The 71,669-nt window shown below is 42.7% G+C and overlaps 2 protein-coding genes across 2 annotated transcripts; both read right to left on the reverse strand.

Moving 5' to 3' along the window:
* Window positions 1–39,656: 39,656 nt before the first annotated feature.
* LOC130888453 (glycosylation-dependent cell adhesion molecule 1-like) lies at window positions 39,657–41,385 on the reverse strand. Its single transcript, XM_057791337.1, has 3 exons — window positions 41,322–41,385; window positions 40,574–40,616; window positions 39,657–39,885 (listed from the first exon to the last, which is right to left on the reverse strand). Exons 1-3 carry the CDS (start codon window positions 41,383–41,385, stop codon window positions 39,657–39,659), a joined length of 336 nt encoding a protein of 111 aa, XP_057647320.1.
* A 24,625-nt stretch (window positions 41,386–66,010) lies between these two features.
* LOC130888455 (sperm motility kinase-like) lies at window positions 66,011–67,021 on the reverse strand. Its single transcript, XM_057791338.1, has one exon. It carries the CDS (start codon window positions 67,019–67,021, stop codon window positions 66,011–66,013), a length of 1,011 nt encoding a protein of 336 aa, XP_057647321.1.
* Between the last annotated feature and the right edge of the window lie 4,648 nt (window positions 67,022–71,669).

A 71,669-nucleotide genomic window follows, 5' to 3' on the forward strand; every position in this document is an offset into this window, starting at 1 on the left:
TTACATATGTGGGTATTCTTGTATTTGAGGCATTGATATTAAGAATTGATGTAGTTTTCCTGTGATGAGTATGAAGTGTCCTTCTCTATCTCTTTTGATTGATTTTAGTTTGAAGTCTATTTCATTAGATATTAGTGTAGTGATGAGGTGAGCAGGCCTGCTTTTTGTCACGCCCAGCTTCCACATGGCTAGCTTTACATCTGAAATAACAACACACAAATTGTATTCATTTAAACACTGCCTGGCCCATTATATCTAGCCTCTTCTTAGGCTTACTATGGCTTAAAGTCAGAATTCAACAACAACACCAATTGCAAAAAGCCTACAAACTCATAGAAAGTGAGCAGTGCTCATATCTTTTTTTTTTTTGAGGGGTGCAATGAACTTTATTGATGGTATTCAAGAGAGTAGGGCTCCCTAAGCCCCTCCTGCTATTCTGGGGGTCTGGGATGGAAACTGTGAGGGAGATGCTCAGTGTCAAGGGTTGAGTTAGGACAGGGACTGCTCAGCAGCCGAGGGCCTCTCTCTTGCTGTGTCCTTGCTGGGATGGGTGGTCCAGGGTGGGCTTCTTACTCCTTGGAGGCCATGTAGGCCATGAGGTCCACCACTCTGTTGCTGTAGCCAAATTCATTGTCGTACCAGGAAATGAGCTTTACAAAGTTGTCATTGAGAGCAATGCCAGCCCCAGCATCAAAGGTGGAAGAGTGGGAGTCACTGTTAAAGTCACAGGAGACAACCTGGTCCTCAGTGTAGCCCAGGATGCCCTTTAGTGGGCCCTCGGATGCCTGCTTCACCACCTTCTTGATGTCGTCATACTTGGCAGCTTTCTCCAGGTGGCATGTCAGATCGACGACGGACACATTGGGGGTAGGAACACGGAAGGCCATGCCCGTGAGCTTCCCGTTCAGCTCTGGGATGACTTTGCCCACAGCCTTGGCAGCGCCAGTGGACTCAGGGATGATGTTCTGGGCAGCGCCACGGCCGTCTCGCCACAGCTTCCCAGAGGGGCCATCCACAGTCTTCTGGGTGGCCGTGATGGCATGGACTGTGGTCATGAGTCCTTCCACGATGCCAAAGTTGTCATGGATGACCTTGGCCAAGGGGGCTAAGCAGTTGGTGGTGCAGGAAGCGTTGCTGACAATCTTGAGGGAATTGTCATACTTGTCATGGTTCACACCCATCACAAACATGGGGGCATCGGCAGAAGGGGCGGAGATGATAACCCTTTTGGCCCCACCCTTCAAGTGGGCCCCAGCCTTCTCCATGGTGGTGAAGACACCGGTCGACTCCACAACATACTCGGCGCCAGCATCCCCCCATTTGATGTTGGCGGGATCTCGTTCCTGGAAGATGGTGATGGCCTTCCCGTTGATGACAAGCTTCCCATTCTCAGCCTTAACTGTGCCTTTGAACTTGCCATGGGTGGAGTCATACTGGAACATGTAGACCATGTAGTTGAGGTCGATGAAAGGGTCATTGATGGCAACAACCTCCACTTTGCCAGAAGTGAAGGCAGCCCTGGTAACCAGGCGTCCAATACGGCCAAATCCGTTCACTCCGACCTTCACCATCGTGTCTCTGGAATGAGGCTGGCACTGCACGAAAAGAAGCGGCTGTCTCTAGAACAGGGAGGAGCAGAGAGCCCAGTGCTCATATCTTGATTAACCCATTTCTATTAATGTGTGTAGCACTACAAGGTGGTGGCTTACCGAGAAGATTCTAACCTGCGTCCATCTTGGAGAAGAGAGCTATGGCGTCTGCCTCACTGCTTTCTTTCCAGCATTCTGTTCTGTCTTCCTTGCCTACCTATGTTCTGACCTATCAGGCCAAGCAGTTTTCTTTATTAATTAACTAATGAAAGCAACAGATAGATAGAAAACACTCCTACATCATATTATGATAGTTATACCCACTTGTTTCTTAGGTACCTTTGGTTGGAAAACTTTTCCCAACCCTTTACTTGAGGTAATGTCTATCTTTAAGATTGAGGTGTGTTTCTTGTATGCAGCAGAAGAATGGATCCTCTTTTTATATCCATTCTGTTAACCTGTGACTTTTTATAGGTGAATTGATCACGTTGATATTAAAAGACATTAATAACCAGTGATTGTTAATTTGCGTTATTTATAGGTGGTAGTGTTTGTGTGTTTCTTGTCTTTGGGGTTTGCTCTTGTGAGGTTATCTGTTGGCTGTGTTTTCATGGCTGCAACTAACTTCCTTGAGTTGGACTTTTCATTCTAGTATTTTCTGTAAGGCTGGATTTGTAAACAGGTATTGTTTAAATCTGCCTTTGTCATGGAATATCTTGCTTTCTTCATCTGTGGTAATTGAAAGCTTTGCTGGTTACAGTAGTCTGTGCTTGCATCCATGGTCTTTTAGTGTCTGCAGCACATCTGTCCAGGACCTTGTTGCTTTCAGGGTTTTCACTTAGAAGTCGGGTGTAATTCAATAGGTCTGCCTTTATATGTTACTTGGTCCTTTTCCTTTGCAGCCTTTTTTTAAAAACTGTTTTTATTGAGCTATATATTTTCCTCCACTCCCCTCTTTTCTCTCCCCTCCCCCTCTACCCTCTTCCAAGTTCCCCATGATCCCAATTTACTCAGAAGATCTTGTTTTTCTACTTCTCATGTAGTTTAGATCCATGTATATCTCTCTTTGTGTCCTCATTGTTGTCTAAGTTCTCTGGAATTGTGACTTGTAGGTCAGTTTTTCTTTGTTTTATGTCTAAAAGCCACTTATGAGTGAGTAAATATGATATTTGTCTTTCTAGGCCTGGGTTACCTCACTCAATATGATGCTTTGTTGTAAGAGGAGTGGTGGGCTATGTCCATGCCACCCGGCTAGTTTATACCCGAAGTAACGACACCAAATTGTATTAATTAAATTACTGCCCGGCCCATTATTTCTAGCCTCTTATTGGCTAACTCTTACATATTTGTTTAACCCATCCCCATTAGTGTGTATTGCCATTTGACTGTGGCTTACCGGCATGAGTCTAACCAGTGTCCATCTCAGAGAGGAGAGCCACGGTGTCTGCCACACTGCCTTCTTCCTCCCAGAATTCTGTTCTGTCTTCACTGCCTACCTGAGTTCACCCTATCAACTAGGCCAAGGCAGTCTCTTTATTTAACCAATGAACGTAACACCTAGACAGAAGACCCTCCTACATGAATGCTTTCCTGCTCCATCCATTTGTCTGCAAATTTCAAGATGTTATTACCTTTTTCTGCTGTGTAATATTCCATTGTGTAAATGTACCATATTTTTCTTATCCATTCTTTGATTGAGGGATATTTAGCTTGTTTCCAGGTTCTGGGTATGACAAACAATGTTGCTATGAGCATAGTTGAGTAAATGCCCTTGTGGTATGATTAAGCATCTTTTGGATATATACCTAAAGGTGGTATTTGCTGAGTCTTGAGGAATTGTTTTCTAATTTTCTGAGAAATCACCATACTGATATCCAAAGGGGCCATACCAGTTTGCACTCCCACCAGCAATGGAAGAGTGTTCCCCTTACCCCACATCCTCTCCAGCATAAGTTGTCATCAGTGTTCTTGATCTTGGCCATTCTTAAAGTGTAAGATAGAATCTTAGAGTTGTTTTGATTTGTATTTCTCTGATGGCTAAAGATGTTGAGCATTTCCTTAAGTGTCTTTCAGTAATTTTAGATTCCTCTGTTGAGAGTTGTCTGTTTATGTCTGTACTTCATTTTTTCTATTTATTTTCTTCTTTATTATTACTTAAAAAATACCAATCCAAATTCCCAGTCCCTCCCCTCTTCCCAGTCCCCTCTCTCTCCCTCCACAGACCCTCCCACCACCCCTCCAACCATAAGGGAGTACCATGCACCCCACCCTGTGGAAAGTACAAGGCCCTCCCTACTACATCTAGGTTGAGCAAGGTTCACCTCCAAAGAGAATAGATCCCATGAAGCTGGTGTATGCAGTAGAGACACATCCCAGTGTCACTATCAGTGGCCCCTCAGTCTGCCCCAGCTGTCAACCCCCTTCAGAAGGATTTGCCTCTGTTCCCATCTGTTGTTGGATGAAAGTTCTATGGTGATATTTCAGATAATCATCAGTCTGACTACAGGGTAAGGTCAGTTCAGACATCCTCTCCTCTATTGCTTAGGGTCTTAGCTGGGGTCATCCCTGTGGGTTCTTGGGCATTTTTCTAGAGCCAGGTTTCTTGCTAACTCTCTAATGGCTAATGACTTCCTCAATTAACATATCTCTTTCCTTGCTCTCATATCTGTCCTTCCTTCATTCAACTATCCCATTCCCTCAAGTTCTCCTCAACCCCTCTTCTCCCCTTCCTTCTAACCCCTGCTCCCCTGCTCCCAAATTTTTGTCTGATTCTAATTTCCAGGTGGGTCTATATATGTTTTTCTTTGGGTGCACCTTATTACTTAGTTTCTCTAGGATCCTGAATTATATGTGGTATGTACTCACTAGTCATGCACTCCATTTTTAAATTGAATTATTTGTTCTTTTGATGACCAATTTCTTGAGTTCTTCTTATATTTTGGAATTCAGCTCTCTGTCCAATCTGGGGTTGGTGAAGCTCTTTTTGCATTCTTTAGATTGCCATTTTGTCTTGTTGACTGTGGTTCTTTGCTTTACAGAAGCACCTTTTCAGTTTCAGAAGGTCCCATTTATTGTTTCTCTCAGTGTCTGTGCTGCTGGGGTTATATTTAGGAAGTGATCTCCTGTGCCAATGCATTCAAGTGTCCTCCCCACTTTTCTTCTATAAGGTTCAGTGTGGTTGGCTTTATGTGGAGGTCTTTGATCCATTTGGACTCAAGTTTTGTGCATCGTGCTAGATATGGGTCTATTTTCATTCTTCTACATGTTGATATCCAGTTATGCCAGCACCATTTGTTGAATATGCTTTCTTTTTTCCATTTTATATTTTTTGCTTCTTTCTCAAAAATCAGGTGTTCATAGGCATGTGGATTAATATCTGGGTCTTTGATTCAGTTCCATTGGTCCTTCTTTTTGTTTTTATGCCAATATCAGGCTGTTTTTAGCACTGAGCTCTGTAGTGTTTGAAGTCAGAGATGATGAAGCCTCCAGAAGTTTCTTTATTATATAGGATTATTTTGGCTATTCTGGGTTTTTTGCTTTTCCTTATGAAATTGAGTATTGTTCTTTCAAGGTCTGTGAAGAATTATGCTGGTATTTTGATGGCCATTGCATTGAATCTGTAGATTGCTTTTGGTAAGATTGCCATTTTTACTATGTTAATTCTACCTACCCAAGAACATGGAAGATATTTCGATTTTTGGTGTCTTCTTCAATTTCTTTCTTCAAAGATTTATAGTTCTTGTCATATAATTCTTCCACTTGTTTGGTTAGATTTGCTCTGAGATATTTTATGCTATTTGTGGCTACTGTGAAGGGTGATGTTTCTCTGATTTCTTCCCCAGCCCTTTTATCATCTGTGTACAGGAGGGCTACTGATTTTTTGAGTCAATTTTGTATCCTGCTACATTACTGAAAGTGTTTATGAGTTGTAGAAGTTCCTTGGTAGAAGTTTTGGGTTGCTCATGTAAACTATCATGTCATCAGCAAATAGTGAGAGTTTGACTTCTTCATTTCTGATTTGAGTCCCCTTGATCTCCTTTTGTGTTCTTACTGCTCTAGCTAGAATCTCAAGAACTATATTGAATAGATATGGAGAGAGTGTACAACCTTGTCTTGTTTCTGAGTTTAATAGGATTGCTGTGATTTTCTATACATTTAGTTTGATGTTGACTGTTTGCTTGCTGTATATTGCCTTTATTATGTTTAGGTATGTTCCCCGTACCCCTGATCTCTCTAACCTTTATCATGAAGGGGTATTGTATTTTGTGGCTTTTTCAGCATCTAATGAGCTGATCATGTGTTTTTATTTTTCAGTTTGTTTATATGGTGAATTACATTGACAGATTTTTTTTTTTATGTTGAACCATTCCTGCATCTCTGGGATGAAGCTGACTTGATCATGGTGGATGATGGTTCTGATGTGTTTTGGATTCAGTTGCCAGTATTTTACTGAGTATTTTTACATCAATGTTTATGAGTGAGATTGGTCTGTAATTCTCTTTCTTGGTAATGTCTTTCTGTGGCGTGGTTATCAGGGTAATTGTAGCCTCATAAAAAGAGTTTGGCAATGTTTCTTCTGTTTCTATTGTATGGAACAATTTGAAGAGTATTGATATTAGTTCTTTTTTGAAAATATTGTGGAATTCTGAGCTGAAACCATCTGGCCCTGGGCTTTTTTTTGGTTGGGAGACTTTTGGTGACTGTTTCTATTTCTTTAGCAGTTATAGATTTGCTTATCTGGTTTTGATTTAATTTTGGAAAGTGATATTTATCTAGAAAGTTGTCCATTTCCTTTGTTTTCCAATTTTTGGGGTACAGGTTTTCAAAATATGACCGATGATCCTCTGTATTTCCTCCATGTCTGTTGTTATGTCCCCCTTTTCATTTCTGATTTTGTTAAATTTGGATATTCTCTCTCTGCCTTTTGGTTAGTTTCATTAAAGGTTTGCCTATTTTGTTGATTTTCTCAATTCTTTGTTGGAGGCCATGTGGGTCCAACACAGATTCCCTAACTGGACTGGAATGGAGTCACGAGGAATAAAACCGACACAGCTTACACAGTCATCATGGAAGGGCAAGATCTCTCTCCAAAGATCTCTTGTTTATTCTCCAAACACCTTATATATCATCACATAAATTGAGTGGGAAAACACATTAGGCTGTCTCCTAGGTAACCGGGTGGATGGGCTTCTAGTCACGTCCGCATCTACCTGTTTGCTAGCAGTCTCATAGGCCATGAATTAGCATCTCTATAAGACATCTTCCAAATTACAAAGGAAGGAAGCACCAAATATCCTGACCAGTTTCAGTCAGCACCTCTCCTCAGGAGATCTACATTTCTAATAAGTACATCCTTGCTATTGTTAGGCAGAGACAGCTTGTCTGCAGAGCTATGTGATCAGCTCAGACTGGGCCTATGGCTTTTGTGCCATACAGAAATAGGGGCCTACAATCCACTCTCTCTTATTAATTTTAATAACCCCTCTGCTTCTGCAACAGGACAGATGAGTCACGCCTGGTTTGGGCAAAGTCCTCTTCATTTACCCAAATTTTCCCGTCTTTGGAACAGGCATCATATATGCGAGCCCCTGTCTTAGGCATCTGGGGAAAAGAAGCTTCAAACCCATCATTGATTGCCGACCTCTGTAAAGAGAAGAGATTAGTGGAGAGAAGTATACTTTTCAGGCCCTGTGTATCAGCCATATCTTTTGTCAGGATGTATCATAATGCTTTATGAATAATTATGCTCCCAAAGACTATATTCTCCTATCTTAAAGGAGAGTAGAATCACCTGAGTTGAAAATGTTTCTTCTGCTGGTACAGAACATCATTCAGAGCTAACATTCTCAGCATATGTATCAACTCTCAACATTCATCATCACAACCTCTCTTTCAGCCAACTGTCAATCGTAGCAATTCACAATCATGATTTTTCCACATCATCGGTCAATACCGATCTTCAAATTTCTCATACCATAATTTCATATTTAGCCGGTCAAAACCAACTCTCCCAATTTTCATAATTTCATGTTTAGCTGGTCAAAACCAGCTGTCCAATTCTTCATAATTTCATATTTAGCCAGTCAATATCAGCTCTCCAAATTATTCATAATTTCATATTTTTTCTTTACCATAATTTCATATTCTTTTCGATCATTACCGATGTATTTAGCACCATTGGTCATTACCAGATTTTTCCCATCACCTTATATGCAGCTGTAAATATCAGGTTATTACCGTTAAGAGTATAATACCATTTGCTATTATTAAATCTCATTTTCAGTCTCTGTGTAGCTGTTAAATCCTTAGTCTGCCCCCTTGTTAAGTGAAGAGGGGTTTCAGTAATACTTTATTTTGCATCTTTCTTTCCCTGAGGGGAAAGCTTACATCTTAGTTCTTAGGTTTAATATTTTATTCAAAATGAGTTCTGTGTCCCATAAACTGAGAACACTCAGATGTTCAGTTTGTATCTTAGTTCTGAAGCAACAGGTTTCACACCACAGCCAGCAGCAGACACTGCAGTCAGCTCCTCTCAGCAGGATCTCTCTGTCCGAAGTCTCCCTGCAGTCAGCTCCTCTCAGCAGGATCTCTTTGTCTGAAGTCTCCTTGCGGTCAGCTCCTCTCAGCAGGATCTCTTTGTCCAAAGTCTCCCTGCAGCAATGCGAGTTGCAGGTCTGGATCAAGCTCCTCTCTGTGGGCTGGGTTACTGGATTCCTCCTGGAGCCCTTTTCTTTCTATTCCTTCTGAGGTGCGGTTGTCAGCTAAGCTGTCCTCAGGTCCTTTGTCCTTCTGCTGAGTGCATCGAATTAGTCGCTCTGGAAGCCACCTGGCTTGATTCTCGTCCTGTGAGAAAACACAGACATGCCCTCGACCCCATATTAGGATGGGATCAGGTCCTTTCCAAATCCCAGTGCAAGGATTCTTCCACCTTGCTTTAGCAAATGTGTTTTTTGTACCGTTATGCCACAATCTGTCCGCAGCTGATTGCTCATGGACATCTGTATTTAGAAAGTTTAGCATAAACAATGCATGGTTTAAGGCATCGTGTGGCATCTGAGGATACAACTCCCCTGTCTTTATTTTTTGGAGTTGTGTTTTCAAGGAGCTATGTGCACACTTCACAATTCCTTGTCATTGAAGATTATATAGAATACCAGTCTTATGAACAATATTCCATTGAGTACCAAATCTTTGAAAAGTTTTGTTAACATATCCGGATCTATTGTCCGTCTTTATTACCTTTGGGGTTCCCATGCATGAAAAGCAGAATCCTGAGTAGTTATCAATTGTCACATGTACATATCTCAATTTTCCAAACTCAGTAATGTGAGTTACATCCATTTGCCATATATGGTTAGGAAGCAGTCCTCAGGGATCTACCCCTAAATGAGGCACAGGTAGATATTGTGGGCATCTTTCACATTGCTTAACCATTTGTCGAGCAGCTTCTCTGGTCAGCTTAAATTGTTTTCTTAAGTTAAGCTGTTTTGATGGTGCAAAGCATGTGACTGCTGTGCAAGTTCAACCTGAGATATAGCAATTATTTTAAGTTCATCAGCTAGAGCATTACCTTCAGCTAACAGAGCAGGAAGACTTGAATATGCTCTGATATGTCCCACAAAACATGGTAACTTTCTACATTGTATGGCTTTCTGAATCTGCTGAAACAATATTTTAACTTGTTCATTGCTAGTTCCTATATATGACACTGTTTCTAAGATTTTTAACGCTTCATAAATATACCGACTATCAGTATATAGATTAAAAGCCTTATTATCAAAATTCTTAAATATCAGAGCTACAGCCACAGTTCAACTGTTTGAGCTGAAGCTGGTTCTGTCTGTACCACGTGTCCTTTTCCATTGATAACATAAGCAGCTTTTCCATTAAATAAGCCATCAGTGAAAATCAACAAAGCATCCTTTAAGGGATTCTTTGCTACTATTTTAGGAAAAATGAATGAATGCTGTTGAGTAAACTGCAGTAACTGGTCATCTGGGAAAAGATTATTAATATGGCCTTGAAACTGAGCAAATGCCATTGCCCATGAGTCACTATTTTGAAATAACAATTCAATTTGCTGCTTAGTGTAAGAAACATTGATTACAGCTGGTTCTTTGCCAAAATATTTTCTAGATTCCATTCTGCTCTTCTGTGCTAAGCATGCTACTGCTTCAAAATAAGGATTTAATACTTTTGCTGGTGATACAGGCAGATGCAGCCATAAAAGTGGTTCATTCTGCCATAAGACTGCTGTAGGAGCCAGTCTTGTAGGTAAAATACATGCCTGCCATGTCTGGCTGTAATCAATATAGCACGCCTGCTGCTCCTGTATAGCCTGCTCTATCTGTGAGAGAGTCTGTCTGGCAGCTTCTGAAAGCTGCCTGCTAGAATTTGGATCACTGTTTCCTTTAAGTATTTCATTTAAAGGCTCAAGATCTCCCGTAGGAAATCTTAAATAAGGTCTTAGCCATTGTATGTTTTCTAATAAACTTTGAAAGTCATTAAGAGTTTTTAAGTCATCCTTCCTGATTTCTATGCCAGCTACAAATTTCTGGCATAAAGTAGCACAAAACATTCCATTGATATCTTCTCATTGGCTCTCTGAAATTAACTTAAGGAATACTAAAAGCAAACCTTTGACAATCTTTTTTTTTTCTTGCTGATTTTTTTTATTAATTAATTAATTTAATTATTAAAGATTTCTGCCTCTTCCCCGCCACCACCTCCCGTTCCCTCCCCCTCCCCCAATCAAGTCTTCCTTCCTCCTCAGCCCAAAGAGTAAGCAGGTTTCTCTGCCCTGTGGGAGGTCCAAGGACCACCCACCTCCATCCAGGTCTATTAAGGTGAGCATCCAAACTACCTGGGCTCCCACAAAGCCATTACATGCAATAGGATCAAGAACCCATTGCCATTGTTCTTCAGTTCTCAGTAGTCCTCATTGTCCATTATGTTCAGCGAGACCGGTTTTGTCCCATGCTTTTTCAGTCCCCGGCCAGCTGGCCTTGGTGAGTTCCCGATAGATCATCCCCATTGCCTCAGTGTGTGGGTGCACCCCTCGCCGTCCTGAGTTCCTTGCTCGTGCTCACTCTCCTTCTGCTCCTCCTTTGGATCGTGAGACTTCAGTCCAGTGCTCCAATGTTGGTCTCTGTCTCTGTCTTCTTTCATCGCCTGATGAAGGTTAATATTCAGGGGGATGCTTATATGTTTTTCTTTGGGTTCACCTTCTTATTTAGCTTCTCTAGAGTCACGAATTATAGTCTCAATGTCCTTTATTTATGGCTAGAAACCAAATATGAGTGAGTACATCCCATGTTCCTCTTTTTGGGTCTGGCTTACCTCACTCAGGATAGTGTTTTCAATTTCCGTCCATTTGTATGCAAAATTCAAGAAGTCATTGTTTTTACTGCTGAGTAGTACTCTAATATGTATATATTCCATACTTTCTTCATCCATTCTTCCATTGAAGGACATCTAGGTTGTTTCCAGGTTCTGGCAATTACAAACAATGCTGCTATGAACATAGTTGAGCATATACTTTTGTTGTATGTATGGGCATCTCTTGGGTATATTCCCAATAGTGGTATTGCTTGGTCAAGAGGTAGGTTGAACCCGACTTTCCTGAGAAACCGCCACACTGCTTTCGAAAGTGGTTGCACAAGTTTGCATTCCCACCAGCAATGGATGAGAGTGCCCCTTTCTCCACAACCTCTCCAGCAGAGGCTATCATTGGTGTTTTTGATTTTAGCCATTCTGACCGGTGTAAGATGGTATCTTAATGTTATCTTGATTTGCATTTCCCTGATTGCTAAGGAAGTTGAGCATGATCTTAAGTGACTTTTGGCCATTTGAACTTCTTCTGTTGAAAAGTCTCTATTCAGCTCAGTTCCCCATTTTATAATTGGATTGATTAACCTTTTACGGTCTAATTTCTTGAGTTCTTTGTATATTTTGGATATCAGACCTTTGTCAGTTGCGGGGTTGGTGAAGATCTTCTCCCAGTCAGTGGGTTGCCTTTCTGTCTTAGTGACAGTGTCCTTTGCTTTACAGAAGCTTCTCAGTCTCAGGAGGTCCCATTTATTCAATGATGTCCTTAGTGTTTGTGCTGCTGGGGTTGTACGTAGGAAGTGTTCTCCTGTGCCCATGTGTTGTAGAGTACTTCCCACTTTCTCTTCTATCAGATTCAGTGTGTTTGGACTGATATTGAGGTCTTTAATCCATTTGGACTTGAGTTTTGTGCATGGTGATATATATAGATCTATTTTCATTCTTCTACAGATTGACTTCCAGTTTTGCCAGCACAATTTGTTGAAGATGCTCTCTTTTTTCCATTGTATACTTTTAGCTCCTTTATCGAAAATCAGGTGTTCATAGGTTTGTGGGCTAAAGTCAGGGTCTTCTATTCTATTCCATTGGTCGACTTCTCTGTTTTTATGCCAGTACCAAGCCGTTTTCAGTACTGTAGCTCTGTAATAGAGTTTGAAGTCAGGGATGGTAATGCCTCCAGACGATCCTTTATTGTATAAGATTGTTTTGGCTATCCTGGGTTTTTTGTTTTTCCATATAAAGTTGATTATTGTCTTCTCCAGATCTGTGAAGAATTTTGATGGGATTTTGATGGGGATTGCGTTGAATCTATAGATTGCTTTTGGTAGAATTGCCATTTTTACTATGTTGATCCTCCCAATCCAAGAGCAAGGGAGGTCCTTCCATTTTCTGGTGTCCTCTTCAATTTCTTTCTTCAAAGACTTAAAGTTCTTGTCAAATAGATCTTTCACTTCCTTGGTCAGAGTTACCCCAAGGTATTTTATGCTATTTGTGGCTATCGTGAAAGGTGATGCTTCTCTGATTTCCCTCTCTGCTTCCTTATCCTTAGTGTATAGGAAGGCAACTGATTTTTTGGAGTTGATTTTGTATCCTGCCACATTACCAAAGGTGTTTATCAGCTGTAGGAGTTCTTTGGTAGAGTTTTTGGGGTCGCTTATGTATACTATCATATCATCTGCAAATAATGAAAGCTTAACTTCTTCCTTTCCAATACGGATCCCCTTGATCCACTTATGTTGTCTTATTGCTATTGCTAGAACTTCAAGCACTATATTGAAGAGGTATGGAGAGAGTGGACATCCTTGTCGTGTTCCTGATTTTAGTGGGATGGCTTTGAGCTTTTCTCCGTTTAATTTAATGTTAGCTGTCGGCTTGCTCTAAATAGCTTTTATTATATTTAGGTATGCCCCTTGTATCCCTAATCTCTCCAAGACCTTTATCATAAAGGAGTGTTGAATTTTGTCGAATGCTTTTTCAGCATCTAATGAAATGATCATATGGTTTTTTTCTTTCAGTTTATTTATATGGTTGATTACATTGATAGATTTGCGTATGTTGAACCAGCCCTGCATCTCTGGAATGAAGCCTACTTGATCATAATGGATAACTTTTCTAATGTGTTCTTGGATTCGGTTTGCCAGTATTTTATTGAGAATTTTTGCGTTGATGTTCATGAGTGAGATAGGCCTGTAATTCTCTTTCTTGGTTGGGTCTTTGTGTGGTTTTGGTATCAGGGTAACTGTAGCTTCATAAAAGGAATTTGGCAATGACTCTTCTGTTTCTATATTGTGAAATACATTAAGAAGTATAGGTATTAGCTCTTCTTGGAAGTTCTGGTAGAATTCTGCATTGAAACCATCTGGCCCTGGGCTTTTTTTGGAAGGGAGATTTTTGATAACTGTTTCTAATTCTTCGCGACTAACAGGTCTATTTAGATCGTTCACCTGGTCTTGGTTTAGGTTTGGTATATGGTACTTATCTAAAAAAGTGTCCATTTCTTTTGCATTTTCCAGTTTTGTGGCATACAGGCTTTTGTAGTAAGATCTAATGATTCTCTGAATTTCCTCTGTGTCTGTGGTTATGTCCCCCTTTTCATTTCTGATCTTATTTATTTGCGTGTTCTCTCTCTGTCGTTTAATTAGTTTGGATAGGGGTTTGTCAATCTTGTTGATTTTCTCCAAGAACCAACTTTTTGTTTCATTGATTCTTTGGACTGTTTTCTGTGTTTCTATTTTGTTGATTTCTGCCCTCAGTTTGATTATTTCCAGTCTTCTACTCCTCCTGGGCGCGTCTGCTTCTTTTTTTTCTAGAGCTTTCAGGTGTGCTGTTAAGTCCCCAATGTATGCTTTCTCCGTTTTCTTTAAGTGGGCACTTAGTGCTATGAACTTTCCTCTTAGCACTGCTTTCATCGTGTCCCATAGGTTTGAGTATGTTGTCTCTTTGTTTTCATTAAATTCAAGGAAGACTTTAATTTCTTTCTTAATTTCTTCCTTGACCCAGGTGTGGTTCAGTAGTTGACTGTTCAGTTTCCATGAGTTTGTCAGCTTTCTGGGGGTAGCTTTGTTGGTGGCTTCTAACTTTAATCCGTGGTGATCTGATAAGACACAGGTGGACACTGATATTTTTTTGTATCTGTGGAGGTTTCCTTTGTTTCCAAGTATGTGGTCAATTTTCGAGAAGGTTCCATGAGCTGCAGAGAAGAAGGTGTATTCTTTCCTATTTGGGTGGAGTGTTCTATAGATGTCTGTTAAGTCCATTTGATTCATTACCTCCAACAATTCTCTTAATTCTCTATTAGTTTTCTGTCTGATTGACCTGTCCATTGGTGAGAGAGGTGTGTTGAAGTCTCCTACTACTAGTGTGTGTGATTTGATGTCTGCCTTGAGTTTTAGCAATATTTCTTTTACATAAGTGGGTGCTTTTATATTAGGGGCATAGATATTCAGGATTGAGACTTCATCCTGCTGAATCGTTCCTGTTATGAGTATAAAGTGTCCCTGTCGATCTCTTCTGATTGATTTTAGTTTGAAGTCAGTTTTGTTAGAAATTAGTATGGCCACACCTGCTTTTTTCTTAGGACCATTTGCTTGAAAAACCTTTTCCCAACCCTTTACTCTGAGTAGATGCCTGTCTTTGTGGTTGAGATGAGTTTCTTGCAAACAGCAGACTGTTGGATCCTGTTTTCGTATCCAATCTCTTAGCCTGTGCCTTTTTATTGGTGAATTGAGACCATTAATATTAAGTGATATTAATGACCAGTGGTTGTTAACTCCGGTTATTCTTACTGCTTTTGGTAGAAGAGTTTGTGTGTCTCCCTTCTTTGAGTTGTGCTGTTGAAGGGTCGCTAGATGCCTGGGTTATTGTAGGCAGTGTTGGCAATGTTGGATTCCTTGGGTTGTGATTTTCCTTCTATTACTTTCTGTAGGGCTGGATTTGTGGCAACGTATTGTTTAAATTTGTTCTTATCCTGGAATGTCTTGTTTTCTCCATTGATAGTGAACGATAGCTTGGCTGGGTATAGTAGTTTGGGTTTGCATCCATGGTCTCTTAGTTTCTGTAGTACCTCTATCCAGGACCTTCTGGCTTTCATGGTTTCCATAGAGAAGTCAGGTGTAAGTCTGATCGGTTTACCTTTATAAGTTACTTGGCCTTTTTCCTTTGCAGCTCTTAATATTCTTTCTTTAATCTGTATATTTTGTGTTTTGATTATTATATGGCGAGGGGACTTTTTTTTTGATCCAGTCTGTTTGGTGTTCTGTATGCTTCTTGAATATTCAAAGGAATATCTTTCTTTATGTTGGGGAAGTTTTCTTCCATAATTTTGTTAAAAATGTTTTCTGGACCTTTGAGCTGTGCCTCTTCTCCTTCTTCTATCCCTATTATTCTTAGGTTTGGTCTTTTTATTGTGTCCCATATTTCCTGAATGTTTTGTGATGAGAATTTGTTGGTTTTGGTGTTTTCTTTGATCAGTCCATTTATTTTCTCTATGTTGTCTTCAGAATCTGAGATTCTTTCTTCTATCTCTTGTATTCTATTGATTATGCTTGTTTCTGTAGTCTCTGCTCGTTGACCTATATTTGCCATATCCAGCTGGTCCTCAGTTTGTGTTTTCTTCCTTGCTTCCATTTCAGTTTTCAATTCTTGGACTGTTTCCATTACCTGTTTGATCGTTTTTTCTTGGCTTCCCAGGGTATCATTTACGTATTTACTCATTTCTTCAAACTTTTTGTTATACTTCTCATCCATTTCTATGAGGGCGTTTTTTACATGTTGTTTAAGGGACTCTATTGCTTTCAAAAAGTCAGTTTTTTCCTCTTCTCCTGTGATAGGGTGTTCAAGTCCTTGTGTTGTAAGATCATTGGGTTCTGGTGTTTTCATGTTGTTTTTCAGATTGTTGGGTGAATTCTTGCCTTGGCGTCTGCCCATCTCCTCTTACCGATGCTATCTATTGGGTTTGATTTAATTGTAGCGAGGCAATCTGTTCTCAGTGCAGGCTTCACTGTTTCTTGCCCGCACTATCCTGTATCCAGCGCCACCGCCGCCCGGGCCTGCCTGCCGGTGCCTCCGCCGCCCGGAACTGTCTGTGCGCCGGTGTTTCCGCCGCCTTGGCCTGCCTGCCGGTGCCTCCGCCACCTGGGCCTGCCTGCGCGCCGGTGCTTCCGCCGCCTAGGCCTGCCTGCCGGGCCTGACTGTCGGTGCCTCCGCCACCCGGGCCTGCCTGCACGCCGGTGCCTCTGCCGCCCGGACTTGCCTGCGTGCTGGTGCCTCCGCCGCCCGGGCCTGTCTGTGCGCCGGTGCTTCCGCTGCCTAGGCCTGCCTGCCGGTGCCTCCGCCGGCCGGAACTCACCTTTGACAATCTTGTGGTGCTAAAGGAATTGCATAAAAACAATCTTCCAAGTCTAAGATAATCTTTTGCGTGCCTTTTTGTATGGCTACTGGAGGCAGCAGCCCCGGTTGTAATGCTCCCATTGGCTGCATGGTTGCATTAACTTCTCTTAAATCCTGAATTAATCTCCACTTTTCTGATTCCCTTTTAATAACAAAAATTGGAGAGTTCCATGGAGAATTAGATGGTGAAATATGTCCACTATCCAGCTGTTCCTGCACTAACTGCTGGGCAGCTTGTAGTTTTTCTTGTGTAAGAGGCCACTGACTCACCCATACAGGTTCATCACTTTTCCATATTATTGGATCTGCATCGAGTGCAGGTCTTTCAGTGACCTCTCCTAAAAATACCCTAATCCTGCTCTAGAAGGTCTACTGTCTGATATGACAGGATCTACCTTTCTTTTATTATTCTTGCCTAGGCCTTGATTAGGTAATAATCCTTGTTGAAACATCTGATTAGTTACAGCCGTGCTGGGAGAGTATAAATATGCTCCCATTCTGGACATGATATCTCTGCCCCATAAGTTCACAGGTAAATGGGGAATAATATATGGCTTAAAAAGTTCCTTCATGTCCTTCCTCATCTTTCCAATGCAGTTCATTGCTACTCTGTGCAGGATTTCTAGTCTGACCAATTCCTTGTAACTATGTAATAGTCTCCGGTTTTGGGCCACTGGCTGGTGGTTATAAGTGAAATATCCACGCCAGTATCCAGGAGGCCAGAAAATCTTTTTCCATTTATAAACAAAGCGAGTTCTGGTCTCTGAGGACCTATGATCTGTACCCAAAATGCATCAGAAGAACCAAATCCATCTTCTCCTCTCTTTTTCTATTTAAGACCTTAACATAAAACCAACAATACTTAACCTCTTATAAGAAAAATTCAAAATTAACACTTGAATGCACTGGTACAACTCTAACACAGTTTCCATGGCATACACATTTAGAGAAACAATAACTGAGATTTCTTGCACTGAGAAGCTTCTGTATAGCAAAGGACATAGTCAACAAGACATAACAGCCTATACAATTGGAAAATATCTTTACTAATCACTAATACACTTCAAAAATATAAGAACTCTGAAAATTAGTCACCAAAAGAACAATTAATCCAATAAAATTTTATGTAACAGACCTAAGCTGAAAATTCTCAATAGATGAACTTAAAATGACTGAAAGACATTAAAAAAATTGCTCAAATACAACATCCTTAACCATTAGAGAAGTGCAAATCAAAACTTTGAGACTCCATCTTATCTCTGTAACATGACCAAGATTAAAAACACTGCTCACAACTTATACTTAAGAGAAACCTCCACTGCTGTCGAATTCTCAGAAAATTAAGGAACAAACCACTCCAAAACTTAGCCATACCTCTTCTGGGTCTGTATACAAAAGATGCTCAACCATACCACAATAACAGGTGCTCAACCATGTTCACAGCAGAATTACCTTATCATACACAGAATCTGAAAACAACTCAAATGTATCTCTTCTACACACATGATAAATGAGATAGCCACAAATACCATTAATATCTTTGAGTAACTCTAATCACACCAATTGAAAAACCTGTATAAGAACTTTAAATCCTTGAAGAAATTTAGCCATCAGAAAATAGAAAAATCTCCTTTTCTCTTGTAAAGATAGCGCCAATATAGCAAAATTGACAATCTTACTGAAAGCAATCTACATATTTAATGCAAATGCCCATTAAACTTAAAACAAATTCTTCACAGACTTTGAAAAAACAATCCTCAACCTTATGAGAAAAGACAAAAACTCAGGATAGCCTAAAACAATCTTAAAATCCTGTACAATCAAGGAACTTTTGAATGTATCACAATCTCTGACTTTAAACTTTACCATAGAGCCATAGTACTGAAATCAATCCACCTTGGATACGAATTCACTTGCCTACAAACAGCAGACTTTTGACAAAAAGGCAAAATTGTGAAATGGAAAAGAAGCATTTTAACCTGTTTAATCTCAGAGGCTACCTTAATTATTTTTTTCCCAGATTTTATTAATTATTTATTTATTTATTTATTTATTTATTTAAGATTTCTGCCTCTTCCCCGCCACCACCTCCCATTTCTCTCACCCTCCCCCAAACAACTCCCCCTCCCTCAGCAGCCTGAAGATCAGTCAGGGTTCCCTGCCCTGTTGGAAGTCCAAGGACCTCCCACCTCCTTCCATGTCTAGTAAGGTGAGCATCTACACAGCCTAGGCCCCCACAAAGCCAGTACGTGCAGTAGGATCAAAACCCAGTGCCATTGTTCTTGACTTCTCAGAAGCCCTCATTGTCTACTATGTTCAGTGAATCCGGTTTTATCCCATGCTTTTTTAGACCCAGTCCAGCTGGTCTTGGTGAGTTCCCGATAGAACATCCGCATTGACTCAGTGTGTGGGTGCACCCCTTGCAGTCCTGAGTTCCTTGCTCGTGCTCTTTCCTCCTGCTCCTCATTTGGACCTTGGGATTTCAGTCCGGTGCTCCAATGTGGGTCTCTGTCTCTGTCTCCTTTCATAGCCTGATGAAGGTTAATATCCATGAGGATAACTATATGTTTTTCTTTGGGTTCACCTTCTTATTTAGCTTCTCTAGGATCATGAATTATAGGCTCAATGTCCTTTATTTATGGCTAGAAACAAATTATGAGTGAGTACATCCCCTCTTCCTCTTTTTGGGTCTGGCTCACCTCACTCAGGATAGTGCTTTTTATTTCTGTCCATTTGCATGCAAAATTCAAGAAGCCATTGTTTTTTTACTGCTGAGTAGAACTCTAATATGTATATATTCCATACTTTCTTCATCCATTCTTCCATTGAAGGGCATCTAGGTTGTTTCCAGGTTCTGGCTATTACAAATAATGCTGCTATGAACAAAGTTGAGCATATACTTTTGCTGTATGATAGGGCATTTCTTGGGTATATTCCCAAGAGTGGTATTGCTGGGTCAAGGGGTAGGTTGATCCAGAATTTCATGAGAAACCACCACACTGCTTGCCAAAGTGGTTGCACAAGTTTGCATTCCCACCAGCAATGGATGAGTGTACCCCTTACTCCACAATCTCTCCACCAAAGGCTATCATTGGTGTTTTTGATTTTAGCCATTGTGACAGGTGTAAGATGGTATCTTAAAGTTGTCTTGATTTGCATTTCCCTGATCGCTAAGGAGGTTGAGCATGACCTTAAGTGTCTTTTGGCTATTTGAACTTCTTCTGTTGAGAATTCTCTGTTCAGCTCAGTGCCCCATTTTATAATTGGGTTGATTAGCATTTTACAGTCTAGTTTCTTGAGTTCTTTATATATTTTGGAGATCAGGCCTTTGTCCCATTTATTCAATGTTGCCTTTAATGTCTGTGCTGCTGGGGTTATACATAGGAAGTGGTCTCCTGTGCCCATGTGTTGTAGAGTACTTCCCACTTTCTCGTCTATCAGGTTTAGTGTGTTCAGACTGATATTGAGGTCTTTAATCCATTTGGACTTGAGTTTTGTGCATGGTGATAGATATGGATCTATTTTCATTCTTCTACAGATTGACATCCAGGTATGCCAGCACAATTTGTTGAAGATGCTCTCTTTCTTCCAATGTATACTTTTAGCTCCTTTATCAAAAATCAGGTGTTCATAAGTTTGTGGGTTAAAGTCCGGGTCTTCTCTTCGATTCCATTGGTCGACTTCTCTGTTTTTATGCCAATACCAAGCTGTTTTCAATATTGTAGCTCTGTAATAGAGTTTGAAGTCAGGGATGGTAATGCCTCCAGACGATCCTTTATTGTATAAGATTGTTTTGGCTATCCTGGGTTTTTTGTTTTTCCATATAAAGTTGATTATTGTCCTCTCAAGGTCTGTGAAGAATTTTGTTGGGATTTTGATGGGGATTGCATTGAATTTATAGATTGCTTTTGGTAAAATTGCCATTTTTACTATGTTGATCCTCCCAATCTAAGAACAAGGGAGATTCTTCCATTTCCTGGTGTCCTCTTCAATTTCTTTCTTCAAAGACTTAAAGTTCTTGTCAAATAGATCTTTCACTTCCTTGGTCAGAGTTACCCCAAGATATTTTATGCTATTTGTGGCTATCATGAAAGGTGATGCTTCTCTGATTTCCCTCTCTGCTTCCTTATCCTTAGTGTATAGGAAGGCAACTGATTTTTTGGAGTTGATCTTGTATCCTGCCACATTACGAAAGGTGTTTATCAGCTGTAGGAGTTCTTTGGTAGAGTTTTTAGGGTTGCTTATGTATACCATCATATCATCTGCAAATAACGAAAGTTAACTTCTTCCTTTACAATACGAATCCCCTTGATCCCCTTATGTTGTCTTATTGTTATTGCTGGAACTTCAAGCACTATATTGAAGAGGTATGGAGGGAGTGGACAGCCTTGTCATGTTCCTGATTTTAGTGGGATGGCTTTGAGTTTTTCTCCATGTAATTTAATGTTAGCTGTTGGCTTGCTGTAAATAGCTTTTATTATATTTAGGTATGACCCGTGTATCCCTAATCTCTCTAAGACCTTTATCATACAGGGGTATTGAATTTTGTCGAATGTTTTTTCAGCATTTAATGATATGATCATATGGTTTTTTTCTTTCAGTTTATTTATATGATGGATTACATTGATAGATTTGCATATGTTGAACCAGCCCTGCATCCCTGGGATGAAGCCTACTTGATCATAATGGATAATTTTTCTAATGTGTTCTTGGATTTGGTGTGCCAGTATTTTATTGAGAATTTTTGCATCGATGTTCATGAGTGAGATTGACCCGTAATTCTCTTTCTTGGTTGAGTCTTTGTGTTGTTTTAGTATCAGAGTAACTGTAGCTTCATAAAAGGAATTTGGCAGAGGGGTGCACCCACATACTGAGACAATGGAGATGATCTATCGGGAACTCATCAAGGCCAGCTGGACTGGGTCTGAAAAAGCATGGGATAAAACCGGACTTGCTGAACATAACGGACAATGAGGACTGCTGAGAAGTCAAGAACAATGGCACTGGGAACCTAGGCATCTTGGATGCTCGCCTTACTAGACCTGGAAGGAGGTGGGAGGTCCTTGGACTTCCAACAGGGCAGGGAACCCTGACTGCTCTCCAGGCTGATAAGGGAGGGGGAGGGAAATGGGAGGCGGTGTCGGGGAGGAGGAAGAAATCTTTAATAAATAAATAAATAAAAAATTAGGAACAAGTCTAAAAAAAGAAATTTGGCAATGACTCTTCTGTTTCTATATTGTGAAATACATTAAGGAGTATAGCTATTAGGTCTTCTTGGAAGTTCTGGTAGAATTCTGCATTGAAACCATCTGGTCCTGGGCTTTTTTTGGAAGGGAAGTTTTTGATAACAGCTTCTAATTCTTTGTGACTAAGAGGTCTATTTAGATTGTACACCTGGTCTTGGTTTAACTTTGGTATATTGTACTTATCTAAAAAAAATGTCCATTTCTTTTACATTTCCTAGTTTTGTGGCATACAGGCTTTTGTAGTAAGATCTAATGATTCTCTGAATTTCCTCTGTGTCTGTGGTTATGTCCCCCTTTTCATTTCTGATCTTATTAATTTGCATGTTCTCTCTCTGTCCTTTGATTAGTTTGGATAGGGGTTTGTCGATCTTGTTGATTTTTTCCAAGAACCAACTCTGTTTCATTGATTCTTGGATTGTTTTCTGTGTTTCTATTTTGTTGATTTCAGCCCTCAGTTTGATTATTTCCAGTCTTCTACTTCTCCTGGGTGAGTCTGCTTCTATTTTTTTCTAGAGCTTTCAGGTGTGCTGTTAAGTCTCCAATGTGTGCTTTCTCCGTTTTCTTTAAGTGAGCACTTAGAACTTTCCTCTCAGGACTGCTTTCATAGTGTCCCATAGGTTTGAGAATGTTGTGTCTTTATTTTCATTAAGTTGAAGGAAGACTTTAATTTCTTTATTTCTTCCTTGACCCAGGGGTGGTTCAGTAGTTGACTGTTCAGTTTCCATGAGTTTGTCGGCTTTCTTGGGGTAGCATTGTTGTTGAATTCTAACTTTAATTCATGGTGATCCGATAAGACACAGGTAGTCACTAGAATTTTTTTGTATCTGTGGATGTTTGCTTTGTTACCGAGTATGTGGTCAATTTTCGAGAAGGTTCCATGAGCTGCAAAGAAGAAGGTATATTCTTTCCTATTTGGGTGGAATGTTCTATAGATGTCTGTTAAGTCCATTTGCTTCATTACCTCCATTAATTCTCTTATTTCTCTATTAGGTTTCTGTCTGATTGACTTGTCCATTGGTGAGAGAGGTATGTTGAAGTCTCCTACTATTAGTGTGTATGGTTTGATGTCTGCCTTGAGTTCTAGTAATGTTTCTTTTATCTAAGTGGGTGCTTTTATATTAGGGGCTGAGACTTCATTCTGATGAATTGTTCCTGTTATGAGTTTAAATGACCATCTTGATCTCTTCTGATTGATTTTAGTTTGAAGTCAGTTTTGTTAGAAATTAGTATGGCCACACCCGCTTGTTTCTTAGGTCCATTTGCTTGAAAAACCTTTCCCCAACCCTTTACTCCGAGTAGATGTCTGTCTTTGTGGTTGAGGTGTGTTTCTTGTAAACAACAGAATGTTGGATCCTGTTTTCATATCGAATCTCTTAGCCTGTTCCTTTTTATAGGTGAATCGAGTCCATTGATATTAAGTGATAATAATGACCAGTGGTTGTTGACTCCGGTTATTATTATTTTTTTGGTAGTAGAGTTTATGTGTTTCCCTTCTTTGAGTTGTGCTGGTGACGGGTCGCTAGATGTCTGAGTTATTGTAGGCAGTGTTGGCAATGTTGGATTCCTTGGGTTGTGATTTTCCTTCTATTACTTTCTGTAAGGCTGGATTTGTGGCTACATATTGTTTAAATTTGTTCTTATCCTGGAATGTTTTGTTTTCTCCATTGATAGTGAATGATAGCTTGGCTGGGTATAGTATTTTGGGCTTGCATCCATGGTCTCTTAGTTTCTGCAGTACCTCTATCCAGGACCTTCTTGCTTTCATGGTTTCCATAGAGAAGTCTGGTGTAAGTCTGATCGGTTTACCTTTATAAGTTACTTGGCCTTTTTCCTTTGCAGCTGTTAATATTCTTTCTTTAATCTGTATGTTTCATGTTTTGATTATTATATGGCGAGGAGATGTTTTTTTTTTTTGATCCAGTCTATTTGGTGTTCTGTATGCTTCTTGAATATTCAAAGGAATATCTTTCTTTATGTTGGGAAAGTTTTCTTTCATAATTTTGTTAAAAATATTTTCTGGGCCTTTGAGCTGTAACTCTTCTCCTTCTTCTATCCCTATTATTATTAGGTTTGGTCTTCTTATTGTGTCCCATATTTCCTGAATATTTTGTGATGAGAATTTGTTGGCTTTGCTGTTTTCTTTGATCCGTGCGTTTATTTTCTCTATGGTGTCCTCAGAGTCTGAGATTTATTCTTCTGTCTCTTGAATTCTATTGATTATGCTTGTTTCTGTAGTCTCTGCTTGTTGACCTAGATTTTCCACATCCAGCCGGTCCTCAGTTTGTGTTTTCTTCCTTGCTTCCATTTCCGTTTTCAATTCTTGAACTGTTTCCATTACCTGTTTGATTTTTTTTTTTTGGTTTCCCCTGGTATCATTTATGTATTTACTCATTTTTTCAAACTTTTTGTTATACTTCTCATCCATTTCTATAAGCACATTTTTTTACATGTTGTTTAAGGGAGTCTATTGCTTTCATAAAGTCAATTTTTTCCACTTCTTCTATGTTAGGGTGTTCAAGTCCTTCTGTTGTAAGATCATTGGGTTCTGGTGTTTCATGTTGTTTTTCAGATTGTTGGGTGAGTTCTTGCCTTGATGCCTGCCCATCTCCTCCTACTGGTGCTATCTAATGGGTCTTCTCAAATAGGATCATGTTTCCTTGCTGGCCAGGGGCCCCACTTACAAAATGTCCCCGCTCTGTTTCCTGGCTCCTGCTGTGGGCCAAGATCCCTCTCACCACTCAGAAGGTTTTTCAAGAACAGGACCAGGCTCTCCATTTGCCAGGGACCTCGCCAACAAAAGGCCTACCACTCTGCAGACCAGCCACCAAAACAAAGAAACTCCCGCTGCCCTCTGCCCTGAGCACCCGACCCAGCTCCCAAACAGGCTGAACTGGGTGGTCCCACGGTCCCCGCGGAAGGGAGGGATGATGGAGGAAGGTCATTGGTTAAAAATAAAGAAACTGCTTGGCCCTCATAGGTTAAAACATAGGTGGGTGGAGTAAACAGAACAGAAAACTGGGAGGAAGAGGAAGTAAGCTCAGACTCGACAGCTCTGCTCTTTGGAGCAGACACCATTGCTCCCCTCTCCCCGGCAGATGCGATGAAGCTCCGACCCAGGATGGACGTAGGCTAGAATCTTCCCGGTAAGCGCTCCTTGGGGTGCTACACACATGAATAGAAATGGGCCAAGCAGTGTTTAAAATAATACAGTTTGTGTGTCATTATTTTGGGGCATAAGCTAGCCAGGCAGCCATGAGCCGGGTTGTGGGAAGAGGCCCGCAGCTCCCAACTACAGATGGCGCCCACGTGGATAACTGCATCCACAGAAAGCCTGAGAAAGCTTGGGAAAGAATAGAGTAAAGCGTGTTTTCTTGGTAGCAGCAATTTCTTGGGTCTGCTCTGCTTGCTAGAGGCAAGCAAGTGCTCTCATCTAAGAGAGGTTTCCTGACTCAGCTTTAGCGGCAAAACCCTGCAGCTCTTAAGAGGTCCTGCCACAAAACACTTAAATGGTATTGATAAAAGCTGACTGCATGCTTGTTTGTTTTCAGCCGTAGCAGGAAAAAAGTTGTGCTGTTTTAAAATGTTGGCATTCTGGTCCATCCTGCCAGGGCAAACTCTGACTGTTTGAGGCAAGAGGGCCGACTACAGAGAGAGGACTTGATTGTTGTCTGTGGACGTAATGTTGCAGTTTGCTTGTTGGCAAAGAGCTTGAAATGCCACAGAGTTGTGATAAACATGGCTACAGCTGGTATCTCCGCCATGAGGCTGGAAAGCTAAGGAATGGCTGGATCCAGCCGTCAAAGCCACGGCTTTCATCCTACTGATATTGCTTGGTAAATTAAAGACTCATGTGGTCAGAAAAAGAGAGATATACAGTAAAGAGAAATTCAAAGACAAAGAAAACTTTAAATGATTTACGGTGTGTTTAAAAATATATACAGGCTGAAAATTAAAGTTCTTAAAAGTAAAATAAGGAAGAAAGAGAGTAGTTGGGTGTGGTAGTGCACACCTTTAATCCCAACACTTGGGAGACAGAGGGAGATTGACCTCTGAGACTTCAAGGTGTGGTAGCACACGCCTTTAATCCCACTGCCTGGGAGGCAGAGGCGGAGGGATCTCTGTGAGTTCAAGGACAGCCTGGTCTAAAGAGTTATTCCAGGACGAAGATATACAGAAAATATAAAATAAAAGTAAAAGTAAACAAAATAGAGTTAAAATAAAGCTGCACAAGATGGAAAATACACAGAGAATCTTGATACTGTATGCTATTATGCTCTCTTTGAATTGTTTTAATGCTGAGGAAGGAGCAACAGATGCTAAAAGATATTTGTTTATAAATGCTGCTGAATTAATCCAAGATAGATATTTTCAAAATACCTTGACTTCAGAATTTGGATCTAAGGATATGATACTTTGGAAAAGAGTTTCTTCTTTTGTTTCCACAGAGGATGAGACTCTTTGGATTGCTTCTTCGATCCCAATATGGTATGATAGACCACGTCCTCCTGAAGGGTTGCTGTGAACAACTTCAAAAAATTACTTCACTCGACTGCTGACTGAGTTGAATCTAGCACACAGGTTATCCCATAAAAGACCTGAATAACAGCGCCCCCATTCAGCAGGAAGCAGTTTGGAGAGAAATAACTGCGCCCATATTCCCATATATTGTTTATAAATGTTCTTTTACATTTAAAGGGGGAGATAATATAGATGTGAATAATTTGCATTGATATGAATCTTGGTTTACTGATATTAATTTAAGGTCAATTTTATTATATGTATATGTATTTCTGATATTGATTAAGGTATTGTGATTGTGTAGTTCACTTAAAAATGTAATGTATATAGGTTGTTAATGGATAATTATCAATAATAGTTAAGTTTGTAGTCATGTTAGATTTTCTAGATGTGCATGCTTATATTTTAGATAGGCATTCTTCAGATCTTTCAAAGATTATAAAATATGGCATTTTAAGTGTTTTAATAACTTAGGGTTTTTCATGACAATGAGACACTCTGCTCCTGGCAGCACCAATCTACTTCAAGAAGAAAGAAGACGGGCATCGAAGAGGCACCTTATGGAGTTTGATAGCTATTTGGGCAAGAAACTGCTCTTGCCTGGACTATTGTATAAACTGGACACAAAGAACCCGCAGAGAGAGGACTGCTGAACTTGCCTAAAGGTGAGATGATCTTTTGGGGTTCCTGATTCATGAAAGAGACATGAATTCATGCGAGACATTCTGCAGGACACAGCAGATAGTGACTGAACTGCCTTTGAAATTTCCTGCTTCATGGAAATGTCTGCTGGAAACTATGGGCCTGTAGGCCGAAGATGGATGCCCCAACGGTACAGAGAAACTTTGGGTGACTGTCAAGGCAGTGAGATGTCTCTGTCATTTCTAGAGTTTGAAAGTTGCTTATTTTTTGTTTGCTTGGGTAATATTGTATCTTTCTGGAGTCTTTGATGGAGTTGAAGAATAGATAGATAGTTATAGTTTTCCTTAGTTATGATAAAGATAAAATAGATGGAAATATTGTAATTTTTACTTGATAACTGTTTTGTTATATGTAATTTTGCTATGTTAAAGTTAAAGCCTTCCTTTTTTTTTGTTTAAACAGAAAAAGGGGAAATGATGGAGGAAGGTCATTGGTTAAAAATAAAGAAACTGCTTGGCCCTCATAGGTTAAAACATAGGTGGGTGGAGTAAACAGAACAGAAAACTGGGAGGAAGAGGAAGTGAGCTCAGACTCGACAGCTCTGCTCTCTGGAGCAGACACCATGCTCCCCTCTCCCCGGCAGATGCGATGAAGCTCCGACCCAGGATGGACGTAGGCTAGAATCTTCCCTGTAAGCGCTCCTTGGGGTGCTACACACATGAATAGAAATGGGCCAAGCAGTGTTTAAAATAATACAGTTTGTGTGTCATTATTTTGGGGCATAAGCTAGCCAGGCAGCCATGAGCCAGGCTGTGGGAAGAGGCCCGCAGCTCCCAACTACAGAGGGAGAAGGAAGGAAGCCCCTGGGCGCAAGTTGGGATGGGCCAGGGAGAGAGAGGTCGCAGCAGAGGATAAGCAGCCCCAGCAGAGGGGAGCAGCCCCTGCAGAATGACCGGGGATTCAAGGGGGTTGGGGAATGCCCCCGCTCCATTTCCTGGGTCCCGCCATGGCCCAAGAACACTCTCACCACCTAGGAGGGTCTTCAGGGACAGGACCAGGCTCCCCGTTTGCCAGGGACCTCGCCAACAAAAGGACTACCACTCTGCAGGCCAGCCACCAAAACACCTACTTGATTTAATTGTAGTGGGATGATCTTCTCTCAGTGTGGGCTTCACTGTTTCATGCTTGGACTATTGAATAATATAAGTTCGCGTCTGCGCCGCCTCCGCCGGGTCTGCACCGTGTCCACCGGGTGCCAGGCTACCTTAATTTAAACCTGGCTTTTTTCCTTCAGTTGAAGCTGCACTGAACGGCAGGGGGTAGGACACAGGCTCACTTTGTCTGTTAGACTGCCTTCCCGAGCTCTGGCGGGTGGATTTTTAACTATCTTTTTTATTTTAACTTGGAAATTATAAAATTAGGAGAATTTCTGTATTCTCTCCTCTGTTCTATAGACTGTGTGAAGTTAAATTTGCTCTCTAGACTTACTCTTGCTCCTGCTTGCCTTTTACCCACAGGTGGGTTGCATTAACTGGCTACTGTGAGCACATGGCTACTCAATCTCAGTGGTAACTTGGTGATTCTTGGGCCAAAAGTCATTTTTCCTTTACCTTTCCTACTCATTTAGCAATTGATAGAAGTTGCAATTCTGCATCTATCACACTTACAGATTCTCAATAACTCTGCCATTGTTCTGCTCCATTCTAACTTAAGTTACCAACATATATACCCGAATACTTTTTCCTTATCCCATGTATCTAAGTTATTAACAAATTTTTACTCCCTATTTAAATTTTGTCGCGCTTTTCTATGTTTCTTTAAAATCTGATCTCTATTTTTGAGCACTTATTACTCACGTATCCACCGATTTTTTTTTTCTCGTGCGGGTTCCTCACATCTGGTCACCTCTTCCTTGCTTTTTGGGGAGTGCTGATCAGTCTCACGTTCTCCGTCCTTTCTCCCATTCCTCTTGGGGTTCAGCAGACAACATTCATGGTCTTCCATCATCTTGTCCTTTCTCTGGCTTCTCATGGAGTTTGGCGGTCAGCACCACATTCTTTTTCGTACTTCTTCCTCCGGCATTTGTCTCGGGGTTCAGTAGTTAGCACCACGTTGTCCTTAATCTCGGGGTTCAGTAGTCAGCACCACATTATCAGCGCCATTATGTTGGAGGCCGTGTGGGTCCAACACAGATTCCCTAACTGGACTGGAATGGAGTCGCGAGGAATAAAACCGACGCAGCTTACACGGTCATCATGGAAGGGCAAGATCTCTCTCCAAAGATCTCTCATTTATTCTCCAAACACCTTATATATCATCACATAAATTGAGTGGGAAAACACATTAGGCTGTCTCCTAGGTAACCAGGTGCATGGGCTTCTAATCACGTCCACATCTACCTGTATGCTAGCAGTCACATAGGCCATGAATTAGCATCTCTATAAGACATCTTCCAAATTACAAAGGAAGGAAGCACCAAACATCCTGATCAGTTTCAGTCAGCACCTCTCCTCAGGAGATCTACATTTCTAATAAGCACATCCTTGCTATTGTTAGGCAGAGACAGCTTGTCTGCAGAGCTATGTGATCAGCTCAGACTGGGCCTATGGCTTTTGTGCGATACAGAAATATGGGCCTACAATTCTTGGTCTCATTGATTCTTTGTATTGTTTTCTTTTTTTCTGTTTTGTTGGTTTTAGCTCTCAATTTTCTTATTTCCAGCCATCTAGTTCTCTTAGGTGAGTTTGCTTCTTTTTGTTCTAAAGTTTTCTAATGTTCTGTTAATTCACTAGTGTTGTGCTTTCCTTTCCCTTTAAGGGACAAGCCACGCCCACTCTGACCTGCCCACGCCATCTGACCTCTGACCTGCCCGCGCCATCTTGGCTCTCCTTCTTCTGTTTTCTTCAGCGTGGCCATGCTCTTTCTCTGGCTTTCTCTCTCTCTCTCTCTCTCTCTCTCTCTCTCTCTCCCTCCCTCCCTCCCTCCCTCCCCCCTTCTCCCCTTTTAATAAATGCTTTTATGGCTACTTTCTGTGTCCGTGGGTCTGCTCACAACCGCCGGGCATTGGGAACTCTGCGGGACCCACCGGAGCTTGCTGCTCTGTGAACCCCCCGGGGGACTCCCCCACATTATTTTAGGAATAAGATTGGTGCCGCGACTCGGATGATTCGTACACCCCGGACTTCCAACCGGGGCCAGAGTTCCGGCTTTAGGCGCCGTCTGGGACTCTGAGCTCCCTCCCAGGGCAGGATCAGGACCCGAGGACCTTCTCTACATGACCCACGTGTTCCATCTGCCTGGATGCAGCTCCTCCAAACAACACCGGCTTCTAATCGTGAGTGCCCCCATTTTGGCCAGCTTAACCATCTTTTTTAACCCAAGGGATTGACCGTTGAGCTCCCGGCAACCCTTTGCGGTTTCTAGGGATGGGGGGAACCTCCAACCGTGGGCCTTCAGGGCCTCGGTTTTTCCCTTCGCTGGCATTCAATTCGGCTTGTCTCCTGTGCTAAGCTTGTGCCTGGGACGGCGTGGCCTTAGCCTGCCCCTCAGCTCACCCGCGCCTGGAGGCCCGGGGTCTCCAGAAGTTCTCCCTCTTTTTTTCTCGTTTCATTCCTTTTCTTCCTTCTTTTCGTTGTAACTGCCGCTACGGTGCGGCCTGACCTTGGCTGAATTCGACTCAGCCAGGTAATAGCACCCCCCCTGTGAAATCGGACGCCTTTTCACAGGGCCTGGGTGTTCGTGCCATCTACATCTCGCCTTAACGGGGAGCCGTTCCCCTTGTAGGCTTGAGATGCCACGGTTTTTTGCGGGTGTTTTCACGGCCTTGACCATGGGAGCCAAGCCATCCAGACCTATCACTCCGGCCTCATGCTTTAATGCCTTACATTTATCAGTCTCTGTCCAAATAAGTGGCCCCATTAAAACCATAGACAGCAGTTTTTCGGTTCCAGCCTTTTGCCCCTTCCCGCTGCAGCTTTTGTTACAGCATGGCTGCTCTCCAAGAGCAGACTACACGCGGCAGTCGCCATCTTGGCTGAGGGCCAGATGGGTCAGGTGACTTTCCCTCTCTCTACCTTTTTACAAATGTAAACCCAGCTTTCCAAACAAATTCTATACTATAGTTATACCTGATAAACAGCTCTCAACTGCTCAGAGATCTGGAGAATGTGATATTTAAGTATTTTAAAAAAAAAAAACTTCTCACAACAACAAAAAGAGACAGGTTGGCTCCTAGCAGCAGCTCTCTGCTCCCTCCAAAGAAGACAGATGCGCACAGAACAACGTCCTTCTGCATTTCGCTTCAACTGCAGAGCATTGACCATTGGGCAAACCTGCCTTTCGTCTAAAGTAAAGACCTCCAGACATGGACGAAATCGCTGGAATCGACAGCCTAGCTGCTCAGGTCAAGGTAGGCCTGTCTTCCTACAGATTTCTTAGCCCACAGGGTCTTCTGGAGCCTGTGCTAAACAGAAAAGGTCAAATGCAACCTTCAGCGACCACGGAGGACCCAAAAAAGAGTAGCTCTGGGTGCCAATCAAGTAAGTTCTCTGTCATTTTTTAATCAGTAACTCAAGTAAAATCTTATCCTTCTCAAAGATCTCTGACAGTTTGACAGCTGAGAGGTTTCGCCAGGTTGAGGTTTTGCGAGGTGACCTCACCAAAAGGGAGCCGAATTAAGAAATCCATCTTAAACAGGTCAGATACCCCCTCAATTCCCTGGTCCTAAAATTTTTTTCTTAATTTAACTTTGTTTTTGTTCTGCCAATACCTTAGGGACACCAGACAATTTTCATGCCACAGACACCAGTCAAAGGCAAAGAGACCAGCCATGCCAGGATGCGACCAGCACCCAGCCTTCTCTCGCACCCCCCCCAAAGACGACGCCCACAGTCAGCAGGAAGCAGTCTTGAGAGTTCGCCGCCCCAGTTCCTTTGGGCTGTGGTGTCTCGTCTCCTGCTTTTTATTATAAGGAAGACCTGGGAATGTTGTGCTTTCCTTTCCCTTTAAGGGACAAGCCACGCCCACTCTGACCTGCCCATGCCATCTGACCTCTGACCTGCCCGCGCCATCTTGGCTCTCCTTCTTCTGTTTTCTTCAGCGTGGCCGCGCTCTCTCTCTGGCTTTTCCCCCCTCTCTCTCCCCCTCCCTCCCCCCTTCTCCCCTTTTAATAAATGCTTTCATGGCTACTTTCTGTGTCCGTGGGTCTGCTCACAACCGCCGGGCATTGGGAACTCTGCGGGACCCACCGGAGCTTGCTGCTCCGTGAGCCCCCCGGGGGACTCCCCCACATTATTTTAGGAATAAGAACTAGTGTGGGATTTTTCCAGCTTATTTATGTAGGCGTTTAGCACTATGAAATTTCCTCTTAACACTGCTTTCATTCATAAATTTGGGTATGTCGTGTGAAATTGAAATGAAATTGAAAATTCATTTTCATTGAATTTTAGGAAGTCTTTAATTTCTCCCTTTATTTTTTCCTTGACTCATTGATGATTCAGGTGAACATTGTTTAATTTCCATGTGTTTGTGGGCTTTGTAGAATTAATGTTGCTGTTGAATTCTAGTTATAAACCATGGCAATCCAACAAGATACATGGGGTTATTCCAATTTTTTTGTATCTGGGTTGAGGTTTTCTTTGTTACTGAGTATGGTCAATTTTTGAGAAGGTTCCATGAGGTGCTGAGAAGAAGGTATATTCTTTTATGTTTGAATGGCAGGTTCTGGAGATGTATGTTAAGTTCATTTGAGTAATAACAGCTGATAATTCCCTTATTTCTCTGTTATTTTTTTTGTCTGCCTGACCTGTCCAATGGTGAGATTGGAGTGTTGAAGTCTCCCACTATTAGTGTGTGGGGTTTAATGTATGATTTAAGCTTTAGAAGTGTTTCTTTTACATATAAGGGTGCCCTGTGGGGCATAAATGTTCAGTATTGAGATTTCCTCTTAATGGATTTTTTTTTGTAACTAATATGAAATGCTCTTCTTTGTCTCTTTTGGTTGATTTTAATTGAAGTCTGTTTTGTTAAATATTAGGATACTAACACCAGCTTATTTTTTAGGTCCATTTGATTGGAAAATTTTTTCTCAACCCTTCACTCTGAGGTGATGTCTGTCTTTGAGGTTGAGGTGTGTTTCTTGTATACAGCAAAAAGATGGATTCTGTTTTCATAACCAATATGTTAGCCAGTGTGTTTTTATAGATGTGTTGAGTCCATTTATATTAAGGATTTTTAATGATCAGTTATTGCTATCTCCTGTTAATTTAGTTTTTGTGATTGGTGATGTTAATTTGTGTGTTTTTTCCTTTTTGGGATTTGCTTCTGTGAGATCATCAATTGTTTGTGCTTTTGTTGATGTTGCCAACTTTCTTGGGTTGGAGTTTTCCTTGTAGTACTTTGTATAGGGCTGGATTTATGGCTAGGTATTGATTAAATCTGCTTCTGTCATGGAATATGTTGTTTTGTTAGTCTATGGTGATTGAAAGTTTTGCTGGGTATAATAGTCTGGGCTGCCATACATGGTGCCTCAATGTCTGCATAATGTTTGACCAGCACCTTCTGGCTTTCATTGTTTCCTTTGAGAATTCAGGTGTAATTATGATAGGTCTGCCTTTATATGTTACTTTCCCTTTTTCCTTTGCAGCTCTAAAATTCTTTATTCTGTATGTTTAGTGTTTTGATTATTGTGTGGCAAGGGGACTTTTTTCTTTTTGATCCAATCTATTTGTTGGTCTATAAGCTTTTTTGTATCTTCATAGGCAAATCTTTCTTTAGGTTGGTAAACTTTTCCTCTATGACTTTTAAAAATATTTTTTATGTGCTTTTGAGTTAAACTTCTTCTCCTTCTTCTATACCCATTTTTCTTAGGTTTGGTGTTTTTATAGTGTCCCATATAGCCTGAATATTTTGTGTTAAACTTTTGTTAGATTTAATGTTTTCTTTGACCAATGAGTCTATTTCCTCTACTGTAGTTTTAGCACTTGAAATTCTCTTTTCCATCTCTTGTATTATACTGTTTATTCTTGCATTTGTGGTTCCTGATCATTTTATCATGATTTCTGTCTCTATAATTCCCTTGGCTTGTGTTTTCTTTATTGTCTCTATTTCAGTTTTCATGTCTTGAATAGTTTCTTTCATATGTTTGATTGCTTTTTCTTGGTTTTCTTTAAGGTATTTCTTGATGTCCTCCAATTTTTTTTTGTCTTTTCCCCCATTTCTTTGAGGGAATTTCTCATTTTCTTTTTAAGGGCCTCAAACAGTCTCCTAAAGTTAGTTTTAGGTAATTTTCTTCTGCTTCATCTGTATTTGGTTGTTCAAGTCTTGCTATTGTAGGGCCACTAAGGTTTTACTGGTTTCATGTTGCTCTTTGTGGTGTTGGATATGTTCTTACCTTGTCTACACATCATCTTCTCTAATTGGTGTAGTTGGGGCTATCTGTGACTCTGATGATCAATCTTCCAAGTGCCAGTGTATCCAAGGCTCAGATGGTTGCTCCTCATGGTGCAGTTAGTACCACAGTTCCAGTTACCCTGTTGGTTACTTTGTGTTCCTGGAGGTCGCTCAGCACCCCTAGGCTTTGCTCTGCTTCCATGGAGTTCACTGTTTCAGGCCTTCTCTGGCCTAGGTTGCTGGCTCAGACCTGTTTCTGTAAATGTCTCTGGTCTGGAACTGCTCCTGCAGAGGTCTCTAGCTTGAAGTTGGTCCTGCAAAGGTCTTTGGCTCTGATCTATTCCCTTGGAGGTCCCAGACTCATGCCCCAACCCACAGAGGTCCTAGTTCAGGCCTAGTTCCTTTGAGGTCCCAGGCTCACAACTGGACTTGCAGGGGTCCTGGCTTAGAGGTCTCTGGATCCTGCCTACACCTTTGTAGGTCCTAGACTCACGCCTGCACCTGCAGAGGTCTCTGGCTCTGGTCCACTCCCTCAGCAGTTGCTCCCCTGTACCTGCTTCTGAGGAGTTCACTGTCTCAAGTCTGTTCCACCTGAGTCACTGACTCAGTCCTGTTTCCATAAATGCCCCTGATCTAGATCCGCTTTCACTCATGTGGAGTTCACTGTCTCAGGCCTGCGCTGGCCTAGGTCACTAACCCAGTCCTGCTTCTGTAAATGTCCCTGGTCTGGATCCACTCCCACTTCCATGGAGCTTGCCATCTCAGGCCTGTTCCAACCTAGGTCATTGGCTCAGTCCTGCTCCGGCCTAGGTCACCCTTCTTCTTTTTCTATTACCATTGATCTTAGGTTTAGTCTTTTCATAGTGTCTCTGATTTCCTGGATGTTTTGTGTTAAGAATTTGTTGGATTTGACATTTTCTTTGATGGGTGAACCTATTTCCTTTATTGTGTCTTCAATGCCTGATAGTCTTTCCTCTATCTCTTGTATTCTGTTGGTTATGCTTGCATTTGTAGTTCCTGTTCATTTACCCAGATTTTCCATTTCCAGAGTTTTCTTGGTTTATGTTTTCTATATTGTCTCTATTTCAGTTTTTAAGTTTTGAACTGTTTGGTTCACATTTTTGATGTTTTTTTCTTGGTTTTCTTTAAGAAATTTATTGATTTCTTCTAATTTTTTTGTTTCTTTTTTCCTCCATTTCTCTAAGGGAATTTTTCATTTCCTCTTTAAGGGTCTCTATCATCTTCATAAAGTTATATTTAAGGTTGTTTTTTTCTGCATCTTCTGGGGCAGGTTGATCAGGTCTTCCTGTTGTACGACCACTGGATTCACTGGATTCTGGTGTCACCATGTTGTTTTTTAGGTTGTTGAATGTATTCTTGCATTGACACCTACCCTCTCTTCCTCCAATTGGTGCACATAGTGTCTTTTTCCCTTGGTCTAATCCTTTCAGTTGGTGTCTGTGTCTGAGGGATCCTTTCTTGGACCAATTGTTGCAGTTGGTTTCTGTGTCTTAGGGAGCTACTCTTTGTCTACTCTATGCTGTTGAGGTCTCTGGTGATGGGTTGGTTTGGAAGTAGAGTGGGTCTTGTAGATTATGGGGTCTGATTGATGGCAGGGTAATAGAGCAGCCTGCTTGCAGGAGGCTCACCTGCTGGCCAGCTAGTACAGCTGAGGTTGGTGGGGGAGAATTCCTGGGTTTTGCCTCCAGGGCCTAGGGCCTAGAGACTGGGCTATCCAGCTGGGAATTGGTCACTCACCTCTTGGTTCACTTCGTGCAGTTGCAGTCTGTGCTTCAGAGAGCTGCTGAGGTTGTGGGTGATGGGTGGGTTTGTGGGCAGAGTGGGGCATGTAGATTACAGAGTCCCAGTGTTGGGGGGTTTGCAGCAGCCTTCCTGCAGGAGGCTTGCCAGCTATCCAGCTAGTGAAACTGAGGCAGGTGGGGAAGGGGTCTGGGGTTTTTCCTGGGTGTGTGTGGGGGGGTTAGGGCCTAGAGACTAGGCTGTCCAGCTGGGGACCTGATCGTTTACCTCTTGGTCCACTCTGTGTAGTCGCAGTCTGTGGGATCTCCTTTTTCAGGTTAGGAAAATTTTCTTCTATGATTTTGTTAAAATATTTTCTTGGCCTTTGATCTGGGATTTTCTCCTTCCTCTATTCATATTATTCCAAGGTTTGGTCTTTTCATACTGTCCCAGATTTCCTGAATGTTTTGTGTCAGGAATTTTTATATTTAACATTTTCTTTGACAGATGTTTCCATTTCTTCTATCATATCTTCACTGCTTAAGATACTCTCTTACACCTCTTGTATTCTGTTGGTAAAATTTGCTTCTGCAGTTCCTTTTCACTTACCTAGATTTTTCATTTCCAAAATTCCCTCAGTTTGTATTTTCTTTATTGCTTCCATTTTTCAGGTCTTGAACAGTTTCATTTGTTTCCTTCTACTATTTGTTTTTTTCCCCCCTTGGCTTTCTTTAGGAATTTGTTCACTTCCTCCAATTGTTTGTTTGTTTTGCCTTGATTTCTTTAAGAGTTTTATTAATTTCCTCTTTAAGGCCTCTATCATCTTTATATAGTTGGTTTTCAGGTCTTCTTCTTATGGTTCTGATGTATGGAATACTCACAGCTTGCTGCAGTAGGATAGCTGGGCTTTAGTGGTGACACATTGTCTTGATTGTTACTGAGTGTGTTTCCATGTTAGTGGATATACATCTTACTTAGGGTGATTAATAGGTCTAGGTGCTGATTTCTGAGTTTGTCTTTCTTGAATGGGTGCTTTGTTCCTTGGTTTCTGTTTCCTCTGGTATTTTGGCTGTTGTGGCCTGTGTTTGATCAGGGGGTTCTCAATCAGAGTTGGGGACTGGACTTCTGGTGCCTGGTGTGACCTCTGGTAGAGCAGCTGTGTTTTAGTTTAATAGAGGGTATATTTCAATGCTGCTCTTTGTTTCTTTGAATTTAGTAGGGGGCTTATGCTAAATTTTAGGCTATTTTTGGTTACTGGTTTTGAGCCATTTGCTATATTACTGCTATGCTTGACTCTTATGTGTCTTTTTTTTTAAAATTCATTTATTTATTACATATACTATATTCTGCACCAGATCTCATTACAGATGGTTGTGAGCCACCATGTGGTTGCTGGGAATTGAACTCAGGACCTTTGGAAGAACAGGCAGTGCTCCTAACCTCTGAGCCATCTCTCCAACCCCCCTCTTATGTATCTTTTAACCCTCAAGTGAGCTGTGTTAGCAGAGCAACTGAGTTAATGAGGCGGAGGAAGTAGAATCTAAGACACTGTACATTTCTGAAATTAATTCTTGTCCTATTTAGATCTACCTCAGGGCCTTGGGAGCCAATAGTCACCTGCCTCCCTTTCTGGATCTGGAGTGTACACAACATGGGCTGAGAACCTGTACTTACTTGCTTCAAGTGATAGTGGATACAATAGCATTTGATTTTTTAAAAACAGAATTATGTGAGCAAATCATTGTGACTCATTCAGAAATAGGGCCTGTCACATAGTGGCAACTACATATTACATATTGGGTCACAAATAGTCAAACATTTAAAACTAGGAGACTGTTCTTATGCTGGTCTTTCTCTCCACCCTGCAGGTTTACCCATGAATTGGAAGCAAGGAGACTACTTTATGTCAGGGTCTTTCCCTCCTATGCATCCTTTTCCTACAGGAGCAGCAGAGTAGAGGGAGGGTGGCTCAGGGTGTCTTTCTAGATGAGTTTTTAGGTATTTGCTTGCTAGTAGCTTTTCCCAGTTCTGTCTCTGTGATTCCGGGAGTCAGCAGGGGTGTATTAAGTGAATTTCAGAGACTGGAAAGTCCCTTATCCCAATGTGTCTTACTCAAGAAACCCCATATTTTAGGTTTGTTGGCACAGCTGACCAGCAAGTAGTTAGGCACTTGCTTTGGTTCTCACTGGGCAATGGGTTTCTATAGTGATCAGAACTGAAAGGTCAGTGGATGAGTTTGTTATGCCTTAATCTCCTAAACACTTCCATTTTTCTAATCTAACTTCATAGGAAATGTCTCCTCCAATTTCTTTCTGAAAAATCCTACATTATTTTTTCTGTTATCTTGGTGAGAATGTTGCCATATTGTAAACTATGGCATCAGGAAGACTCTGTGTTGATCTTTCTGCCTTGCTTGGGAGATAGTTACAGTTGATTAATACCAGAGAGCATCAGGAAGCTAGAAGAAAGGGTTTTCTATCCTAGAGGAAAACAAAAAGGTAAGGAAGTGATTTTCTGGGGTTTTGGTTTTGACACACTTCTTCCCTGCTTTTCAGTCAGAAGAGTGACAGCGCTGTGCTGTAGCGGGTTAGTTGCTCCTTTGGTCTTCTGAACTTTTTTCACATCCTGGGGGTAGGATGCTGGAGAGAAGAGATGTTTCCTTTTCCTGCCATACTACATACTCTTGAATAGGCAATCTTCTCTTCCTATGTTTTTAAGACAGAAAAAGACTTTCATTTCCCCATATTTCATTTGCTTTCACAGTGAAAACTCTTAAGGTTACAGGGAAGTCAGAGCAAATTAGGGAGACAGGCCTGACAGGCACTTGGTAGATGTTAGCTAAGTGGGCTAATGAAAGGGATTCCCTCTGAGAAGTCCTAGAAGGTGAGGCTATGGAAATTCTGAAGAGGTGAAGGCAAGAGAGTACAAGATGGGACCTAGAATCAGATACCAAACATTTCACAAAAGGAACATGGAGACTGAATAACCAAGGGTAGTAGTGTCCAAGAAAAGATCCTAGAGAAGATAGTTGTGTCCAGTCCTGCAGGGACAGAGTAGAAAAGTCAGAACTGAGAAACAGCCATGGGGCCTGTTGTGTGTGGCCATTGGGAGAAGAACTGTGGCGGGCTGGTGGGAGCAGGTAGACTACAGTGTGCGAGTAGACATGGAGGTGGTCCACGAGGGAGGTGCAGAAAGATGACAAGGGTAAAATCTTTGCAGGGGTTGTATGGGTGGAGTACTTATCAGGCCTGTTAGCTGAGGGGGATGAGAAGTTTGAACCTAAAGGGACAGGATAACTAAAAAAGGAACCCTAATAGAATGAAGGTGTCCCACCTCCATTCCTGGGCCTGAAAAAGTCACCAAAGACCCGGGTTCAGGTTGCAACACTTTAATGTCAGACATTGAAGGGCAGACTGAGAGGTGTTGGCTGGGATGAGCAGAGTGTGGGTGATGAAGGCACTTCTTGTGGCCCAGCATGGGACGTGGTTAGTCGTTCTTGTCTTCATGACCTCGCGATATCATTGGCACCACCCATATATTCTTCAGTTATTTTACCCAGATTTTTTCCCATTGCCATGTTTAACTTAGTTTCCCCTCTATGGTGGTTTCTGTAATTTGAAGATAGAAATGTCCAGTTAGGGCAGGTTCCCTATTCACACCTTCATGACCCCTCACACAGCTTCCTGTAGTGCTGGCAGTTAATGGATCTTAAATTCCACCCTTCTAGAACTTTTTAAAAATCTTTATGAAACCTCATTTTACACAAGTCACTGCCATGCCCTTCACTGCTCACCACCTCCCCAGACATGTCTCTTCTCTAGCACATACCAGTTGAGGTAATGGGTCCTATGGTCTCTTCCAGCTGAGATGCTCCACTTCTGAGCCTGGCCTGGGCCTTTTGACTCTTTGATTTGGTACATTCTATCAACACATTATCTCTGGAAACCGACTCCTCTCTGAAGATGGATGGCTCCTTGGAAGAGTCATTACTAGAAGTACTCTCCTTGCTGATGTGGCTGGTGGGAGTGGACTGGGAAGCTGGAACCAAGGTCATGCAAACAGGGAGTTAAGGACAGAGAATGCTCTTAGGAGAAACAGTGTCCCTCCACACGAACAGGGCATTAGTGTTGAGTTATCACTAACTGACCTATGGGACCATTGAGGTCCTATGCTAGTGTTCATATCATGAGCTCTTCAAAGGCATGGACTGGATTTCTAGTGTCGTGTTTAAGAATTGCCACCGCCCCCATCTACCTTCTCAGTTAGGAGCCATTTGCAAATACCTCTCCCTTTGCTTGGTTTATAGGAGGAGCTTAGCCTTGGTTCTTCCCTCTGAACTCTGAGTATTTTTCTCCTTTAGCTTCTTAGATTTCCCCCAGTTAATCTGGGAAGTTAGCTCAAGATTAAACCATGTTTAGTGTTAAACCACAAAACTGGCCTCTGCAATTTTTAAAGTTTTTGCACTGTGTGGTACAGTGCCTGTAACTGATGAAACACCCTTCTATCAGGGTGAGGAAACATTTTACTTGCTAACATTTGGGAGTGAGGTGCTGTTCCCATTCCAGTTTCCAATGATTACATAGCATAATTGCTGTTCAAAAGGTTCCCAGTCCCCAGATCTATGGCCAATTAGTGCAATAGGGAGGGACAGACTCACAGCAGGAGGCACTGTCTGCTCACATCTTCCTAGCATCCTTTACTTTCCAGTCTTTTGTCACCAACAGAGACTTACCAGCAGTTGTGTGCTGAGTCTTCACGTGGAGTTCATCTTCAGACCCTTAGGACAGCAATCTCAAGATGGTTAACATGTGAACTGGTCCTTTGTAGTTACCCCATTTCAGCTTCCTCAACCTCTCTTACTCTTTTTTGCTTGTTTGCTCTGATTGGCCCTGCTTCTGCTTCCTCAGTGTTGGAAGTGCAGGTGTGCACCACCTCTCCCCGCCAATCCCTTACTCAACTTTCTTTACCATTTCTAAAATACTATGTAATTTATTTAGTATGTTTATTTTTTCTTCCTCCTCAAATAAAATTTCAGTGATGGTAGAGATCTTTATGTAAACTATTAGTGTACCCTAAGTCCCTGGAACTATATATAGTTCAGAGTGAGTGCTACAGATAGTAATGGATGTGGTGTGTACCGTTTGCTTTCATTACACCAGGGAGATGAGGCAGTCTAAAGCAGTGATTTTGCTTGAGTTGTGCTGAATCAGCCTCTGGTGTTAGGATCTCACATAATCTCTGCTGAGCCACAGTCTGCCTTGTTGTGGGTCTAGTCTGGACTCTGAACTAGACTAGTCTGCCTTCTAGTCTGCCTTGGTTTGTTGGGTTGCCGGACTCAGGGGATATATGTTGTCATGCTTGCTTCCAGTGGTGCTGTTTTCATTCTACATCTTATCTCTCTCCATGAGTGTGGTGATGTTGCTCATCTGAAGCCCAGGGGCCTTTAGGGGACAAAAGGGAGTGGGAAAGAAGGCATACTGACCAGGCAGGACAGCAAGAGAGGTTGTGGCAAGGCTGGCAAACAGCAGGACAGTGAAGAAGTTCATGGTGGCTCTGTAGCAAGGTCAGCTTTCCCTAGGAAGCTGTGTAGAGTCCTGGAGTAGCAGCCTGGATGGGGCTTTATTTATTTTGGGGTAAGGACAAGCTGTAGGACAACAGGTTGGGGATTGGACCAGGAGGCAGGCCAAGCTTCCCCTTGTCTTGTCATTCTGATTACATTGGGTTTTGGGAATTGGTATTTCTGGGAAATGAGTTAACAGGAAAGCAAAGCCCCAGCCTTCCTTTTGGCCTAGCCACTGCCAGTGTGTGTTAGCCCCAGGAGCCATTCCTTATTGAATGGGCTCCCTTCCTTAATGTTACTCATTACTAGTCTTATTTTATGTTTCTGCATCTGATTATTTAATTACTATCTGTCTCCTTCAGAAGAGTGGCACTTTCGTGATCCTGGGATTATACTTGCTTTTCTTGCCATGGTTTCTCAAGCTATTCTTTAGCAGCTGGCTCACAGTTTGGGTTTAGAAAATAAGGCTTATGTAACTGAATCCAGAAAAGACCAGATGGTCCTCCAGGGGGCTGACAAATTTCCCCATCAGTTCAGGAATAGAGAAGTGAGGCAGGTATAAGGGTTCCAGGATTATATTCTGAGTTTGCTCGCATAGGATATCTCATTTGATTAATAACAATTGGGAGGCTATTTATTAATCAAGGAACTCATAGTCCAGCAGTGAGGAGGCTTCTGCCAAGCACATTTATAGATACAGGTGTTCTTTCAGTAGTGTATATTCACTGCACACAGTAAAGGGCTTCATTATGACACTATTACTTCCTTTGGTTTCTTCCTGAAGGTTTCCTATCTCTTTCCAAATAGAAGGTTCTCTTTCTCTTCTACTATCTATCTATCTATCTATCTATCTATCTATCTATCTATCTATCTATCTATCTATCTATCATCATCATCATTATCTATCTATCTATCTATCTATCTATCTATCTATCTATCATCTATCTACCATCTTCATTTTTCTTTTTTTGAGACAGGATTAAACTACATAGTCTTGCTGCCCCCAAACTCACTATGTAGATCAGGCTGGTTTCTAACTCACAAAAATCTGCCTGTTTCTCAAGTGCAGGAATTAGATTAAAGGCATATACTACCTAGTCTCTCTGGGTTTGTGAATTGTAGCATAGTTACTCTTTATTTTACAGCTAATTTCCACTTATGAGTGAATACATGTTTGTTTGTCTCAGTCTGGGTTACCTCACTCAGGATGATTTTTTTCCTAGTTCCATCCATTTGCCTTCTAATTTCCTTGGGTCCTTGTTTTTAACAGCTGAGCAATACTCCATTGTGTAAATGTACCACATTTTCTTTATCCATTTCTTGGTTGAGGAACATCTAGGTTGTTTTCAGGTTCTGGGTATTATCAGTAATCCTGCTATGAACATAGTTGAGCAAGTGTCCTTGTGGAATGATTGAGCATCCTTGGGGTATATGCCCAAGAGTGGTATAGCTGGATCTTGCGGTAGATTAATTCCTCATGTTCTGAGAAACTACCACACTGACTTCCAAAATGACTGTGCAAGTTTGCACTCCCATCAGGAAGGGAGGAGTGTTTCCCTTGCTCCACATCCTCTCTAGCATAAGTTGTCATTTGTGTTTTTGATTTTAGCCATTCTGACAAATGTAAGATGGAATCTCAGAGTCGATTTGATTTGCATTTCCCTGATGGCTAAAGATGTTGAAAATCTCCTTAAATGTTTCTTGGCCATTTGAAATTTTTATGTTGAGAATTATCTGTTTAGATCTATACCCCATTTAAAAATTGAATTACTTGGTTTGGTGATATCTAGTTTCTTGGATTCTTTATATATTTTGGAAATCAGCCCTCTGTCAGAACAAGAAGAGTTCATAGGGTGGGTACACCCAGATCTCCCTGGGAAAGGGAAATAGAAGAGACTTTGTGGGTGGACTGAGAGTGGGTGGGGCTGGGAACATAACATCAGTCTGGAGGTCAGAAAAGGCGAGCACTGAAAGAGACCACTGGAAAGGGGGTACATTTCAGGGTCAGGTAAAAATGTGGCGCAAAAGAATCTCCCAGGAATCTACAAGGATGATTCCAGCTAAGACTCCTGGCAATAATGGATGCATAGCCTGTGACCAATTGGTGCCTAGCCCAATTATCATCAGAGAGGCTTCATCCAACAACCGATGGAAATAGATGCAGACCCAGAGCCAAACATTAGGTGGAGTTTGGGGAATCCTGCAGAAGAGGAGGTAAAAGGATTGTAGGAGCCAGAGGGGTCAAGGACAACACAAGAAAACTCACAGAATCGACTCACCTGGGCTCATAGGGGCTTGCAGAGACTGAGCTGACAACCAGGGAGCCTGCAAGGGACTGAACTAGGCACTCTGCGTATATGTTACAGTTGTGTAGCTTGGTCCTCTGGTGGGACACCTAACAGTGGGAACAGAGGCTGTCTCTTACTGACTTTTAGGAGCCTTCTGCTCATACTGGGTTGCCTTGCCCAGGTTTAATACATGGGGAGGTGCTTAATTTTACTTCAACTTGATATGCCATGTTTTGTTGATACTCATGAGAGACCTATCCTTTCCTAAATAGAAACAGAGAAGGGCGTTGGAACAGAGAGGGTATTTGTGGGGAAAGGAATGGGAGGGGAAACTGGCCAGATGTAAAGTAAATAAATAAATTTATTAAAACAACAACAACAACAACAACCAAGCCAAACAACAACAAAAGGCATGCACCACCATGCTCTGCTATCCGTATATATACTTTTAATGTTAAGTTTTAAAAAATAAGTCTGCGTAAAGTGGACAATTCTAATTCTGCTTCCAGAGTCCAGTGACTCTAATAGAGGACTGGGTGCCTGAGGAGGCCTCTGGAAAGGAGGTGGAGGACAGACCCAGGAGTAGGGTCTCATTCTGGGCTTGGGGATTGAGCCAGTTCTTTTCTTCATTTGCATGATGTCTGTAAAACCTGCTTTTGGATCATCTCCAGACAAAAAAGGGCTGCTACATCCCAAGACATCTTCCAGTGTGTGCTTGCCGGGCACAGGATGAAGCCGAGCCTGCAGAGAGAGCAAGGAGAGCCTGAACTGTGCCAACCAGAGTGAGTCCATCCCCTCTGGAAAGAAGTTCCTAGGGCCTGGATGTTTTCCTCCACTTTCTAGATCTGGGGTTTCCTTAGGCAAGATGAGGAAGCGGAGGAAGTTTGTCTTGGGCTGCCTCCCACCTCCTTTTCCTGCCTGATTTCCTCTTCTCACCAGGGTTGACCCTTCACGGACCATGACAGTTAGGAGCAGAAGGGGACAGATGAAGGCAATCACAGGGAGTTCACAAGGGATCAATTCCACAAACATATCCCCTAATACTTCTAAAAATCCATTATCTTCAGGCTATGTCATATTAGTAGTGTTTAATTGTCTGTCCCTCATCATAGTCTACCTCCCATGCTAATACCAGAGAGATCCCCTGGAGGTCATGTCACTTTTCTGTATGAAAGTCTCTAATGGCAGTCATCCGTGGGATGAAGTTCAGACTTCTTGGCCCCTTACCTTTTTTTACTTTATCTCTGTCTTCAGCAGTGTGTTCTCTCCTCATTGAAATGCTAGGTTCTTGTTTCTGTCAAGAAGGCTCTCCTGACCATCTGCTTGGGGTATTTCTACATCATGCCCTCGACTAGACTTTTCTGCTAGAATGAAACCAACCTCCTCACCACCTTGTCTCCTTTGGTGAGTCATCTGCTTCCATGACTCCACAGTGCCTTGCTGGTGTTATCATGCCTCCCATGTTCACTATCATGGCCCCCTACTATTTATTGAGTGCTAGCCACCTGCATTCTTTGGGGGATAGAATGGTGAATTTAATCATCGGGTCCCTAGTACCATACATAACCTTTATTGTCTAGCACTTACTCAGCTTTATTGTAATTATATGATTTGAAACCTATTGGTCTTGTTGTTCAGTTCCTATTTTTAAGGACAGGAACCAGTGTTAGTTTATCTCTGAATTTCAATGGATTTAGCACAGATCTTAATACTTGCTGGATGCTCCAGTTTGCATTTTTTGAATGAGTTAGTTTGCTTATTCAAAGATGTCCTTTGGAGAATATTTACTCAAGGAAGAATCTCCTTAGTGTGTGGGTATACCTGGTTTAGGACCTTAGCAAAAACATATTGGGTACAGGTGCTGCAGCTCAAACTTAGACACAACAGAACTATTCTCTGTTGTGTTACACTGGATGCCAGATAAGATGTAAGATTCCCAGTTAGAACTGAATTTATTATCAGCAATAAATTTTTTAGGGTAAATATGTTTTAGTATTTTAAGACATAAGTTGGTCTCAAATATGTCTGAGATGACGTTTAACTGGTGCTCTATATTTATTTACTAAATTTTGCTCTCAAGACTCAAAGTGAGTCCTTCAAATGTTCATACTTCCTGTTATGTTCCTCCAAAAGCCCAGGATCAGCCCTGTGTGGTTGGTTGAGTCAGATACAAGGAAACTCAATTGTCTACCCCTGTAACTCCTGAGAAAAGAGGTCACAGAAGTTCTTTATATACAAGATTTCTGATTTTGGTCAGATAAACCCTGTTGCCATAACCATTTTTGTCTTGTAAGAAGTATGAGCTTTTTACAAAAGTGACCATCAACAGACTGGATATGAGGAAGACTAGCGGCTTCCATGGAGGCCGCATGACAGAGCTGCCTGTTTCTGTTGATGCATATTAGATAGTTCCTAACCATGTCAATGAGGCCCCCTCTCAATGAATTCTGAGCTTGAGAGTCAAAAAGAAGAAATTCAGAGATGTGAAAGCAGTAATGAGATGGAAAAAGGAAGCAGAAAGCTAGGCAAACATGATGTGCCAGCACTGCACTGTGTGGCCCTGGCCCACTACTTCTTGCTTTTGAACCTTGGTCTCCTTCTTCTCAAAGAGAAAGAGATATGGATGGAGCTGTAGGGTGCTTCTATTAAGTTACAACAGCTCCTGGGCCAAGAGCAAAACACTGCCCAGTAAACAATAAGTATTCGCACACTACAGTGCACATCAGATCAACTGTGCTGTGCTTTTGAACTCTTCATTAAGTAGGTCTGAGATGCAGCTCAGGAGTTATAAACCCAGCATCCTGATGTGCGCTGTAGTTTTCCTGTCCTGCTGTGTGTCTTTCAGATTATGGTTTTTCTTCTGTTAAGTCAGCACAGGGGACAGATTAATATGTCTGCTTCTGTGGAACTTGGAATGACACTTCAATTCTTCTTCCTGTCAGGCATCAACCCCCTTCTGCATGGCTGAGGGTAAAGAGAAAACATGACAACCCACGATACTGACAAACCATTTTACTTCTCTATGCTTTTTATTCAAGCTGAGGAGCAGGATGATTAGTGACAGGGCCAGTCCCAGCACTTGAGAATCACTCTTCAGGAATGCTTCAAGTGATTCTCTGCTAGCTGCTTTTACATGATAGAGTACTTACAGTTATAGTCCTGGCAATCAGACAATAGGAATTTTAATTCAGCATCTATAGTCTGCTATAGTGAATCTTTTCCTGTCCATCATTTAGAAACATTTCTTTACGCATATGTACTTAAAATTTTTTTGCACCGTGTAAAACACATAGTTTCCTTTTCTAAAACAGGATGCTCCCAAGTTTCTCACTCATTTGTTGTACCTAATTATGCATCCAGATCGCAAGTCTAATTGTAAATTCATGATGCTCAAGAGATGGCCCAACAAGTAAAAGTGATTGCTGTGCAAGCCTGGTGACCTAAATCAGTTCTTGAAACCCATGTGAAAGGCCAAATGTGGGAGGCTTACAGGCCAGTTAACCTGGAGCATCAGTTCAGTGGTGCAAACAACAGAGACCCTTCCTCAGCAAGGTGGAAGGAGAGAAATGAGTGCCAAAATCTTGTCCTTTGACCTCCACATGTGTGTTCTCTCTCTTCCTTCTTTTTCTCTTTCTTGTTTTTATACATGTATACACCAAATAATTAAAGACAGTACTCATAGTAAAACATTCCAATATATGTTAGTGAGGAAAGGAGAATGTAACTATAGCGGCAAGACCCACTAAAGAGGAGTGATAGAGTCAATGAAGGAGCACCACCCCTACTTTTGGAACAACCCATTGGTTAGCTAAGTGTGTGGCTCCTGGCTCAATGTGCTAAGAGCAGATGACTGCTGAGAGCTCATCCTAAACTGGACAGAAGTATCACCCCTTCAAGACCCAGGGCGCCTCATGGAAGAGAGAACAGAATAAATTTAGAGTGGAGGATGGGAAGGAACAATATAAGATTCTGTCTCTGGGTATGACATGGCTCTTAGCAAAACTGCCTATCTGCCTGCACAAGACCTGCAGAAGACTGGACCAGTTAGCACACTCCACCAAGGGTGAGATAGGGACTCTACCCGTCCCTGAGCGACTGTGGCAGCTAAAGGTTGCAAAGGGGGTGGGCAGTTATATTTTTCAGTGGTGTAACCACTGGTACACTGCTTTTGCTCAAGTGAATAATTCCTTATCCATGCTCTTACAGAGAATCCTAGCAAAGTGAAAGTGGGGCACCAACCAACCAAACAACAAACAAATTCCTTGAAAGCAGGAGAAGCCTTGATTAGAAGAAGCAATTTAAGTGGAATGATTTTGTGGGCAAGAGGAGGAGATAGATACTCTCTTATCCACACTCTTTCCACAAACTAGTCTCCACCCGTAAGTCTCTCCACCCTTCTGTCCTGTGTAGGCAGTCACAGCTGCTCTGTGTCATGACTGTAATAGCCATGTCATAGATAGAAGATAACACCCTGATCCACTCCTCTCCATCCTTCAGTCCCCGTAATTCTTGCATCCCCTATTCATCAAGGCTTCTTAGGTCTCAGAGGGGTAATATAGATAACCTGTTTGGGACTCAGTACTCAGCTATCACTTATTCTAGTGCTTTGGATAGTTAGGAGTTGCTGTTTTGTCTATGGTTCACTGTCAAAACAACTTCTCTGAGCAAGGCTGATAGCTGCACTAATATATGGGTATAAACAGAAGCATTTAGGAGTCAGTTTAACTACATGTCCATTTGGCAAAGCATCAGTAGTAGATTCCTGCATCATGCTTGTGACATCCCCAGCCGCAGACTTTTGAGCAGTGCCACAGTGAGAGGCATGTGTTCCCTCCCATGGAGCAGGACTCAAATCCAGTCAGGAAGTGGTTGATCACGCCCAGAACATTCATGCCACGATTGCACCATTGGGCATAATTTGCCAGGCAGTTCACTGTTATGGCATTTAGGGTCTAGAGCTGGTCAAACCCACTATTAACCAGACCTTTCCTAATTCACTATTATTCCTCAGAGCTCTTATTTATTAGGCGCTTTTGACACAATGATTACCTTATGCACCTGGAAAACATTTTTCTTTCCATTTTCCTCAGGGCATCAATCACATTTTTTTCTGTCTCTCTTTCTTTCTCACTGCTCTTGGTTTCTTTCACCAGTCTCTAAATACTGTGGGAGATTCTTTTTTCACCCCTCTCCCCATTGGGGATTGAATCTAGGGCTTCATACATGCTAGACAAGTGCTCTATCATTTATTTTCATTTGTTTGTACATTTTATTTCTAGTTCTTTGGTGATTTTAGTTTCCCTTTCAATCACAATCGATACCCACTACTGTGGTTTGAATTTGAAATGTCCCTCAGAGACTTGTCTCAAAGTTTTGGTCTCCAGCTTGTGGTGTTCTTTCTGGAGACTGCAGAACTTTTAGGAGAGGGGGCCTGCTGGCAGAAATAGGTCACACTGGATGACCTTTGAAGATGATTCTCAAGTGTCTGTTTTTCTTTGTGTTCTGCTCTACAGTGATGTGAAGATGAGTGAAGTATGCTCCTGTTGCCACAAAAGGTCCTCTACCATGCACTCTTTCTGTATTGGACTTATGAGCTCCATTGTTGCCTAAGTTGTTTCTGTCAGACATTTCATCACAGAAGTGAGTGTAGCTAACACATTCATGGCATTCCTTACTTTTCTCATTATTCCTACCAAATACTTGACAAGAAGCAACTCAAGGTTTTGGTTCAAGGTTTGAGGGAAATAGGTCTGTCATACTGGGGAAAGCATGGTGTGGTGGTACACTAGTGAGTGTGTACAGTTGTGTCTCCTTACTGCCTCAGATCTCAGTGCAACACAAAGGAGAGAGAGAAGGGGGTTAGGGAGAAAGGGAGGGTGTGAAGGAAGAAGAGGAGAGGAGAGGAGAGGAGAGAGAGAGAATGAGAATGTGTTTTGGTAACCTATTTATTCTCTTTCATAAAATCCTTTTAACTCCTCAAACCATAATTTTTCTTTCCTCCTGAACTTGTCTGATGGAGGAAGGTCATTGGTTAATTAATAAACTGCTTGGCCCTGGTAGGTTAGAACATAGGTGGGTGGAGTAAACAGAACAGAATGCTAGGAAGAAGGGAAGTGAGCTGAGACGCCATAGCTCTGCTCCCCAGGGCAGACGCAATGAAGCTCCGACCCAGGATGGATGTAGGCTAGAATCTTCCTGGTAAGCGCACCTCAAGGTGCTACACACATTAATAGAAACGGGCCAGGCAGTGTTTAAAAGAATACAGCTTGTGTGTCATTATTTTGGGGCATGAGCTAACCAGGTGGCCGGGAGCTGGGTGGCAGGAACGCCAGCCCGCAGTTCCCACTACACTTGTCCTACTCCCAAAGCCAGTTCTACCTTCTCAGAGCACAAGCAATTATCCTCTGTATTTTTATATACTTCATTTTTTTATTCTAATGGATGTGCTCAGTTTACTTTTAAACATGATAGTCTACTTTCCATCTAATGAAATGATCATTTTTTCTTTCAGTTTATTTATATGGTTGATTACATTGACTGTTTTTTGTATATTGGACCATCTCTGTATTTCTGAGATGAAGCCTACTTGATCATGGTGGATGATCTTTTTGACATGTTCTTGGATTTGGTTTGCAAGTATTTTATGGAGTATTTTTTCATCTATATTCATGAGGGAGTTTGGTTTGTAATTCTCATTCTTTGTTGAATATTTGTGTGGTTTTGGTATCAGAGTAACTGTGGCCTCATAAAGGGAATTAGGTAATGTTCCTCCTGTTGCTATTTTCTCAAATACTTGGATAAATATTGGAATTAGTTGTTCTTTGAGAGCCTGATAGAATTCTGCTCTAAAAACCATTTAGCCCTGGGTACTCTTTTTAGTTTGGTAGACTTTTAATAACTACTTCTATTTCAATAGGGGTTATATGTCTATTTAAATTGTTTATCTGATTTTGACTTAACTTTGGTAAGGGTTACCCATGGAGAAAATCATCCTTTTCTTTTAGATTTTCCAATTTGGTGGAATATAGATTTTTAAAGAATATCCTTATGATTTCTGGGTTTCCAGAAAGTTTACTTTTATGTCCCCTTTTTGTTTCTGATTTTGTTAATTTGGATATTCTCTCCCCACCTTTTAGTTAGTTTGGGTAAGGGTTTGTCTATTTTTTCAAAGAACCAACTCTTTTATTCATTGATTATTTGTCTTGTTCTTTTTGTTTCTATTTTATTGATTTCAGCACTCAGTTTGGTTATTTCTTGCTGTTTATATTTCTTGGATTGTCTATTTTTATGGTATTTTATTTATTTATTTTTTACTGTCCATTTTATATTGATTTTTATTGAGCTCTACATTTTTCTCTGCTCCCCTCCCTGTCTCTCCCCCTCCTCCTTCAACCTTCCGTGAAGGTCCCCATACTTCCAATTTACTCAGGAGATCTTGTCTTTTTATACTTTCTACTTCCCATGTGGATTAGATCATGTAAGTCTCTCTTAGTGTCCTCATTGTTGCCTAAATTCTCTGGGATTGTGATTTATAGGCTGGCTTTCTTTGCTTTATGTTTAAAAACCACCTGTGAGTGAGTACATGTGATAATTGTTTTTCTGTGTCTGGTTTACACCACTCAAAATGATGTTTTCTAGCTCCATCCATTTCCTGCAAAATTCAAGCTGTCGTTATTTTTTTCTGCTGTGTAGTACTCCATTGTGTAAATGTACCATGTTTTTCTTATCCATTCTTCGGTTGAGGGGCATTTGGTTGTTTCCAGGTTCTGGCTATGACAAATAAAGCTGCTATGAACATAGTTGAGCACATGTCCTTGTGGCACGATTGAGCATCCTTTGGATGTGATATTACTGGGTCATGAAAAAGGTTGTTTCCTAATTTTGTGAGAAATTGCCACACTGACATCCAAAGAGGTTGTACCAGCTTGCATTCCCACCAACAGTGCATAAGTGTTCTCTTTCCCCACAACCTCTCCAGCATAAGTTGTCATCAGTGTTTTTGATCTTGGCCATTGTTACAGGTATAAGATGGAATCTCAGAGTTGTTTTGATTTGCATCCCCTGATGACTAAGGGTGTTGAACATTTCCTTAAGTGTCTTTCAGCCATTTTAGATTCCTCTGTTGAGAGTTCTCTGTTTAGTCTGTACTCCATTTTTTAAGTTGGATTATGTGTTCTTTTGATGAACCAATTTTTTGAGTTCTTTTTATATTTTGGAGATCAGACCTCTGTCTGATGTGGGGTTAGTGAAGATCTTTTCCCATTCTGTCGGCTGTCGTTTTGTCTTGTTGACCATGTTCTTTGCTTTACAGAAGCTTTTCAGTTTCAGGAGGTCCCATTTATTAATTGTTTCTCTCATTGTCTGTGCTGCTGGGGTTATATTTAGGAAGTGGTTCCCTGTGCCAATACATTCAAGTGTACTTCCCACTTTCTCTTCTATAAGGTTCAGTGTGGCTGGCTTTATGCTGAGGTCTTTGATCCATTTGGACTTGAGTTTTGTGCATGGTGATAGATATGGGTCTATTTTCATTCTTCTACCTGTTGATATCCAGTTATACCAGCACCATTTGTTAAATATGCTTTTTTTCCATTTGATATTTTTTGCTTCTTTGTCAAAAATCAGGTGTTTGAAGATGTGTGGATTGATATCTGGGTCTTCTATTTGGTTCTATTGGTCCTCTTGTCTGTTCTTATGCCAGTACCAGGCTGTTTTCAGCACTGTAGCTCTGTAGTAGAGTTTAAAGTCATGCAGAAGTTCCTTTATTGTACAGGATTCTTTTGACTATACTGGGTTTTGCTTTTTCATATGAAGCTGAGTACCATTCTTTTGAGGTCTGTGAAGAATTTTCTGGGATTTTGATGGGCATTGAATTGAATCCATAGATTGCTTTTGTTAAGATTGCCATTTTTACCATGTTAATTCTGCCTACCCAAAAGCATAGGAGACCTTTCCACTTTCTGGTGTCTTCTTCAATTTCTTTCTTCAAAGATTTAAAGTTCTTGTCATACAATTCTTCCATTTGTTTTGTTAGAGTTACTCCGAGATATTTTATGCTATTCATGGCTATTGTGAAGGATGTTGATTCTCTGATTTCTTCCCCATCCCTTTTATCATCTGTGTACAGGAGGGCTACTGTTTTTTTTTTTTTGAGTTAATCTTGTATTCTGCTAAATTACTGAAAGTGTTTATGAGTTGTGGAAGTTCCTTGGTAGAATATTTGGGATTGCTTATGTAAACTATCATATCATCAGCAAACAGTGAGTGTTTGATTTCTTCTTTTCTAATTTGTGTCCCCTTGATCTCCCTTCGGTGTCTTCTTGCTCTAGCCAGGACCTCAAGAACTATATTGAATAGATATGGAGAAAGTGGACAACCTTGTCTTGTTCCTGATATCAGTGTAATCACTGGGAGTTTCTCTCCATTTAGTTTGATGTTGGCTGTTGGCTTGCTGTATATTGTCTTTATTATGTTTAGGTATGTTCCTTGTATCCCTGCTCTCTCTAAGACCTTTATCATGAGGGGATGTTGTATTTTGTCAAATGCTTTTTCAGCATCTAATGAGATGATCATGTGGTTTTTATTTTTCATCTTGTTTATATGGTGGATTACGTTGACAGATTTTCATTTGTTGAACCAGCCCTGCATCTCTGGGGTGAAGCCTACTTGGTCATGGTGGATGATTTTTCTGATGTGTTCTTGGATTCAGTTTGCCAGTGTTTTATTGAGTATTTTGAATCAATGTTCATGGGTGAGATTGGTCTGTAAGTCTCTTTCTTAGTAATGTCTTTGTGTTGCTTGGGTATCAGGCTAGTTACAGTCTCATAAAAAGAGTTTGGCAATGTTCTTTCTGTTTCTACTGTGTGAAACAATTTGAGGAGTATTGGTATTAGTTATCCTTTGAAAATCATGTAGCATTCTGCGCTGAAATCATCTAGCTTTGAGTTTTTTGTTTGGGAGATTTTTGATGACTGTTTCTACTTCCTTAGCAGTTCTAAGTATATTAATTTGCTTATCTGGTCTTGATTTAATTTTGGTAAGTGATATTTATCCAGAAAGTTTTTCATTTCCTTTAAGTTTTTCAATTTTGTAGAGTATAGGTTTTTGAAATATGACCTGATGATTCTCTGGATTTCCTCCATATCTGTTGTTACGTCCCCTTTTTCTTTCTGATTTTGTTAATTTGGATATTCTCTTTCTGCCTTTTGGTTAGTTTGGATAAAAGTTTGTCTATTTTGTTGATTTTCTTGAAGAACCAACTTTTGGTTTCATTGATTCTTTATATTGTTTTCTTTGTTTCTATTTTCTTGATTTCAGCTCTCAGTTTAATTATTTCCTTCCTAAGTCTTCCTGGATGAATTTACTTCTTTTTGTTGTAGAGTTTTCAGGTGTGTGGAATTTTTCTAGTGATGGAGGAGGGTCATCTGTCTATCTATTGCTTTCATTGGTTAATTAATAAAGAAACTGCTTGGCCTGATAGGTCAGAACATAAATGGGTGGAGTAGACAGAACAGAATGCTGGGAAGAAGGGAAGTGAGTCAGCCACCATGGAGCCAGCTGCCAGGTCAGACATGCTGAATCTTTCCCTGTAAGCCACCACCTTGTGGTGCTACACAGATTATTAGAAATGGGTTAATCAAGAAATGAGAGTTAGCCAAGAAGAGGCTAGATATAATGGGCCAAACAGTGTATAAAAGAATACAATTTGTGTGTTGTTATTTCGGGTGTAAAACTAGCTATGTGGGAGCCGGGCGGGACAAAAAGCAGGCCTGACCACAGCTCCTTCTACATTCCAGCCTCTTTATTTAGTGCTATGAACTTTCCTCTTAGCAGTGCTTTCATTGTGTTCCATAAATTTGGACATGTTATGTGGTCATTTTCATTGAATTTTAAGAAGTCTTTAATTTCTTTCTTATTTCTTCCCTGACCCATTGGTGATTCGGGTGAGCATTGTTTAATTTCCATGGGTTTGTGGGCTTTCTGGAATTAGTGTTGGTGTTGAATTCTAATTTTAAGCCATGGAGATGTGATAAGATACATGGGTTATTCCAAATTTTTTTGTATCTGTTGAGGTTTGCTTTGTTACCTAGTATGTGCTCAATTTTTGAGAAGGTTCCATGAGGTGCTGAGAAGAAGGTATTTTCTTTTCTGTTTGGATGGAATGTTCTATAGATGTCTGTTAAGTCCATTTGAGTTATCTCGTCTGTTAGAGCCACTCCCAGCTCTAAATCTGCTCGAGGAGGTGACCTTTGACTCTTGTCAGTGCTTTTACCCTGCCTTCTGTTAGGGCTGACATGGACAGCCTTCTGGGATGGATGGCTGGGAACAAGCCTGCTTTGGTCTCAAGGTCGAGTGGCCTCACAGCAAAACCTGCCTTCAGTCGGGACCAGAAGGGGTTAATCTTAACAAGCCCTGGCTGGAATCTTCTAGAGAATTACCACTGTAGAGAATCACCACTATAGAGAATTACCACTATAGAGAATTAGACCCTCAGGAAATACTGGTCTTTATTGTGATAGCTAATGGGAGGCTCCCTTAAGGGACTGAAAAACCTGAGGGATCTAGTCTCGTTTGGGGTCTTTCCTATTTAGGTTTCCACTGCTGTGATAAATGCCATGACTGATACTAACTTGGGGAGGCTGTTTTTTTTTTTTTTTTTTTTTTTGATTTTTGAGACAGAGTTTCTTTGTAGTTTTTGGTGCCTGTCCTGGAACTAGCTCTTGGAGACCAGGCTGGCCTCGAACTCGCAGAGATCTGCCTGCCTCTGCCTCCTGAGTGCTGGGATTAAAGGTGTGCACCACCACTGTCTGGCTTGGGGTTTGTTTTCAGTTACACTTCATCATCCATCAATGAGGGGAGCCCAGGTTCAAACCTGGAGGCAGGAACTAAAGCAGAGATCATGGATGAATGCTGCTTACTGGCTTTGTCTGTCTGGCTTTCTACCTTCCATGTACAAGAGAACCACCTGTCCCAGGATCACATTCTCCACCATAATGAGACTAGGCTCCCTTGCAGGAGTTAACAATTAAGAACACACCCTGTAGTCCTGTCTGCAGGCCAATCTGGTGGAGGCAACTCTTTGAGGTTCTGTGTTCCCAGGTGTGTCTACTTAATAACTGAGGCTATTACTGCAAGGTTTTATTCATTTTTGAGAGAAGGTTTCTAGTAGCCCAAACTGACTTCAAATTCAATATTTAACTGAGGATGACTGTGAACTTCTGATCTTCCTGTCTCTGCCTTTCAAGGGTTGGAATTACAGGCATGTGCCACCAAGCCTGGCTTAGAAATTTTGATTCATCTTTCCAGATACATATTATTCCATAATGTAGGGACCCATGGCACATTTAACTGTCCCTACTTTAAATTTTTACTTTATTTACTTATCTATTTATTTTTGCAGTGGTGGGATCATATGTGCAGGACCTTGGGAAGAACTCAAGGATAGGCATGTGCCACCAGCCCAGCTTGTGTGTGTATGTATGTATGTATGTATGTGTGTACATGTGTGGTCATGTGCATGAACATGTGTGGCCATGTGTGTGTACATGTGTGGTCATGTGCAATCATGTGTGCACATGTGTGATCATGTGTGTGAACATGTACTCAACTAGTGTGTGATGTCTTTACCTCCTTCTCCCTTTTATTTCCTCAATCAATCCTTGATTTTGTTTTTTGTCATTGTTTTGAGACAGGGTTTCTCTGTAGTCCTGAAATTCCATATATACACTGGCTTTGAACCCACAGAGATCCTCTGCCTCCTGAGTGCTGGGATTAAAGGCATGTGCTACCATATTCAACTAATCCTTGTTGTTTTGTTTTGTGGAGCCAAGATCTTACTATACAGTCTAGGCTGGCCTGGAACTTGGGCTGGCTTTGAATTTATGATCCTTCTGTCTGTCTTCCAGCTGTGAGATTACAGGCATAAGGGCATCACATGGGTTCTAGGTCCACTTGTTTATTACTTACGACCATGTCTCATATAACCCAGGCTAGCCTCCAACTGGGAAATGTTGAGCCAAGGTTGGCCTGAGAGTTCTGATCCTTCTCCTTCAACTTAGAAGAATCAGAAGTTCAAGGTCTAAGTAGTGTAAGGATCAGGTCTAAGTGCTGGCATTACAGCTAAGTGTCGCCATGCCCAGCTTGGTACTGTTTTCTTTTATCGTCATTTTATTATGTGTTTATTTATTTATGAGTGAATATTTGTGGCATGGAGCATATGTGGAAGCTAGAGGACAACCTTAGGGAGTCTGTTCTCACCCCCCACAATGGAGGTCTAGGGGACTGAACTCATCAGGCTTGGTAGCAAGCGCCTTCCCCCACTGAGCCCTCTTGCTGGCCTTCAGGTAGACCTTCAAAGTTTCTGTATAAAGCTGGGTGTGGTAGTGCATGCGTGCAATCCTACCACTCAAGAGATAGTGTGCTGCTATTTAGTGTGGGCTGAATTTGTAGCTTTTTTATTTTATCTATCTATCTATCTATCTATCTATCTATCTATCTATCTATCTATCATCTTTCTTTCTATTTATTTTTGCTTTTTCAAGACAGGGTTTCTCAGTAGCGATGGAGGCGTTTAGAACTCACTCTGTAGACCAGGCTCTGACCTTGAACTCCCAGAAATCCACCTGCCTCTGCCTGCCTACCAAGTCCTGGGGTTTAAGGCTGTGCCACCACTGCCCAGTCATACAGTTCAGTTTTTAAACACTTTCTTATTTAGAAGCAACTTCAGACTTTGCAAAGGTTGGAAAGAGGGGCGAGGGAGAAGCCTCGGTCAGTAAAATGCCTGCTGTGTAACCATGAAGACTGGAGTTCAGATTCCTTCCACCATATAAAAGCTGGGGACAGTGGGGGCAGGCGGATCCCTGAAGCTCCTCGCCGGCAGCCTAGCCAGTCTGTGAGCTCCAGGTTCAGTGAGAGTCATTGTCTCAAAATGTAAGCTGGGGAGAGAAGAGGAAGACACCCCAAAGATTCCCTCACTTTCACACACGCATGACCACCCGTGCACACACACACACACAAGCTAGGCTGCTGCCACATGTCTGAACTCAAAATACTGAGGAAATGGATGCAAGAAAATAAAGACCAGCCTCATTCCATAGTGAGTTCAAGGCCAGCCTTGACAACATGAAATTCTAAAAACCAAAAGAATGAACTGAAAGGCAGAACAGAGAAGCCCTGCATATGCAAAAGTCATTTACATTTCCTAAACATTTACATTTCTAATCACTTATTTTATATTCCTTGAAACATTCAAACATACGTTATAGACATGGTTCTTCGTGACAGGAATATTGTCTGCAGAGCAGTTTATCAGCCCAATGGGCACAAAGGCCGCTATTATCCGTAGTTTCTGCTCTGCTGGGGCTCAAACCCAGGGCTGTGGGCATGCAAGACAAGCATTCTGCTGTTGAATTCCACTTCCGGCTTTTGATTTGAGACGGGCTCTTAGGCTGCCATTGAGCTTGTGATCCTCCTGCTTGGGCTCCACGGAGCTGGGGTTATAGGCACGTACACCTGGCTAGTGCTTTCCTGTTGCTCTGAGAGTCCAAGGGATCATCAGGAAAGGCATGAAAAGGTCTTTCTTCCTAGACCTCCTCTCCAAATCACAGAGATCCACCTGCCTCTGCCTCTCCAGTGCTGGGATTAAAGACGTGCATCACCCCCACCCGGCTCTTTCTTTTATGTGGAGACAGAAAAATCTCACAAATCCTAGACTTGTTGAGCTTGCAAATTAGCCAAGGATAACGTCCAATAAATCTCCCTCCCTCTGTTTCCCAAGTACAAGGACTAGAGCGCACACCATCTCACTTGACAAAAATCTCTCTCTCTTTTCAATTTACACATGGTAACATTCAGCTTTATTTTATTTTTTTTTTTGGAGACCGAGTCTCACTATGTAGACCTGGCACTCACAGAGAGCTATCTGCCACTGCCTTCTGAATGCTGGGATTAAAGGGATGCACCACTATTCCCAGCCCTCTTTTTGGATTTTTTTTTTTGAGACTTAACCTAATTTTTTAGCGAAGGGTGCCTTAGAACTAAAGATTACCCTGGGGCCTGTGGATTGGCTCAGTGGGCATGGTAGTTTGAAAGAGAAATGTCTTCTATAAATTCATGAATGTAAGTGCTTGGTCCCCAATTGGTGGTACAGTTTGGGGAGATTCTGGAACTTGTAGCACAGGAGCCTGTTAGGGGAAGTCTGTCACTGTGGGTGGGCTTAGAGAACTTAAAGCCTTGCCCTCTCTACTTACAGATAACTCTCCCTCTCTACTTCCTGTGTGTGATGGAGATGTGATTTCTCAGACAACAGGCCCTGTATCAAAACAACCAAAAGCTAGCTCATTTAATGATGCCATTTTATTTCCAACAATAGAAAATATATATTGCCATGATTGGGGGAGAAGCAGGGGTTAGCAACAGTAGAATCGATCAAGGTGGCCTTCTTTTCTCCCTAGTGCAGGGCCTTGGCTTCTGAGAGGCATCTAGTCCTGTGCTGCAGAGAGGTGAGACATCCAGGTGACCCACAGTGCTAACAAAGCTGGGATCCCCTTGTCAGCCCACCAACTGAATTTTACTCAGCAGTAATAAGATTCCCCAGGGCTTGGCTTGCTGGGCTCTGCCAACCATCTAGCACCAGAGAGGACCACCCAGTGTTCTCAGCAGCAGCATCCTGTCTTGTTCTCCTAGGTCTGGCCGGCAGGATGCTCCTGCAGAGGAGGTCAGATCTTTTGCCTGCGTCTTCAACTAACTCTGTGCTGCTTCCTCTTTCCCCTTCACCTTGTTTGTTTCTTTATAGATAGGCTTCTGTGGGTATCCCAGGCTTCCTGGGACAGCAAGTTCTGCAATTGTAGATCAAGCTGACGTCACAGAGATCTGCCTGCCTCTGCCTCCCGAGTGCTGGGACTAAAGGTCCACAGCGCCCCAGGCTGACCTTGTGCTTCCTTATACTATTTTGACTTAAGTGTGTGCAGATGCACTCACACACTATATGCTTACACTGTGTATGTGTAGCGGTGTCCGTAGACACACACTTGCAGCTCAAGGTATGTGTGTGTAGCACAGATGTTCAGTGTCAAATGTCAATTCACGGGTGCTGGGCACCTTGTGTTTTAACACAGGCTTTCTCAAGGCCACTGAGGTGGAGATGCATCTGCCTCAAAAGGTGGCACACACCTACAATCTTGGCATTCAGGAGTCAGAAGCGGGCAGATCTCTGTGAGTTCAAGGCCAGCCTGGTCTACAGAGGAAGGGCCAAACAGAAAAACCCTGTCTCCAAAAGAAAAAAAATCATAACAACAAAACAAAAACGAATTTTCACCTGTCTCCATCTCCAGGTGCCGGGGTGGCCAGCTTCAGCAAGCCTGCCGGTCCTTTTCCTTGGATTCTGCACATGAACTCATAACAAACAAGGTAACTAGACACAGTACAGACAGACAGTCACTGTCAGGCTTCTTGTGCTTCTGAATCTCACCCAGGGCGTCGATTTTACACTCTTGCTTAGTGCCAATCGTTTCTCATTATGGACAGCGGGGCCAGGAAGAACCAGCAATGTGGTTTACGAAGTTTCTTCAGGGACATCCCCTGGGCAGAACATCTATGACAGCTATTTTGTTCTTTTATTAGGATACTGTAGAAATGGAATGAAGTAAAGAAGGATAAAATCATGTCAGATGGGTACAGAGCAGTGGAAGCCTCCCCCACCCCACCTCTGAGCACACCCAGTCACTGCAGTTTGTGGCAGGAATTGAAGCAGGGACCCCAGGAAACCAGGCTCACTAACACGGAACTGGTACAGAAGTGCCACAAGGGGGCAGCACAACATCAGAGTTTCTGAGGGGTGGCAGGGCCAGCAGCCTTCCTGCCTTTCTTATTGGCACAGGTGGGGGACTCCATGGTCCCCAAACCTTCCTGTCAGTGCCTCCCACAGGGCCAGCAGGGAGTTCTTACCCAACAGCTCCTCAGTGCTGTGCACAAGGATGAACTCAATTGGTTCAGGCCAATTCCAGATGTGAGTCACAGGAAATAGCCCTGCACATCTGGATGCCTGATTTTCTTCTCTCTGTCAGAAAGATCTTTTGATTCACGAGGAATATGTGGTTGGAATGGGCTGCTATGTCACTGTTTGCTCCCATTGGGGCATTAAGATTTGGGGGTAGGTGCTGTTTGTTTTTAAAATAGAGTGTCATTCCCCCTAGACTGGCCTCCAACTTTCTGTGTTGGTAGATGGCCTTGACTCTCTGATCCTCTTGTGTCTGCTCCCCAATACCGGGATTCGCGGCATGCTCCACCTGGTTTTATTTTATGCTAAAGAAGCCAGGGCCAGAGCCAGTGTGGATGCTAGGCACACTGAGCATTAGTCCTGTTTTTCACTTTCTGTGTTTTAGAGAGAGAGCCACCAGAGCCTAGACTACTGTTCCTCATGGAGGCCCGGCTGGCCTTGAATTTATGGCTAGTCTCTAGTCTAAGCCTCAGAGTGCTGGGATTATAGGCATACACCTAGTGTCTAGTTTTAAGACAAATCCACAAACTTCCTAGAACTGTCTAAATGCGAGGGATAGGAGATTGCCCCCAAGGGTGAGGTGACTAAACCTTCAAGCAGTGGGGGTGAGACTCCATCTTCCTAGTTCATCAGCCTGAGGTCAGGACATGGGCTGGTTAGGACTGGTGACTTCCATTTTGTCGCACAGAGGTGCATAGGGAGATAGATGAGGCTGACTCGAGGGCTTCGGTCAGAACACACCTTCAACGCTTCCTGGATACACAGGGGAGAGTCTGGGGACTCTGAGATGACATGGGACTTGGACAGCCTCCTGTCCCTCCCTCCCACCCAGAACACAGCTCACTAGCTTCAGAAGAAGAGTGGCGTCCAGCTACACCCCTTGTGTGTGCAACTTCTAAAGACTCTCAGTCAAAAAAACAGGTCATCTAGAAAGGCTAAAAGAAGAGAGAGAGAGAGGAGAGAGAGAGAGAGAGAGAGAGAGAGAGAGAGAGAGAGAGAGAGAAAGAGAAAGCAAGAGAAAAAATCAGGGTCAATGGGTAAGATCTGCAGTTCCATCAGGAGGTATTTCTCAGCTACAGAGAGAAATACCTAGTCTGAGGCTAGCCTGCCTGAGCTCCAGGTGTGACTCAGTTGGGGTAGCTCTTGCCCACCATGCAGAAACTTGGGTTTGGTTTCCAGAACCAAACAAACCAGGCTTGGTGTGGAATTCCTGTAATCCCTACATTTGTACGCGGAGACAGAAGGATTAAAAGATCAAGGATATCCACCCCTACATAGATGATTTTAAAAGTAAAACTTCCGAAACCCATGACAAGTTACATACTTATAACTGCCTACACTCAGTTGGCTGAGGGCAGGAGGATCGACAGTCCTTGGCAGCCAGGACTACATACAGTAAACCGGAGTCAAAACAAGAGGAGAGAAAAAGAAAGGATTCTTTATTAGAAGGAACTAATAGATATGCCACTGTGGGGTTTAAGAGTCATATGCTTTCGCAAAGAAAAAAGACGACCATGAGTACAAGGTACAGACAGTCAGCAGTGAAGGGGAAGAGACAAGGACAGGGTTGAAGAACTCTACAAAAAGCGGGTATGTGTTTGTGTATGATATATGCATCACCGTGTGTGTGTGTTTGTGTGTGTGTGTGACTGTCTGTCTATCTGTGTGTCCTCACCCTTTGAGCATACATGTAGACCGGGAATATTCATCAAATGCTTTTATTCCTTAAATCTTTTTGCTTGGTGTCTGAGACAGGGTGTTTCTCTGTGTTTACCTGGCTGTCCTGGAACTGGCTCTGAGATCTGCCTGCGTCTATCTCCCCATCCCAAGGCAAGGGGGTGCCCCATCACCACCGGACTTCCACCTTACTTTGTGAGACAGGGTGTCTCGCTGATGTCAGGCCAGCGAGCTCCCACACCTGCTCCCTTCCCCAGCAGATGAAGATGACAAGGATGCTGGCACGTCCTGTTGTCACACCGTCCCGTCCACCCATCTCACCAGCCCTGGTCTCCAGATCTGATAGTTCAGAATATTTAGAATCTCCATATTCTTTTGGAGACAAGTTCCACTCAGCCCGGAATTCACTCATGCCTACCCTGGCCTGGAGGGTTTCCTACTTAACGGGCAGAGTGGCTCAAAGCAGGAAGGAATTCCTGCAGTGGGCAGTTAGAGACGAGAAGATAAGGATCCTGCTCAAGGTCATCTTTGGCTACAGAGTGGCCTGCCTGGGCTCTATGAGGCCTTGACTAAACCACAATGCTGACAGTGCTTCAGTGCAGCTAAGGAGGAGCTGAGGCAGCAGCATCTTCAGGACTATAAAGCCAGCCTGGACTACACATGCGTTTCAGTCCTGCCCGAGATACAGGGCAAGACTCTGTGTGAACTCTAAAACTATCAAAGAATAACAGTTCGTAGCATACTGTTCCTACAAACCAAAATAGTCACAACCAAATGTAAGAAAATAAGATGGAAGTATGCACTAACACTGAACACACCTGACCGGGAATGAGAGCCAATTCTCACCTATGGTTGCAGGTAGAATGTGTTCCCTTAGCATTCTTCTGTGAGTCTGTAATTTTTAGGGTGGGTCACCCAAGGTGTTATGTCTGCTTGTTTGTGTGTTTGTTTTAATTTCCATGTCTATTACAGTCAATTGTAATTTTTATATTATATTTGCATTATTGTGGCTGCTTATGGCCATCCTCAGTGCTTGGTGATTCCCTGGGGGTTAACATATGACAGAGCAGCTGGCCTGCCTGAGAGTTGTTCATGTGCAAGAAAAACCCACAAACACAGAGACAGAGACAGAGAGAAACACAGAAAAGAGAGAGAGACTCACCAGTGGCTGCGTGTTTGAGTGGGTAGAAGGCAGGGGAACAACACAGCAGTCAGAGGGGATCACAGTGTCAGGCCAGATCAGCCTCCCAGGCTGTCCAGAGTCTCCTGAGAAGTTCTCCTCAGTTTCAGTAGTTCAGCCTGGTTCAGTGGCTGAGGCCAGGAAAGGATCTCGTGGCATGTACTTTTTCAGAAGCATGGGGTTCTGGGGTGCTCTTCTCACCCCAGAGTGGAGTAAGACACTCCTTTCTTCTCAGATTGACTTGCTGAGAGGAAAGAGCATATAAGAGGCAGAAATGTGTTCTCCTAGTGGGGAACACTTAGGGACACATTCTTGAACACAGAAGATATCCCAGGATGGTTGTCATTATATGTTCTAATTAGGAAGGCAGCTGGAGAGATGGACCACCACACCAGTCGCACAGTCTTCTCTGGGTCTCCTGCTGTCACAGGTTGACACTGTCTAGGTGGAAAGAACACCAGATGAGATTTTACCAGTGTGACTGTGGCATGGATGAGGCAGCTTCCTGGAAGCCTCCCACCCCCAAAAGAAGTGGAAAAGCCTGCTTACCTTTGCAAGATGCCTTCTGCAAGGCTCAGCAAAACAGAAGCCATTTTAAGGAACTTCACTGCTGAGTGCAGACTCAGGCAGACTCAGGCAGGCTGGAGGCAGGAGGCACAGCAGGTTGCTGACCCCTCATTAAGTTTTCGGGGTTCACTCTAAGCTGACACCTACCAGTCCCTCAGGGTGTGGCACATGGTGGTAAGTGCAGGAGCCAGTGGTCATTGGTGAGAATGGTGGCCTTGAAGGAGCAAGCAGGCAGAGGCAGGAGGTGAGTAGCTGGAAGGCAGAATTGGTGGAGGGAGGGAACTCCGCTGCCCTGGAGTCACTTACTTCCCAGCACAGATTTTCCCAAGCTTTGGGTCTGAGGACTCAAGCAATGGAACTTGCTGGGATGACTTGTGGGGATTCCCTCTAAAGGTTCTTGCAGGAGTCTGCCCTCTAGAGGAGTCGGTCCTACTGGGCTGCTTGCAGGACACATTCTCAACCTGGCAACCCAACTTAGGGCAGGCTGACTGGGAATACTCTCCTTGGGGGAGAGAAGTCTCACCCCATGGAGAAGACTGTGTTCTCTGCCAAGAAACAGGGGGCAAAGGACAGTCACTACCCAGAGCGCCACTTCTGATGTTTCCGCAGGCAGGGGGAGAGGGCAAGGCGCTATTGTTCCTCAAGACAGCCTAGGACACCTTTGCACCTCAGCCCTCCACACTGAGCTAGACCCTGTGGGAAGCCTACCCTTCCTGCCTGGGATTGTACCTGGAGAGATCGATGTTCTCTGGGGTGGACAGCTCTTCCTCTGCAGGAGGGGCCTGTGGCATCTGGCATGGGTCCTCAGAGGGGCTGTTCGAATCTCATCCAGACCGATCCCCAACCCATGGCTCAGAAGCCATGGAGCTGGGGCTTGACCTCTTCAGGGCTTCAAAGAGAAAGGCACAGGAAGGAGACTTAGTGATTTCAAAACACACAAGACTTAGGGCATTGCCCTGCAGCGTTCAAGTACCCGACTGGTTCTCCAAGGAATCTTTGCCTCCTTTGGCCTTGCCCCCACCTCTCCCTGCTTGGCTGCTGTCCCCCTGTTGCTCAACAAGCCTGAAGTCACACTTCCGGGGACATGTTACGCTCACAGTGTGCCACGAGTGGACACAGGCATCATTTATCACAAAGGACAGGAGGAAAAGTACAAATCAGATGAAGTGAGAAAGGCACTCACCTGGTACTGTTGGTGCCTCTAGGATCCCCTGACTGTGGAGCCTGGTTCTCATGGGAGGCATGGTTTCTCTCTGCAGGAGGCAGGCAGCAACACAGGTGTCTGAGGCAATTTACAATGGTTTTCTTGACCCTCTTCCTGTGGTGGCGCCTCTGGTTTCGGGAGGAAGCTGGCCCGGCATGGGGCTGACCATGGGTGATGGCTTCTTCTTGTCTGGTGGTCACTTCTTGTGTGATGGTCTCTTCCTGCAGTGTGTTCCCCAAGGGAGGAGCCTCTGGGGGTTACACACAGAGCCTTCCCCAGTGAGCTCCAGAGTTTCTCTGCGTTATTTGCGTGGTCTGCCCCAACAGGGTGGTACAGAGAGCAGGATGGCTGGGCACTCGCCGTCAGGCTGCCACAGAACCCGATCTTCGACTGTGAGAAATTCTTGCTGGTGTGCAGGCTGCTGATCATGAGGGAATCAGCTGATCATGAGGGAATCAGCCACAGGACAGCGCAGGTGGGATAGATGGGCAAGGTGGATCCTCCTAGGCTGGCAGCACAGGGCGGCAGGCACGCTATGCCTTTTGCCACCCTGCCTGGAATTCTCATCTTATTTCTCCTGGGGCTCAGATGGCACGATGTAGGTTGGGGGAGTAGGCTCAGCAGCTCTCCTGAGGGTCCCAGAAAAGGTGTGAAGATCGGCCAGGTTGAGGACAAGGCCTGGCTGTATAGATTTTGCGGGTTTCACCTGGTGATGGCAGCAGTCTCTCCCGGTGCCCGGTGTTGCAGACTCAGGTATTTGGCCATCGCCTGGTTGTATTTTTGGTCTCTCAGACACTCAATTATTCCTTCACGTTGGTAACCCATGCCTGCCATGGTGCCGACAATGCTAGGGCTCGGGGTGCCTGGGAGACTCTGGATGGAATTCCAGGATGCCTGTGCCTTGCTGTCCCTGATCATGGGGCGCCTCAGGATTTGGCTGATGGTGGGCCTCCTGTCGGGGTTGATCATCAGGAGTTCCACAATGATGCTAAAAATGTCACTTGGGACATGATGAGGAACGCTGAAGTTTGCAGCCAGAATTTGCTGCCTCAAGCCCGCAGAAGAGCTCACTTGGAACGGAAGGTGCCTGGCCACCATGTAGTAGAGGAGCACGCCTAAGTTCCACACATCGCTGGCATAGCCATCGTATGGCTCCACTCCGAAGAGTTCCCGGTCACAGTAGGCCAGAGTGCCGCAGAAAGTCTTTAGTTTTGTCCCAGGGACAACTTTAACTGCCAGGCCAAAATCACAGAGCTTGGCATTCCCAGAGGCGTCGATCAAGATGTTATTAGCTTTAATGTCCCTGTGGACGATACAGTTGTCGTGGCAGTACTTCACTGCCTGTACTACCTGTGCAAACAGCCTTCGAGCCTCGCACTCCTGTAAGCCTCCCGGTTTGCGAATCTGACGCAACAGGTCCCCTTTTGAGGCGTAATCCATTATGAGATACGTCATCTCCCGTGTCTGCACCTCCTGAAAGAACTTGATTATGTGCTGATGAACGAGGGATCTCATTATATCAACCTCATTGTTGTTCCGGGCACAGTTCCCCTTCCCATTTGCCAGAATCTTCACAGCCACGTAGCTGACAGTGGGCACGTGAAAGGCCAGTTTGACTGTGGCAAAGGCTCCTCGTCCCAGAGTTGTCATCATTTGATAGACATTGCCAAATGTGTCCTCGTCACAGCAGAAGGTCTCTCTGCCCTGCTCCATCGCCAGGTTCTCGTTGAAACAAACGGGAACTTTAAACAGTTTAAATCACACCAGTGAGAATGTTTATCACTATGAACTCCTACATTCCAAAGAGAAAAAGAGTCACAGATACTTCAGGCCACCTAACCAGCTACCTCAGTGCTCAGGAAGGGAAGGAAGTACCCAGAAACTGAGAGAATAAAACAAAGGGTCGCAGAAGCTACGAGCCACTGATTGGGAAGGAGAATCATCCTCTTACTTGAGCTGAATGCTCATTGAGAGAGAAGATACTAATAAAATCATATGCATGAGAAGTTGATGAGACAACAGAAACCCCCAAAACCCAGAGTGTCTTGGTGGGGAGATGACTCAGGAGATCAGAAGGTTTGCTATTCCGGCAGAGGACCTGTGTTTGGTTCTCAGGACCCAGGTCAGGTGGATCACTGACTCCAGTTCTAGGAGATCCTACACCTCTGACCTCCGAGGGCATCCAAACACATGCGTGGATGATTGCAAGGGCAAACACATGCGCGCGCGCACACACACACACACACACCCACACACCCACACACACACACACTTGAGGTCGCCTACATGTACACGCACATGTACCATATATAATTTTAAATAGTGATATAAGTCTTTTTATTAATTTTATTTCTATGACCTGGAAGGACAAAAGAGGGCAACAGATCCCCTAGGTGCGGCACTTGAGGAAGTTAAGATGTAATGGGATTGCTGCGAGACAGACCTAGGTCTTCTGCGAGAAGAGTACATGCTCCTAACTGCTGGGCCGTCTCTCCAGGCTAACCCACCCATCCCCATGAAATCTGTTTTTGAAAACCCTGAGAGTCCTTCTCGTGGACTGGAAAATGTGGATGGAATTGAGAAACTTCTTGATATAAATTCAACAAAGAAGATAGATAAAGAACAAGATTGAAATATTTATGAGGAAAGAATCTGCACAGGAAAGCCCAGGACCAGGCAAACCTACTGATGAATCCTTCCAATCTCTTGAAAACAAATGTCAGTGTTCCTTAATACTCCACAAAATAGAAAGGTATTTAGCAGTTCCAAACTCATTCATGCCAAAACCAGGAAAACATAATGAAGAAAAATAGAGGCTATTTCCATGATGAATATAGATGTAAAAGTCCTTAATAATACTGCTTAATACTTTTCACCAAATTCACATAAGCCAGGCCATACTTCATGGTTAAAATATGCTCACACGGATCCTTGCAATGATAGCTCTACATATTCAGCCTGACAACACAACATTTAAACAGAATTAAGGGCAAGAGTGCCACAGTCATACAGAAGGACGGCCATAGAGAAGGATGAAACTGTGGGGCTCTCAAGAACATGGTTGTCACTGGAGAAGATCGCTCTACATGGGAAAAGCCAGTCCTTCAAATGTGTCACTTTTCTTCTCTCATATGTGGAACGTGGGAGCAGGAGGAGGTCCTCAACATAAGAGGGGGGTCCTAGGAATGTGGGGGAGGTCTTGTGAGAAGAAGGCACAGCAGCGTGGGTTAATCACGTGATCCAGTGCTCAGAATGCATTAGAGATGTTCCTGTGATTGCCAGGACTAAATTGTTCCTATGATATGGTACGCCATAACAAGGAAAGGCTTGAAATGAGAAAAGAGAGATGGACCAAGGAACACATAACAAAAGTAATGAAGAAGGAAAACTAAAGACAGAGGTTCTGGAGAGAGGAGTTAGTGTTTCACAGCACTTCCTGCTCTTTCAGAGAACCCTGGTTCGAGGCCCAACACACATGGTGCTCGCAATGAATTGTTACTCGAGTTCTAGCTAATCTGTCTTCTTCTTGTGACCTCCACAGGTGTGAGGCTCATGGTACACACAGAGACATGAAAACAAAATACTCATACACATAAAATAATAATATTAAAAATTATATCCCAAGAAGCACAACTTAAAAATAAAAACTACCGGGCTGTGGTGGCATTTGCCCTTAATCCCAACACTCAGAAGGCAAAGCAGGTAATCTTTTAGTTTGAGGCCAGCCATATCTACAGAGTGAGTTCCAGGAAGGCCAGAGCTACACAGAGAATCTCTGTATTGAATTCTCCTCTTCATACACCCGCAAAATGACCAGAGAGTGAAAAAAAGAACATGAAAAAGTAAGCTCATAAATCAAGCCAGAAAATGAATAAATACACAGAAAACAACAACAACAATCAAAGGCATCAAAGCTGGAGGGACACTCACTATGTTGGAGTCCAGCAGCTCTTGAAAGTCCAAGCAGTCTCGTTCACCAGCACAGAGCTCCAACCATTTCCACCTCACGAACCCGCTTGTACTGTAAGGACAGGAGGCAGCCTCAGCCAGAGCTGTGAGGGCACAGGGGTCTGTCATTGTGAGGTCAGAGCAAGAAAAGGACAAATGGTGGCTTTTCACAGCTCACTGGTTTTCTTCCCATTCTGTCACCAATACAGGAAGGCTGAGGGAAGAAATGAGAACACGAAGGGACTTGGAAGGGGTGGGCAGGAGGCAGTGAGATCAGGGGAACGTGGTCAAAGCTTTTCTTGTGTGTGTAGGTAAATGTCACTGTGAGAATACTCATGTTGTAGAGTCAATGTAAACAGATGTTTTAAAATGGTGAACGAGGAATAAACCCAGATATTAAAACTAAACACTAAAGTAGAGTAAACATCTAATTAATGCAGAAAATAAAAATTGCTCCAATTTATACCCTAGACTGAGGAAGAAAGAAAGGAAGAAAGGGTTACTTTAAATCCTGGAAACCCAAACCTCTAAACCCCAAATCTGTGACCTTAGAAGGAAACTCACTGTGTTCATATTCAACAGTTCATGAATATCCACCAAGTGCGACCAGCTCACTTCTATCTAAATCACTGTTTCAACTGAAGATCAGCCTCTGAACTGTAAGGAGAGGAGGCAGCCTCAGTCAGAGCAGTTAGGCAACAGGGTTATGTCATTGTGAGGTCAGAGCAAGAAATGGACCAATGAGGGCTTGGCTTAGATCACTGGTTTTCTTCACACTCTGTCCCTAAGTACAGGAAGGCTGCCCTGGTGAGTTGGAACATAGGGGCTTGAGGAGGCTGGTTACACCCAGTTAGCATTCACTGTATCTACCTTTTTTGTTTATCGTGTCTGTTCTTTTCATTCTTTTGTTCTTTCGGGGACCTGACACCCAGCTCCCAATTAAATTACACACAGTAGCTTCTTCTTACTTACAATGTCTAGCCTTAGCTTGGCTTGTTCCTTGCCAGCTTTTCTTATCTTTGAATTATCCTGTCCACCTTTGCCTCTGGCTCTGGGCATTTTCCTCCCCCCCCTCTGTTTATCTTACTTTTATTCTTATTCAGTGGCTGGGTAACTGGATAGCTTCCCCTAGCATCCTCCTCTCCTTGTTCTCTTGCTCTTTCTCTGTTCCTTCCTCTACGATTTCTCCTTCCATTTATACTCTCTGTGTGACTGACCAACCTATCCTTTCTCCTGCCTTATGTTTGGCCATTAAAATCTTCATTAGCTCACCAGGTGTTTTAGACAGGCAAAGCATCACAGCTTCACAGAGTTCAACAAGTGCAACCTAAACAGAAGTCACACACCTTAAAATAATATTCTACAACACCCCCATGACCTACCTTTTCCTTCTGGGTTTATTTACCAGGTTTTCCACAACTTTGAAACATGGCCACATGCTGTAGTAATAGGAGCGGTGGCAGGTTGCGTCCCGCCACCCAGCTAGCTTTACCAGAAATAATTACACGGAAACTGTATTCATTTAAACGCTGCTTGGCCCATTAATTCTAGCCTCTTATTGGCTAGCTCTTACATATTGATCTAACCCATTTCTAATATCTGTATTGCCACTTGAATGTGGCTTACCAGGACGAATCTAATGGGCATCCATCTCGGAGAGCAGAGTCATGGCGACTGACTGACTCGGCTTCTTTCTCCCAGCATTCTGTTGTGTCTACTCTGCCTACCTAATTTTCTGTCCTATCAAAGGCCAAGCAGTTTCTTTATTTAACCAATAAAATCAACGCAAAACAGAAGACTCCCACATCAACATGCTAGGGATCAGTGTTCAAACACAGGATCTTTCCTTGGGTATTACACATCTAAACCCTAACAGAAACCCTTTCCACTTTAATAATCACAGTAGGTAGAATCATTTGAATTATAACAGGCTCTTGATGTTATCCTTCACCGGGTATGGACACTGTATACTTGCTTTCTCTTACTGTGAAGAAACATCATGACCAAAAACAACTTGAGGAAGGAAGGTTTACTTCCCTTTCACTTTCCTATCAGAAGCTACCATGAGTAGAAGTCAGGGCAGGAAGTCAAGACCAGAACCTCGAGGCAGGAACCAAAGCAGATACCATGGAGTAAAGCCACTTACTGACCTGCTCTCCTTGACTCTCTAAGCCAGCTTATTTTATATATACAGCCATGACCTCCAGCCCAGGGACATCAGTCACTGATTGAAATTCCCCATAGACTTACCTATTACATAGTTAAGTTCCTTCTTCCTCAGATTACTCCAGCGTGTGTCAAGTTGACAAAATCCAACTGGCACACACTGACACCCATCTATTAGTGGGTGGGGAGCATGGTCCCCTTCTCACAGACCCTAACATGCTGTCATGACTTTTGGCTCATGGAACCC

The sequence above is a fragment of the Chionomys nivalis genome, chromosome 17, assembly GCF_950005125.1.
Source record: "Chionomys nivalis chromosome 17, mChiNiv1.1, whole genome shotgun sequence".
NCBI lineage: Eukaryota > Metazoa > Chordata > Mammalia > Rodentia > Cricetidae > Chionomys > Chionomys nivalis.

What these genes read in the sequence shown, in the direction of transcription:
- LOC130888455 (XM_057791338.1), bottom strand. Translation starts at nt 67,021, where the DNA reads ATGGAGCAGGGCAGAGAGACCTTCTGCTGTGACGAGGACACATTTGGC.
- LOC130888453 (XM_057791337.1), bottom strand. Translation starts at nt 41,385, where the DNA reads ATGAACTTCTTCACTGTCCTGCTGTTTGCCAGCCTTGCCACAACCTCT. An exon ending in CTCTCTTGCTGTCCTGCCTG is followed by an intron (nt 40,617 to 41,321) that starts GTCAGTATGCCT and finishes TGCTGTCCTAAG; the next exon opens with GGTCTGAAGATGAACTCCAC. An exon ending in AAGACTCAGCACACAACTGC is followed by an intron (nt 39,886 to 40,573) that starts TGGTAAGTCTCT and finishes TTGCATGACCTT; the next exon opens with GGTTCCAGCTTCCCAGTCCA.